Source organism: Hibiscus syriacus, unplaced genomic scaffold, assembly GCF_006381635.1.
Source record: "Hibiscus syriacus cultivar Baekdansim isolate YM2019G1 unplaced genomic scaffold, ASM638163v2 tig00112738_pilon, whole genome shotgun sequence".
Lineage (NCBI taxonomy): Eukaryota > Viridiplantae > Streptophyta > Magnoliopsida > Malvales > Malvaceae > Hibiscus > Hibiscus syriacus.
This window is the reverse complement of record NW_024063392.1, coordinates 9265704-9337792: the sequence shown is the minus strand read 5'-3', so window position 1 is coordinate 9337792 and position 72089 is coordinate 9265704. Positions and strand designations below refer to the sequence as shown.

At 34.2% G+C, this 72089-nt stretch overlaps 1 protein-coding gene and 1 pseudogene across 2 annotated transcripts; one reads left to right on the top strand and one right to left on the bottom strand.

The window, feature by feature from the left end:
• Positions 1-21053: 21053 nt before the first annotated feature.
• LOC120183038 (uncharacterized protein DDB_G0271670-like) lies at positions 21054-22753 on the bottom strand. 2 transcript variants are annotated; one of them, XM_039187832.1, is made up of 3 exons: positions 21845-22753; positions 21166-21567; positions 21054-21096 (listed from the first exon to the last, which is right to left on the bottom strand). In XM_039187832.1, exons 1-2 carry the CDS (start codon positions 22592-22594, stop codon positions 21166-21168), a joined length of 1152 nt encoding a protein of 383 aa, XP_039043763.1. In that variant the 5' UTR covers positions 22595-22753; the 3' UTR covers positions 21054-21096. The 2 variants fall into 2 exon arrangements, with proteins under 2 accessions (XP_039043763.1, XP_039043764.1); XM_039187833.1 differs by lacking the exon at positions 21054-21096 and having other exon boundaries at positions 21142-21567.
• A 37331-nt stretch (positions 22754-60084) lies between these two features.
• Positions 60085-64127, top strand: LOC120182963 (annotated as a pseudogene).
• Positions 64128-72089: the final 7962 nt, after the last annotated feature.

Genomic DNA, 72089 nt, shown 5'->3' with positions numbered 1-72089 from the left:
CCAGAGAACTCTAACTTTAGGCCTTGGATGTTGGTGCTAGAAGGCAACGCAAAAACACTACGAAACAGATGGATCCTGGCTATAGTACCAAGGAGAACCTTACTACCGGCTCCCGATATAGTCCTATCTCCAAAGTACCAGATGGCAATAATAATGTTTAATACAAGAACCATTCCCTTGTGATCGCTGCCTCTTCCAGCCATGCTTCAAGATCAGTTCTAGCTAAAGTTTCTTTTTGCCAGAGTAGGGAAAACGTGTTGTTGAAGTCGGGAATCCCAAACCTAAAACAATACTCCTCCCCGTGAGCCCTTTGTTGCTCGACTCTAAGAATCTTCCTCGAAAACCCTACAAACTACCTCTCGTCGAGCTTCTAGTGTTAATAGGGCCTCTCATGATAATCACGCTTTCCAATATGGCATGAACCTTGACCCTTCCTCGCACATACTCTAGTTCTAGATAAAAACTCAAACCCGGATGTTGTGCCCTCACAACAAGGTACTCACTCAAATGTCCACTCGAAAGCTCGTCTTGAACCCCCCGGATAGTAGTACTGTACAAAAGCAATATGAAGATACTCTACATGCACCGTACAAAACCAGGTTGTGGTGACTTTCAATGCTCCTCTGAAAAGGATCATGATGCCCCTGTGGATGGAAATGATATCTATCTGATGGCTCTCATCATTGTTGTTCTTCTCCAATTATTTTTTAATGTTTAAAATCTTTATTTGGAATATCCAGGGTTGTGGTGACCCTAATTATTGAGTAAAATTTAGAGTATACAACTCTAAACTTATTAATATTGGACCCAAACAAGTAAACAAATTACTTGTATTATACCAATAATAAAAGACAGTACAACACTTTCCAAAGACCACTCACAATTTGAAGAGAAATAAACACTCAATAGAAAGCTCACAACTTATACTCAAGACACTACACTTAAATTTTTGGTTGATTCATAACTCAAATACAAGGGGGTATTTATAGTTCTCACCATGAAACCTACACCATGCAAATATTAAATTAAAAAATATTTATAGCCATACATTTTTACCACCTACTCCATTAAATTGATGTAAGCAATGACATCTTCACCTAAATTGATGTAAGTAATGACATCAAATTTATTTGGGTAGGTTGTGCTTTGTAATGGGCTAGGGTTGATTTTTAACAATCCCCTTCAATACCAGCTCTCACTATTTTCACTATGCCTAGCTGACAGCGAAATATTTTGAACTTGCCTGAACTTAAACTTTTTATGAACAAGTCTACAACTTGATCATCAGTATTGATCTATTTCATCTTGATTTCTTCTTGCAGAACTTTTTCTATGATAAAGTGATAGTGCACTTCAACATGTTTAGTTATTGCATGAAAGACTGGATTCTCTGTTAAACAAATTGCTGACTGATTGTCACAATACAATGAAACTGTATAATCTACTGGTTGATGTAGATTATTCATCAACTGTATCAACCATGTACTCTCTTGAGCTTCCATTACTACTGCTCAATACTCAGCTTCAGTGGTTGACAATGATATCGTCAGTTCTCTTGCTACACCAATAAATTGTTCTGGAGCCAAGCTTAAACACATACACATTTGTTGATCTCCTGGTGTCATGATCTCCTGCATAATCAGCATCACAATAACTAATTAACTTGCAGTCTTCACCTTTTTTGTACAAAAGACCATAGTCAATTGTACTCTTCACATATCTTAGTATTCATCGAACTGCTTCCAAAAGAGGCTTCTTTGGATTTTACATATACCAACTCATCACACCAACTGCATAAGAAATGTCAGATCGGGTCAAGGTTAAGTAGGTCATACTACCTACCAATTGTCGATACATTGTTGCATCATCCAAATCTTTTCCTTCATGTGCGCATATTTTGACATTTAGTTCCATTGGCATTGAAGTTGACTTACATTTGAGCATTCCAAACCTCTTCATCAAATCTTTAGCATAGTTCTATTGACATAGAAATATTCATTCGTGTGTACGATCAACCTCTAGACCAAGGAAGTGCTTAAGTTGTTCAAGTTCCTTCATCTGGAAACGAACTGATAAATTCTCCTTCATCTGAAGAATTTATGCCTCATCATCACCGGTTATGATTAAGTCATCAACGTACACTAGCACGATAGCTAGCTTACCTTCATTGGCTTTGAAAAACAAGCTAGAATCTACAGGTGTTACTCGATAACCACTTTTCGTTAGAAATTCAGCAATCTTACCATACCACGCCCTAGGTGCTTGTTTCAATCCGTAGAGTGCTTCTCGCAGCTTACACACATATTCAGGATTATCTTGACTCTGAAAACCCATTGGTTGGGTCATGTAGATCTCTCAATCTAGCTCTCCATGAAGAAAAAACATTCTTCACATCCATCTGCCATAAATTCCAGCCTTTATTGGCTGTAAGTGAAAGTAGGACTCGTACGGTTGTAAGTTTTGCCACTAGACTAAATGTTTCATCATAGTCTAGTACATACTATTGAGAGAAACCACGAGCTACCAATCGTGCCTTGTACCTCTTGATTGACCCATTTGAATGGCACTTTATCTTGTAAACCCATTTGCAAGATATGAGTTTCACATCTTTTGTCTTTGGCATAAGATCCCAAGTTTGATTTTGCTGAAGTGCATCGATCTCTTCTTTAGTAGTTGTCATCCACTCAGAACTCTGCGATGCTTCTTCGAACGTCTCAGGCTCTGTTTCTTTTTCAATTATGGATGCATTGGCATATTTGAGATTTGGCCTTCGTATTCTTGTTGACCTTCGGAGTTGAGATTGTGGAATTGATTCATCTGAACTTGTTTGGAGTTGAACAGTATGCTCCTCCATCTTTTGTTGTAGCTTGTCTCTAAATTCTCTCGAATCTAGCAACACCTCATTCTCTGAGGACCACCAAGAAGATGCTTCATCAAATACCACATTTTGTGACGTGTAGGATCTTTCACTCATTGGCTCACAACATTTTCACCCCTTTCTCTGGCTGTCGTATCCCACAAATATACATCTAACAGCTTTCATGTCAAACTTGCTCTGTAAATGATCAGGAACAAACACATAACATACACAACCAAAAACTCGAAAGTAGCTAACTGTAGGTTTTATGTTCCATAGTTTCTCAAAGGGTGAAACAAATCCTAACATTGGTTGAGGAAGTTTGTTGATCACAAAGGCTGCAGTCTTCATTGCTTCAGCCCAAAACCTTTCAGGTACGTTTTTTGCATGTAGCATACTTCGACAAATTTCTGTAAGATGCCGGTTTTTTCTTTATGCTACACCATTTTGTTGTGGCGTGTTGGCACAAGTGTACTTATGACGTATTCGACATTCCCTTAGGTATTGAGAGAACTCGTTTGAGCTATATTCTCCTCCGTTGTCTGTGCGCAAGCAACATATCTTCTTTCCCACTTCTCCTTCAGCTAACTCTCTGAACTCTTTAAACTTTGAGAATGTGTCAGATTTTTCTTTCATAAAGAAAACCCAAACATACCTGGAGAAGTCATCAATAAATGTTACCATGTACCACATACCGCTAATTGACTCTTGCTTAACCGGTCCAAACACATTATAGTAAACTAACTCTAACGGTTCTTTTTCTTTAAACTTTGACTCATCATATGGTAATTGGTGTGCTTTACCATACTGGCATCCCACACAGACCGTGTCTGTTCTCACGTCTAGTTGAGGAAGCCATTTAATCATCGACTTCTTCACCATCACACTTAGCTTGGAATAGTAAATGTGGCCTAACCGCATGTGCCATAGACCGATGTCTCATTTTTTCTTGTCATATCTTCATATGCAGACTCTACTGACATCACGTAGATTGACTCCAAAAGTATCCCCTCCATTGTTAGTGTTTCTGAGATTTTAAGGTCACGATAAACCTTCACGTCTTGGGGACCAAATAAGACATAATGGCCTGATGATGTCAATTGAGCCACATATAGAAAATTTTTCTTCATTCCTGGGACTTGGTAAATATCTTGAAGTTGCACCTGGTTAGAATTATATCGAGGCGTAACTATCGTCTTACTGATATGAGTTATTGGTAATCTTGAGTTGTCAGCTATCACCACCACACGACCTCCCTTGTACTCAGATAGGTTTTTGCAACTTCTGTTTGTCACCCATCTTATGATTTGAGCAGCCTGAATCTAAGATCAATCATTCTTGTAGTCAATTTGTTTTGGTGTTGTTACCGTGAGAGTTAATTTTTCTTCTTCCATAATGAATAACGCTTCCGCATCCCAAACATATTCACTATTCTCCTTCGAGCTGGAAGTAGCAGTATTACTTTCAACATGTTTTTTCTTGGTCCAACAGTCTTTTGCCATGTGACCCATCTTCCAGCAGTTGTAACACTTGCCATCGAACTTTCTACTATTACCGCGGTTCTTGAAAGCTCCCCCTAAATGAGAGCCTCCCTTTCCTTGGTAATTTTTCACCTTGTCACCATCTTTTTTAGATCCACTGCCAGTATATCGCTGAAAAGTGCCTCTACTTTTGCTAGTGTAGAATGCTTCCTCTTCACCCTTCAGTGAGACTCCTCCCATTTGCTTGGTCGTGGCTTCTTGACCTGCAAGCAAATTTTCGAACTCAATAAGCGATGGTTGTGTCGGCCATCCCTGTACAGCGGTAACAAACCCTCAATATTCGGGTCTCAAACCATGGATAATTATTCTCCTTACCCTGGTTTCTCCAATAGGAGCTGTCGGATTTAACTCTGAAATTTCACGGTATATCGACTTTACCTTGTGAAACTATTGAGCAATCATCATGTCGCGTTGTGCCATCGATAGTAACTCATTCTCATGAAGTTGCAATCTTGAAACATTATTCTTTAAAAAGAGTGTAACAAAAGTGTCCCATGCTTCCTTTGGTGTTTTAGTATCCCGGATGTGCTACAACATTTCTTCTTCAATTGTGGTCTTTAAAGCAAACATCGCTTTGCCTGCTTTACTTTGCCACTTTCGCAAGATGTCATTGGCATCTTCTGTCGCCGGTTGTGTAACTTCACCACTACCGACAACCTCCCAAATGTCCTGACCTTGTAAGTATGACTTCATACATGTTGACCATGTGTTGTAGTTTTTATTGTTGAGTTTCTTTATTCCTCCAACTACTTGAAGGTCACCCATCTTAACGGCAAGGATTTGACTACACCCGAACAAGCTTGAGTAATACACATGTAGAGTATTAAATTACTCTAAACACAAAGAAGCTCCACAAGGTTTGTAATAACCTCGACAATAATATCAAAAAATCTTTTCTGATATGGAAGATAAGTTAAAACTGCAGCCACAGAGCATACTCAGAATTTTAAGAGACCTTATAACGTGGCTCTGATGCCAATTGTTGAGTAAAATTTAGAGTATACAACTCTAAACTTACTAATATTGGACCCAAACAAGTAAACAAATTACTTGTATTATACCCACAATAAAAGGCACTACAATACTTTGCAAAGACCATTACACTTTGAAGAGAAATAAACACTCAATAGAAAGTTCACAACTTATACTCAAGACACTACACTTAAATTTTTGGTTGATTTATAACTCAAATGCAAGGGGGTATTTATAGTCCTCACCATGCAACCTACACCATACAAATATTAAATTGAGAAATATATTTATAGCCATACATTATTACCACCTACTCCACCTACTCCATTAAATTAATGTAAGCAATGACATCTTCACCTAAATTGATGTAAGCAATGACATTAAATTTATTTGGGTAGGTTGTGCTTTGTAATGGGCTGTGGTTGATTTTTAACACTAAATTCGTCACTGTTGCCAAGCAATTCATCCACGATAATTTTCAAACCACGTATAAGTGGCTCTTTCATTCATTGCATCATTTGGTTTTCCTTATTCTCACATAATTGAAGCTATGAGGTTCTCTGGAGGTATTTGGATCTATTGGTACACTACCATCCATGTTAAAGTTTTGATTAATCATTTTCAGTTCATCCACTTCCGCCTTCTTAATACTAGCTTGGGTGCCTCTTCCCTTGCTACTCTTGTATATGCTAGTCCAAATACGACGTATAGGAGAGTAATTTGGAACCATCTCAGGTCTCTTGCTCTATCTATTCACTACCCCTGGATTTTATTGGGAGATTTCAATGTCACTCTACATATTTTTTATCGCAAAAATTGTGCCCACTCATCCAGCTTTATCTATGATTTTGGTCTTTATGATATTGGCTACCAAGGCCCAAACTTTACTTGGAATCGGGACCATGCTTATGCTCGTCTAGGTCGTGTTCTTTGTAACAACTTCTGAGATGAGCATTTTCCTACAGTGGTTGTTCATCTTCTTTTGCGGGTTCGTTTGGACCATAGACCCCACCTTTTATGCTCTGAGCAGGGTTTAAAAAAACATTCTGCTACTTATCCAGACCTACATCAATTCTAGTATTTTTTTTCTAGCTGGCTCTTGCACGAAGATTTTGATCGAATGATTTGGATAGTTGGAAGCCTGCGGCTAGCTTATCCGAAACTATCTCTAATTTTACGGTTGTTGCGAGAACTTGGAATGCTATTGTCTTTGGTAGCATTGGAACTAAAAAGCACATGGTTATGGCTTATCTCAGGGGGAATAAAAAATCTCTCTAAAGACGGAATTTGATAGCCCTCCGTAAACTTGAATTTGAACTGCAAGCTGAGTTAGAATCATCACTTGACTAGGAAGAGCTCATTTGGCAGCAAAAATCTCGATCTTACTAGAGAGACAATATACATTAACCTTATATATTTGCCGAAACAATATTACACTTGTTTATTTTATTTTCTACAAATTTTCAACATTCTGATTTAGTTCCCGAATAAAGAGGACAAGAGATTTCCCTATTTTATAGGGTCTTCTCGAACTTCCAAGCTCTTACCATGCTTTGCTAGGAGACGTCAGACAATGTATTTTATCAACTTTTTACCTTTTTGTTTACCTCTTCGTATGATACACATATCCCACACATAATATTGAATTATACTTCCAGATTTATTCAAGTAGTAACCTGTAGACACCCGTTTTTGTCCGGGTTTTTTATCGTTATTTTATTATTATTATTATTATTTTTTATTATTATGTTTATTAATTACATATTACAATTTTTGCAGGCCAAAGCCCAATATAATGCAAGCCCACTATCAGCTAACCCATTACATCAAGCCCACTGTTGACCCAGACAACCCAACCCATCAGATTAGGGTTTCAAACCCTAAAACAGATTAGGGTTTCAAACCCTAAATGTTCTAGCCGCCTCATTTCTGGCCGTTGGATCTGGACCCATCCAACGGTCCAGATCACGCAGAGCTTAGGGTTTGAAACCCTAAAATAGCTCCAGCCGCCGCCTGACGTTCCAGCTTCTCAGCCGAGCGTCCCCTCGCCGACAGCCTCTGACGCCGGCTGCCTGCATCCACAGTGACCGAAGGTCCCTCCATCAATCTATTAACAGTGAAGAACAGCAAAACCAATCAAAAATATATATCATCAACAGTGAACCCATTTAAAAACAAATTAAATCCCGAAAGTTCAGGATTTCACCAGCTACCAAATCAACCCATAATTCCCCTAAGTTCTAGACATCATCATTCAGCAACCACAACAAAAAGAAGGGATACATGCAATGAAGGGGGGGTCATTCAGGGGTGAAAAAAAAAGGAAAGAATCGGTTTGAAAAAAAATCAAGACCTATTCGAAACTACAACAAAAATGAAATAAAAATAGAGAGAGAGGTATCTCACCGTGGTTTGAGGCCGTGGAAGCTTGAAGGTCACCGTGCTTTTTGTTTCCTTCGAAGGTAACTACCTAGATCTAGGGATTTAGGGTTGGTTTTAGGTCGAGTAAGGCGTTTTTTCTAGTATAGGGAGAGGAGATGATCATTTTGGGGGTCACTTTGACTCCCTCCGGTCACCGGCGCCGCCGTGCGCTGCCGCTCGCCACCGCGAGCTCCGCCATGTTTCCCCTCCCGGCGAGGAGGGGTTGAGAGATTCAAATCTCTCCCTTCTCTGTTTTGGCTGAATAGAGAGGCAAATGAGGGAGATGAGGGTTGAAGCCTCGTTTTGGGCTTAAGTACGCGGGCCAGAACGGTGCCGTTTTGGCACTGTTCAAAACGACGTCGTTTAGAGGGGCCAGGGTGCGTGTTATCAGCGTGTGGATTAACTACACGTTTAGTCCCCGCGCTTTGTATATAATTATTAAGCCATATAATGAAGTTATATTATTTGATTTCGAGCCTTTATTTTTCCTTCCTTACATTTTAGTACTGCTATTACTTGTTATGCTATTCTGGTTATATGTGACTTTGGTCCCAATATTTATAATTATTTCAATTTAGTCACGGGTTTTTGTGTGTTGCTTATTTTGTGAACGTTCGAATTTGTATATGATATTTATGTATCTTACATTTTAGTCACCATCCTAGGTATTATAACATTTTTTGGTTTTATTTGGTTCTGGTTTCAATATTTATAAATGTTACATCTTAGCCACTGATTTAATATTTCATGTATGTTTCTTTGATATTCGAATCTGGCCATCCCATTTTTAAATATTTTATTTTAGTCCTATTAATGTATGTTATGTCATTTTTGTGAATATTTGACTTTTGGACATTATGTTTGTAATAGTTTCATTCTAGTCCTAAGTTCTTGTGTTGTGACATTTTGTGGATGTTTGAATTCAGCCATCATATTGGCAAATGTTCTATTTTGGTCACTATCTGACATTTTATTTAATTACTTTTTGATCCTCCATGTTTCTGTGAAATTTCAATTTAGTCATAAGCTTTACTTTTGGGTTATTTTCACTTCTAGTATTTGACTGTTTAATGTTTGTGATATAGGCTCTAAATTATTTTTATTTTATATTTAGTCCTTTAAATTTCGGTTAGTGCTATTTTGGTCCATTGACTTTCTGTTTTTTTGCTGTTTAGCCTCCTAAGTTTATGTTTATATTATTTTAGCCCCTTAAATGTTTTATATTTATTTTGGTTTGTAATATTTACTAATTTATTTTTAGACATTTATGTATGGATGTGTATTTTACTCATTAGTTAATTATTTTGGATTATGTAAATAATGTTTTCAATTTCATTTAATGTAAATATTTTATTTTGTATTTCCAATTACATTTATTTTCATTATATCTTTATCTATGTAAGAAATATTCGATTATATTTTCAAGAACACGTATGCGTAGAATGGGCGTGGAAAGTACCACTTGGTCGAAGTGGTACGATCCGATACGGCATTTTAACGACATAGGAACTTGCAACAAGTCGAGTATATTTTACTAATTAATTTATTCAAACGATGCAATGTGTGTTATTTTAAATGACAATTTACTTTATTTTATGTGAATGTAAATTTCAAAATTTTTAATTTGTATTCAATTCACTTTTTCAGTTAATCAATTTATTCGTATGTAAACATTGTTTTTTATTATACTCGATTTGTATTTTTAACATAATCAATGGTAGAATATTCTTTTACGAATGAGAAATAGTTCGAGTTAGTTTTCCCGATGGAGGATTGCTAATTTCAAGATTTCCTTTCGAGTTAAAGAATTTTCTTTAATTAAATAATTCGAAGCAAATTAATTAATGTTCGATAAATGGATCATAAATTAACTTTATATTCGATTTGTAATTTCCACCATTATGACAATGTGTAAGCGACACAATACCAATTTTGGGCGCTGTGGGGTGCTAATTCTTCCCCACGCGTAACCGACTTCCGAATCCATTTAAATGAATCTTTGGTAACGCATACCGAATTTTGTCTAAAAAATGATTTTTTCTTAAAATTGTTTTAAAAGACGTTTTTAGGTATTCGACCTACCTAACCCAAAGGTCGATGGCGACTCCATTTTTAATTTAATTCAAATCAATTCAAAATCACTCATTTTTTTCAATTTAAAGTCATAATTGTTTTTTAAAATAATATAAGCTCTAGACACGAGCTTCGATCCAAATTAGTTGGGGTGAATGCTTTACTCTCGTAAGAATTTATTCTTCGTATGAGTTTTAGCAAATAACCCATGGGATACATACCTTATACTTTCGTAGGGATTTATTCCTCGTACGGGTATAAGACAATGAATCCCCTCGAATTGAACTCGTTCCGTTTGAAACCTGTAATGGGTGAGGATCGAGGGTCTGGCAGCCCAAGGGGGCACCGACATCAAGGACAGTTCGAGTCCCTTTTTTCCGTTAGAGCCGAAACCAAGCATATAGTGAACCGTCGAACGATCACCCTAGGTATAGTTGTACCGAACCTTTGTCCGTTAGTAGGTACCCAAAATAGGTGTACACGAAGGAGGAACGATTCTAAACCTTAACCTTTTAAATTTGTAGAATATTTTTTTCCGAATAAAGCATGCGAACTAGATACCATGCAGTTAGGACCAATTTCTTGAATGAAAATAGATCATTTTGGGTAGATAGCATGTCCGGGTAGGATTGTTATTTAATTGAAAGCATGTTTGGGTAGATATCATGTCGGGTAGGTGTTATATTCATCTTTGAATAACATTTTTATCCGTATCAATTATTTTGCATGTACTAACTTATTTTTCTCTTTTGTTTGTGTATACTAACTTATTTCTTCTCTTTTGTTTGTGTCATTTTGTCATTTGCATTGCATTGCATTGCATCATCATAATGTAAAAGTGTTGATCCGTAAGGGGATATTCGAGAGAAACTTTTCACAAGAAGAGATAAAAGTTTTCAATCAAGCGATCGCAAATACAGACATGCATCGAGGGCTAAAAAGAAGTCCAGAGTACAAGAATGAGATTTTCTCGAAGATCGTGCATCATTCGAGACTGATATGATAATCCACTGATCTACGGAGTAATCCAGCAATAGATTCTCATCCACAATTATTCCATCGTTAACCATCAGGGAGTGAAGCACAAACTTCAGCATAGACGAGGTATTGATGGAGTTAGTTTACAGAGCATTGAGGGGCATCGGTTCCAAGTACAAAGATCCGAGACGAAGCAGTGAGCTCGAAGATCGTGCATCATTCGGTACTGAGATGATGATCCACTGATTCAAGGAGTAATCTAGCAGTGGAGTCTTATCTACAATCATTTCATCGTTAGTTATCAAAGAGCGACACGCCGACCTCGCTACCCCCGAGGCATTAACGGAGTCAGATTACAGAGCGCTTGAGGGGCATCATTATTGAGGACGAATATCCGATATGAAGCAGTGATCCATTCCAGGCTCACCATCTAAGCGAAGACATGTCTGTAAAGTGGACTGTCTTGTAATGTGAAATTTTTTATCTCTGGTGGGAATTGTTCTACGGTATTTATCGTTGGGATCAATATTTTGCATCCGCATTTGTATCATTGCATTTTATTCAACATTCATTTAAGCATTGTTACGTGCATTAATCATACCTTGTGGGAAACTTTGAGGAAGCGTTTCTAACTGTGCAACTGCATTCACACAATATTGAAAATGGATGCAAAATTTGAGGAATTGAAGAAAGAGCTGAACGAGAGTTTGCAAAAGTTGCAAGCAGAGTGGAGGTTAAAATGGAGCAGATGCAAAAGACCACCGTGGATCGTATCTTGCAAAACCAAAAAGACCTAGTTGACCAAATGGTAGCAAAGATGGCTGAGCTCAACCAAGAAAGGCAAAGAAAAGATTTCATTGACCCGTGAAACAGTTGAATGTGTGAAGGCACAGGCTAATTCACAACCACTTATCTCGTCTAACAGGATTCCTAGTCACCAAGCGACGAGAAGAGCCAAGAACGAGATCCCAGAGAATTTGAAACAGTGGTGCAGAGAGACATTTCAGGGAATGAGAGGACAAACCTCTCACAACGGGATGGAGGCAACAGAACTAGTACTAGTTCCCGACTTGGTGCTCCCGCCCAAATTCAAGATGCCCGAGTTTGAAAAGTACAGGGGAACTAGTTGCCCCAATGCCCACCTCACGATGTTTATTCGAAAGATGACTGGATACACTAACAATGATCAGATGTTGATCCACTGCTTTCAAGACAGTTTGATTGGACCCGCTTCAAGGTGGTACCACCAACTGAGTCGTTCTCAAGTCCGCTCCTGGAGAGATTTGGCTAGTGCTTCTTTGGGCCAATACAAGCACATGATTGATATGGCCCCCGATCGAACAATGCTTCAGAATATGGGGATGAAGAATTATGAGAGATTTCGACAGTACGCACAACGATGGAGGGATATTGCATCTCAAGTGCATCCACCAATGACTAAAAAAGAGTTCATCACTCTATTCATCGATACATTGAAATCTCCATATATCGACTACATGATAGGGGTTGCCACTAAGAGTTTCTCTGACATTGTCATGTGTGGAGAAATGATCGAAAGAGCAGTCAAGAATGGCCAGATAGGAGGCACTAGTCTTTCCGACAAAGAGGAAAGAGATGAGATTAACATTGAAGGATCTTATCTAGCTAATCTGGGGACCAAACCTCATAAGACATTCCGTCGCATCAATCCAATCCCAATGACATATGAGGAATTGCTCCCAATGCTAGTTGAGAGGAACCTTGTGACTCCAGTTCAATCCAAACCAAGAGAGACCCCATATCCTGAAGGCCATGATATTAACGCCATATGCAGCTATCATGTTGGGAGCTCGGGGCATACCACGGACAACTGCAAGACACTAAAGCACAAAATCCATAATATGTTTTATTCAGGGGTATCCTAATACTAAGCCAGAGAAGTCATTGCATCAACCACTTGCATCCATAGAGATTGTTTTGTTTGAACTCGTTTTTGTTCTTTCTTCAATATTTGCTTAAATATTTTTAATCTTTGATGACTAAAATGATGTTACCTTCTAAGGTTAAATAATTGAACAAATTTTAATCTTTAGTTCTTTGAGTATCGAATGAATTACATATTCTTTTAATTCTTCAAGAATTATAGATTTTTGACATATGGCAAGATTAGACCTATTTTATTCTGTCTAAACCCAAAATAAAATCTCTCAATTTTTATCCGAAATAATTCCTGGTCACTACCAAATAACCAATTTTTGACATTCTATCTCTTTGAGACCTTGAAATATTCTTTACACCTTGAAACACTGTATTTATTTTTTTGAGACACAAAAGTCATACCCATACCTTTCTTTGAGCCAATAAAGCCACCATCGTCTTCTTAGACGTAAAACCAACATTTTCTACCAATAAAACCTACAGACATTGAGTACAAGATGTTCAATTGAACATAAACCTTCCTACAAAGAAGACACAGTGTGGGGCATCTCGCATCAATTTTCTGAAGACGAGCATGAGCAATTGAGACATGTTGAGAGCAAGAAGCGAAGAGAAAAATAGAATTCATTCAAAATAATTCTATCATGCATTAATTACTGTTTTCATTTAAATAAAAATTAATCCTGAAAATCTATCCCCTGGGGATATCTCTTCTGCAAGACTTCTGTGTATGAGATGATGAACGGCTTTCTTTCTTTATCCCTTCACAAAAGGAGAAAATATATCCCTTGTGTCCCCATTTGAGCCTGAATGATATTTTCTTCTGATTCAACCCTAACCAAGGATCACCCTCCACACTGGGGGGGCAAGTTGGAGGAAATCTGCGCATGAGTAAATACATTGATCCAGATGAGATACTGAAAAGTGAACCAAACATCAAGTGCGAAGATCCAATCAAAAACAAAGAAAAATCAAAGAGAAAAGAGCAAAGAAAAAAAACAAAGAGCAGAGAGAAAAAAATCAAAGCAAAAACAAAGAAAAATCAAAGCAAAAATCAAAGAAAAAGCAAAGAACAAAAAGAGGACAAAGAACACAGACAAAGAGTCTCCTGAATCAAATGACGCATTGAGCTTCAAACCGTGAGATTAATCAAACACAATCACTCTAGAATCACTTGACTCGAAGATCATAAAACATCAAGAGAAAGACATGCGAGTAGATCCAAATTGAGCAAGACAAGATTGAAGGCATCAGAGTTAATTGATCCTTGGTTCAATCACCTTTAAACACTTGTTTGGGCCTTTTATCCCTTTCTTTCATAACCCTGAACCATGGCCTACATTACGTGCCTTAAAAGTCCATTCTAATCATACATAGATTTCTAAACAGAAGAGACTATCTTCATATTTCATCCCGTCCGTCAGGATTAATCTTTTATTTTCAAAAAAAAAACAAAAAAAAAAGTTTTCTAAAATTTTTAATGCATGATAGAGAAAAATAACAAAGGGGGGTTAAAGACGTAAAATTCTGAGTAACGTCTTGAAACCAAAGTAGGATTCGAGTTGAAAACCTGAAAGGGCGGCTCGAATATGAAGATTATTACATAGGAGACGATTGCTCAAATCCCTTGATGAGGCATCACACAACATGAATGAGAACATGAGAGTTGGGAGTCAGAGAACACTTCCAATAACTGAGTACAGAAGCTGCTCCATCAGATCAGAGAACATCAAATAAATGAGAACACTATACTTTTGACCAAATAACCACTTGAGACTTTTTATCCTTCCTTACTTAACCATCTCTCAAAGATAGCATTGATCTTGACACTTGTCAAATAGCTATAATTTATTGAAGGATTAAAAGAGTAATTATTTCTTTGATATCCAATGAACTCTTGTCCTATGATTTGTCAATTGTGAAACCTTGAAAGGAGCAATATTTTCAAAACTTTTGATTAAACATTTTTCAAAACTATGGATATTTTCAGACTTTTGAAAATAAAAGAAGAAGAAAAACATTTTCAAACAAGATAATCTCTTTGGAGGTGTATTTTGGAATTCAAAAAAATATCTATCTGAAGCTCAAGATCGAAGCTGGGGCAAGAGAAGCTAAATTTTAGGGCAAAAATTGATGGAATAAACAAATGGTTTCAGGTCAAGGTTTGTAAGAGTACACATTGGTGGAAATACAGACAAATTGAATCAATGATAGAGTGAAGACTGTTCTCGCAACAATTCTCCTTCCAGATTGAGAACACATACATACATACATACATACACATACATACATGATACATAAATTTGCATCAAACATTTATCATCATGTGTATTAAAGACATTTTTCTCCTCACTTGAGGACAAATTCAAAAAAATCAATCAAATAAATTTCATATTGACATCTATCATAACATCCAAGATAGTTAGTAAAAAATGCATCATTCTGATCTTTTCAGGAAATAAGAGCTCTGAAATAACCAGATGTTTTCAACTTGAAAGAACAATGCAATCCACATATTTGGTTTCCTGAAGTCAACAATCAGATCTTCTGAAGACGTTTCCTCAACATGCAGGAATCAATAGACAGACTATGAGCTCTTCAGATTATCTTATTAAAAAAACAAAGTGTCGTCTCACTAGAGACAGTTTTCTTAAAAACAAATTTTGTCTCGCTTGAGACAACTTTCTCTTTAAAACAAATTATGTCTCGCTTGAGACATTTTCCACAAACTTTGAGATTTTTCTAAAAACAAATTTTGTCTCGCTTGAGGCAATTTATTTCAAAACAAATTTCGTCTCATTTGAGACATTTTTTCCTTTGAGATCCAAATTTTGAATTTGTTTCACATTAAACAAAGTTGATCTCATTTGAGATCGTATCTATTTCAAAACAAAATTTTTGTCTCACTTGAGATCGTTTTCTCAAACTTTGTCTCGCTTGAGACAATTTCTCTAAAAACAAATTTTGTCTCATTTGAGACTGTATCTTAAAGCAAATTTTGTCTCGCTTCAGACATCATTTTCTCTCATAATACAAATTTCAAGGGTGTTGTACTTAAAGCAAAATTAATATCACTTGAGATTCTCAAAGTTGATTTGTCTCGCACGAGACAGTTTCCCCTTTAAACAAGTCCTGAAATTGTTTCATTTGAAACAAAATAAACACTTTTGAAAACACCTTTGAGATTATTTCCATATAAACAAAATCGACAATATTTGAATCTTTTAAAACGATTTTTTTTTATCTCTTAAAGACAATTTCTTTTGAGGAAAAAAATCTTTGAGTTTGTTCCTCTTGAAAAAATCTTTGAGTTTGTTCCTCTTGAAAAAATCTTTGAGTTTGTTCCTTTTGAATAAAAATCTTGGAGTTTGTTCCTTTGGAATAAAAATCTGTGAGTTGTTTTGTTTAAAAAAATCTTTGAGTCTATTTACTTTGAAGCAAAGTTTTGTCTCTCTTGAGAAAATTTTGTGAAAAAATCTTTGAGATTGTTTCTTTTGAAACAAAAATCTTTGAGTTTGTTTCTTTGGAAACAAAATTTTGTCTCTTTTAAGATAATTTCTTTTGAAACAAAAATCTTTGAGTTTGTTTCTTTGGAAACAAAATTTTGTCTCTCTTAAGATAGTTTCTTTTGAAACAAAAATCTTTGAGTTTGTTTCTTTGGAAACAAAATTTTGTCTCTCTTAAGATAATTTCTTTTGAAACAAAAATCTTTGAGTTTGTTTCTTTGGAAACAAAATTTTGTCTCTCTTAAAGACAATTTCTTTTGAGAAAAAAATCTCTGAGTTTGTTTCCTTTGAAACAAAATTTTGTCTCTCGAGACAACTTCTTTTGAAAATACCCACCTTTGAGATCGTTTAGACAACTTCTTTTGAAAATACCCACATTTGATATCGTTTCTATTAAAACAAATTTTGTCTCGCATGAGACAGTTTCCTTTCAATGACATCTTTGAGTCGTTTCCCTTCAAACGAATTTTGTCTCTTGAAACATTTTCTCTTAAAACAAGATCATCTTTGAGTTTGTTTCTCTGGAAACAAGGTTTTATCCCTTAAAACAGTTTCTTTTGAAGAAAAATCTGAGTCTGTTTCTTTGGAAACAAAATTTTGTCTCACTAAGATACAATTTTCTGAAAAACAAAGTTTTGTCTCTTATGACAATGTCTTTTCAAAAAAAAAAAAAATAAAAAATCATTGAATCTCTTTCTTTGGAAACAAAATTTTGTGTCTCTCGAGACAGTCTTTGAGAAAAATCTTTGAGTTTATTTCTTTGGAAACAAAATTTACCATCTTTGAATCTGTTTCCCTTGAAACAAAATAAACATCTTTGAGATCGTTTCTCTTGAAATGAATTTTGTCTCATTTGAGCCAATTTCTCATGAAACACCGATCTTTGAGAACGTTTCCCTTAAAAAACAAATTTTGTCTCGGTTGAGACAATTCCCTTTAAACGCCGTCTTTGGGTTGTTTCCTTTGAAACGAATTTTGTCTCTTTCGAGACAGTTGCTTTGGAAAAACTTATCTTTGAGTTTATTTCACTTGAAATAAAGCAAATATCTTTGAGATCGTTTCTCTTGAAACGAATTTCGTCTCCCTTGAGACAATTTTTATCAAAATCCAATCTTTGAGTTTGTTTCTATTGAAACACATCTTTGAGTTGGTCTCCTTTGAAACCATTATCCTAGAGATAACCAGCCATCCTCGTCACGTAGGAACCGTGTTATCACCTTTAGATGGCCAGAACTCTTCATCACGTATGAGCCGTGTCATCCCCAGACCAGATCTCCTCATCACGTAGGAGCCGTGTCAACCATAGATAACCAGCCGTCCTCGTCACGTAGGAACCATGTTATCACCTTTAGATGGCCAGAACTCTTCATCACGTATGAGCCGTGTCATCCCCAGACCAGATCTCCTCATCACGTAGGAGCCGTGTCACCTTTAGACGACCCAAACTCTTCATCACGTATGAGCAGTGTCGTCCCCAACAACCAATATTATCCAATTTCTATGTATAAATGGAAGAGAACCAGACAAAAACGTGTTGTCTTATCATCTTTGCCCTATTCTTGTTAACACAAGAATGTGCAAAGAGGGGCAGCTGTAGACACCCGTTTTTGTCCGGGTTTTTTATCGTTATTTTATTATTATTATTATTATTTTTTATTATGTTTATTAATTACATATTACAATTTTTGCAGGCCAAAGCCCAATATAATGCAAGCCCACTATCAGCTAACCCATTACATCAAGCCCACTGTTGACCCAGACAACCCAACCCATCAGATTAGGGTTTCAAACCCTAAAACAGATTAGGGTTTCAAACCCTAAATGTTCCAGCTGCCTCATTTCTGGCCGTTGGATCTGGACCCATCCAACGGTCCAGATCACGCAGAGCTTAGGGTTTGAAACCCTAAAATAGCTCCAGCCGCCGCTTGACGTTCCAGCTTCTCAGCCGAGCGTCCCCTCGCCGACAGCCTCTGACGCCGGCTGCCTGCATCCACAGTGACCGAAGGTCCCTCCATCAATCTATTAACAGTGAAGAACAGCAAAACCAATCAAAAATATATATATCATCAACAGTGAACCCATTTAAAAACAAATTAAATCCCGAAAGTTCAGGATTTCACCAGCTACCAAATCAACCCATAATTCCCCTAAGTTCTAGACATCATCATTCAGCAACCACAACAAAAAGAAGGGATACATGCAATGAAGGGGGGGTCATTCGGGGGGTGAAAAAAAAAGGAAAGAATCGGTTTGAAAAAAAATCAAGACCTATTCGAAACTACAACAAAAATGAAATAAAAATAGAGAGAGAGGTATCTCACCGTGGTTTGAGGCCGTGGAAGCTTGAAGGTCACCGTGCTTTTTGTTTCCTTCGAAGGTAACTACCTAGATCTAGGGATTTAGGGTTGGTTTTAGGTCGAGTAAGGCGTTTTTTTCTAGTATAGGGAGAGGAGATGATCATTTTGGGGGTCACTTTGACTCCCTCCGGTCACCGGCGCCGCCGTGCGCTGCCGCTCGCCACCGCGAGCTCCGCCATGTTTCCCCTCCCCGGCGAGGAGGGGTTGAGAGATTTCAAATCTCTCCCTTCTCTGTTTTGGCTGAATAGAGAGGCAAATGAGGGAGATGAGGGTTGAAGCCTCGTTTTGGGCTTAAGTACGCGGGCCAGAACGGTGCCGTTTTGGCACTGTTCAAAACGACGTCGTTTAGAGGGGCCAGGGTGCGTGTTATCAGCGTGTGGATTAACTACACGTTTAGTCCCCCGCGCTTTGTAATATAATTATTAAGCCATATAATGAAGTTATATATTATTTGATTTCGAGCCTTTATTTTTCCTTCCTTACATTTTAGTCCTGCTATTACTTGTTATGCTATTCTGGTTATATGTGACTTTGGTCCCAATATTTATAATTATTTCAATTTAGTCACGGGTTTTTGTGTGTTGCTTATTTTTGTGAACGTTCGAATTTGTATATGATATTTATGTATCTTACATTTTAGTCACTATCCTAGGTATTATAACATTTTTTGGTTTATATTTGGTTCTGGTTTCAATATTTATAAATGTTACATCTTAGCCACTGATTTAATATTTCATGTATGTTTCTTTGATATTCGAATCTGGCCATCCCATTTTTAAATATTTTATTTTAGTCCTATTAATGTATGTTATGTCATTTTTGTGAATATTTGACTTTTGGACATTATGTTTGTAATAGTTTCATTCTAGTCCTAAGTTCTTGTGTTGTGACATTTTGTGGATGTTTGAATTCAGCCATCATATTGGCAAATGTTCTATTTTGGTCACTATCTGACATTTTATTTAATTACTTTTTGATCCTCCATGTTTCTGTGAAATTTCAATTTAGTCATAAGCTTTACTTTTGGGTTATTTTCACTTCTAGTATTTGACTGTTTAATGTTTGTGATATAGGCTCTAAATTATTTTTATTTTATATTTAGTCCTTTAAATTTCGGTTAGTGCTATTTTGGTCCATTGACTTTCTGTTTTTTTACTGTTTAGCCTCCTAAGTTTCTGTTTATATTATTTTAGCCCCTTAAATGTTTTATATTTATTTTGGTTTGTAATATTTACTAATTTATTTTTAGACATTTATGTATGGATGTGTATTTACTCATTAGTTAATTATTTGGATTATGTAAATAATGTTTTCAATTTCATTTAATGTAAATATTTTATTTTGTATTTCCAATTACATTTTTTCATTATATCTTTATCTATGTAAGAAATATTCGATTATATTTTCAAGAACACGTATGCGTAGAATGGGCGTGGAAAGTACCACTTGGTCGAAGTGGTACGATCCGATACGGCATTTTAACGACATAGGAACTTGCAACAAGTCGAGTATATTTTACTAATTAATTTATTCAAACGATGCAATGTGTGTTATTTTAAATGACAATTTACTTTATTTTATGTGAATGTAAATTTCAAAATTTTTAATTTGTATTCAATTCACGTTTTCAGTTAATCAATTTATTCGTATGTAAACATTGTTTTTGATTATACTCGATTTGTATTTTTAACATAATCAATGGTAGAATATTCTTTTACGAATGAGAAATAGTTCGAGTTAGTTTTCCCGATGGAGGATTGCTAATTTCAAGATTTCCTTTCGAGTTAAAGAATTTTCTTTAATTAAATAATTCGAAGCAAATTAATTAATGTTCGATAAATGGATCATAAATTAACTTTATATTCGATTTGTAATTTCCACCATTATGACAATGTGTAAGCGACACAGTACCAATTTTGGGCGCTGTGGGGTGCTAATTCTTCCCCACGCGTAACCGACTTCCGAATCCATTTAAATGAATCTTTGGTAACGCATACCGAATTTTGTCTAAAAAATGATTTTTTCTTAAAATTGTTTTAAAAGACGTTTTTAGGTATTCGACCTACCTAACCCAAAGGTCGATGGCGACTCCATTTTTAATTTAATTCAAATCAATTCAAAATCACTCATTTTTTTCAATTTAAAGTCATAATTGTTTTTTAAAATAATATTTAATTGTTTTTATAAAAAATGGTTATGACATAACCAATTTGATATTATTTAAGTAAAGTATTGAGTTCAATTTTTTATGAATATATAAAATTTCAGTTGAAAAACTCATATACTAAAATTAACTGTGTAACTATCCGAATTAGTGAATACATAATCCTAGAAGTGAAAGGACAACAAAGAAAGAAAACATTGTTGTGGTTATGATCTTGAAAAGCATTGCGACATAATTGTCGCATTATGTTATCATCGTAGTTTAATACTCTCGATACAAACAAGAATAGAGGATCGATCCCTGGTTCTTGCCAACTGGTATCTCCGGGCATTCCACAGGCTTTCATGTCGATTGACACGTTTCCGTCCTTCTTCTTCTGTCATATGAGATCAACTAAAAGTTCATCCACCAAAATATTCATCACCCATCTCTCAACTCCAATTGCCAACTCTTCTTCTTCTCCCTGAAACTTGCAATTCCTCCACCTTCCCTCCCTTTCCATTTCCATAGCACAACCCTCCCTTTTTGTCGTCTCCTTCTGTTCTCCATCGATCCATGCTTTTACCAACTTCACCGTTTTACAATATTCCAGCTCTTCATTTTCATTTTCTTCTCTAAACAGATCCAGAAGCAGTTTATCAACACAAATATTGCTTTCATTGCTCGTTGATGGAATTGTTTCTTTGACACGATTCACCAGCTGCCATGCCTTTTCTTCACTATATTCGAAATCAAGCACCGACACTGGACTGTGCTGCTGTTCTGTCTCTTCACTTGCATACTGAAAGTTCGACAAAAAAAATGGAGATTATTCAATCACCAAGAAGCTTCCATGTTGCAACTTAAAGTGTTAATATCAACTCTAATGGCTTATCTTTTGTATTATTTGTCTTCGGAAACGGACAAATGGGAAGGATTAAACAAAACAGCGGATGAAACAAAAAAGTCAATTGGATTTAACTAAACGACAACATAAACACTGGCTGGTAACGTAAATGTAAGGCATCCAAGGACCCTCATCAGCAGACACATGAAGATTTTATTAAGATTTTACTTACTTTAGGTCGCATATCTGTGTTGGCTTCTGTCTTTGTTGTTGTTTTCGTCTTCATGGGATCCTTGCCGACACACGGTAAGAATTTTTTACCCACCATGTCAACTTCGTTTTCACCGTATTCATCGGACGGTGAATATTCCGAGGTCAAATCGCTGTCGCACCAACTTGAGCCATTGCTGCTGCTACAAGGAGTGTTGGATTCCGTCGTTGTGGAGGTGGTGCTGGTGGTGGCGGAGGTGCAATGATGAGGGGAAGAAGAAGAAGAAGAAGCAAAATCCGAAGGCCGAGGGTTTTCCTTTACTAAATCACGGAATGATTTCCAGCGTATGATGCCTTTGACTGTCACGGTAACTTTGTCCTCGACGTCGTTGAGCTGTGATTGTGAGTTCCTTCTCGACAATCTACGTGAAAGGCTTCTTGGCAGTAAGATCGAAGGAGGTTTAACCGATGAAGAGAAATGGATGCTTTTAATGGCGTTGATCATTGCCTGGAATGCTGACATTGTTGTGGAGGCAGCTTTTGATCGGCTTCTTTGAAAACTTTGTCCATGGTTTAGATTTTCTCGGGAAACACCATAATTCTGGGAAGATTTTCTGGGAAATGATTTGAACCCATTTGAGGAACAGGAGTTGGAATCATCGTGGAGGAAATCTTTTAGCAATCGGGGACTTCGTTCTAATGGCGAATTTTGCTTTCTCTGCGTGGAGTTAGGGTCCAAATCAGAACATGAAATGGTCGAAGATGCCGCCATTGCAGCAAAAAATAGAAAACAAGCTTTTACGTGAAATCAAAAAGAAAAGAAAGAGAATGAAAACTTTATGGAAGTGGCAAGTGAAGAGGAAGAAAGAGGGGTAGCTTCTAGGGGTGAGAGGCAAGGGAGCTCCATGGAATAAGCTTATTTATATAAGGTGAAGAAGACGTCATGGTTTCTTAGTACTAAAATAAAAATTAATATTAAAATAAGGTCAAATAATGGTTTTAGTCCCTCCACTGTCTTAAAATTTAGTATTTGATCTCTTTACTCTAATAATATTATAAAAATAAAATGAATTCAAATTTTCGATTTTAACTAAAAAGAGAGAAACGGCAAAGGAGGATGTTTCTAGCATGGTACGTTAATGTTAATTTAAGTGAATGAATACGAAAATATAAATCTATATAAAACTTGATAATCAAAGAGTCGTTTTCGACGACATTGTTTGAGTGATAATTAAATGAGATGGTTTTGTTTTATAACTTAAATAACTAATGTGCAGGGGAAACCACATGCAATGCAAGGGGGGTCCATGAGCTCGTGAACCGTATCTTGTTGATCCATCTAATTCCCGGTTGCTGAGCTAATGATACCAGACACTGTGGGTCCTTTGAAATAGATACTCTTCGACTACGATAACACTTGAGCAGATCTCTTGGAGGATCTTTGCCCCCGCCCCCCCCCCCCCTCTCTCATTAGCACCTATCATGGACCAAATTGTCCATAATTCGATTGGTTGATATTATTATTATCATTTAAAAAAAATTGAAATTTGGAGTATAAAGTTCTTTAAGACAAACATATGTCCCTGGTTATTACATGAGTGAAAAATTTCAGGGTTGTTTGCAGATTCTTTAAATCAGACATGTCGCCATCTAAATTTATGATGATACGGAGTTACACGTGCGATATCTTAGTTCCTTCGATTTGTGGACCCCCTTATCTATGCAGCATCCAATGCTGCCCCGACCCGAACACATCGGGCTGAGACCTGACCCTGTTAACATATTATTTGGGCTTCCTTTAATGGCCCCATCTTGCTTTTCTTTGAATATATTAGTATTGAGATCGTCGGTATACCCCATGATGCAGTGAAAAAATTATTAGATGGTCTCATCAATAATCCAAGTACGAAAAACGATTTCAGGAGGAAATGATGCGAAATTCACCTGGAGTTCCTAGAATAACAGCAAATCAGCAATCATATCACAAACAAATCGAATCTTAAGCCTCCACAAAAAATATCTCGGCCTCTACTCAATTCACCCAGTTGAGCAAATTTTTTCTTTTCCCAAAATTATTTTGAGGAAAACGTAAAAAGAGTAAAAATGGCTGTTAGACCATTCTTTTCTTTTTATAATGTTGTTGCCCTAAACGTTAGAGTTTAATTTTGAGTTTTATTAAAATAAATATAATTACTCTAATTATATCCTTTTTAATATTTTATTTAGCATGTTAAGTATATATATATATATATATATATATATATATATATATATATATATATATATATATTAATTAATTAATTAATGTAAATCATACATTTTATTCATTTACAATAAAATTGTACATGTGTAACTCATTCATTATTTGTTTATCTCAATCTAGGGGTGTGACCATGTAAGTTCTTATAACGTTAGTAGTAATATTAGAATCATTCTAATATTACAAACAATGAGTGACATCTAGCAATATATCATGGTCATCTAAGTTACAAGAAGTCATGATTCGACATAACCTCTTCGTGATTAACTCATTTATATAGTATATTCTTTTTTCCTTTATATGTTGTGGACTATAATAAACAAACAACTTATGACATCTTATATTAACATGTTCGAACTTAACCAGGCATTTCTCGTCTCACTCTATCAAGTGGCAGGTGATATAACTCCTATTATGTAAGAGGGATAAATCATATCTTGATCATTCACACTCCAATACTTATATCATGATATGTTCAATATCAATCTTTATAATACAACTAGTTACGTAATAAGTTTGATTGTATCAAAACACACGATAATATATGTTGAGATAGTAATGACTTCAAGTCTGAGGATTATACATGTAGTCACCACCATGAGCAATGTTGTGACCGTCATACAATAATCTAAGACATATGCTCATAGCGAGGTCAATCCAATATGTTGTTCTCTAACAACATATTCATGCATTGATTGTGACATCTTTATGTCAATGACAACTCATTATCATCAATCAACAAGATATTAGCCTTAAACGTATTATTATTGTCAATGCTCATAATAACACTTGACTAAGTATCTTTCAATAATAATCATACTATTATATGGACATTATTATTTTTAGTTTATTTATTACACGAAAATATAACTAAAAAATAACGGTAATGCCTTTATTCAATAAATCCGGTAAATAAAGTATGTCAATATAATCATCACATGATTAGTCTTTGGGCTTACTCTAACAATTAATGATTAGTATTATTTTTTTAAAACAACTTTTTTTTTTCTGTTTAAAATGGGGCATTTGCAGAATATGTTAATGAGTTGGTATTTCTTCTTTTATTTGCAAATTTGTTAGTATTTATGTTGACGCTTGTATTACAGTTAACAGCGATGCATTCCTCCATAGTGTTATTAAATGTCCAATTTAAAAGTCAGTTGTTTTTCCAACTTCACCAGTTATTTATTCTTTTAAACGTGAACATTGTACCACTAAGAGAAAAGGCTAGAAATCCAAATAAAACTTTTTTAATGGGCAATATGAGTTACACCATATATTTAGAAACTCGATCCATTGAATGGTAGAATAATTAGGGCTGCCGTCGATATGGATTGTGGGGTAAGTAAGTTGATATATTTAGAATGTGTAGACACTCATTTTCGTCCGTATTTTTTATTTTATTTATATATATTATATAGTTTGAAGTCATTTTGAAAATTATATAATATATATATTTTTTTAAAAAAACATTTTGAAAATATATAATATATGGTTTTAAAAACATTTTTTGAAAAATTATATAATATATAGTTTAAAAAATATTTTTTTGAAACTTATATAATTTTTTTTGAAAACTATATAATATATAGTTTTGAAAACTTTTTTTAAAAAAATATAATATATAGTTTAAAAATATTTTTGAAATATATATATTATATAGTTTATATTGTATTATTATTAGTATATTATTATTATTTTATTCATTTAATTTAATTTAATTTAATTTATTTTATTTTTCTGGTCCAGGGTCCAATAACTCCAAGTCCAAGTCCAACAAAGGTCCAAATGGGCATGGGCCCAGATCAAGGTTCTGACCCGCATGACCCAGAAGGCCACTAAACCCGACCCAGTGAACCTAGCAGATTAGGGTTTCTAGAACCCAAACGTTAGTGCCGCATGGTGGTCAAACCAAGAAGACTCACAAACGACCAGAATCACACCGGCCGAGATTTCAGGCCAAGGGAATCGAGACTAGCCCATCCCGAAATCCTTGGCCAACGACGGGTTGGTTACCATGATAATCGAAATAGAGGGGCATCGGTGGTGGGTATAAATACCCCACCACAGATCGAGCCAAGGACAAAAACGGTGACAACATAGCACCAACACTAGCATCGAACACGACAAGAACTAGCAGTAAACATCATCGAACAACCATATACCAAACACAAGCCAACAATGAAACCAACCATATCAAAACCCAAAACCAAGCACAACAACCCACGAAATCACAAAAAAATCCCATACAAGTCGATACTACACTTCACAAAAAAATCAAATATACAAATCACAAAGAAAACCACTCGCACAAGAGAGGCTTCGGTCGTGGTGCTCGTCGGAAGAGGAGGGGTCACCGGAAATAAGAAAGGTTAAGGGTAAAAATCAGAACTTTAAACCTAGATTCAGGGGTTTTTTGGGAATTTGGGCTTCGGGTTTTTATTTAGGTTGTAAAGGGGTTATTTTGGAGAAGTTTCATTTTTTCTGGCCGCCAGCGGTGGCGGCTGGAGCGGAGGTCGACGGTGGTCTGCCATTCCCTCCGGTGAGGGGCTTTAGAGAGAAGCGAGAGAAAATATTTTCTCTCTGTGTAGAGAGAGAAAAAAATTTTGAAATGAGGGGGAATGGCCTTAGAAGGCCGGTTTTAGGGGTTTAAATACACTTCCCCATACGATATCGTTTTGGGGAGGGGGTTTGTGTGTAATTTGTGAGCGGGCAAATCCCACTCTTAATCCTTGTAAGTCGCATTTTTTTATTTTAGCCATTGAATTTATTTCGAATACTTTATTTCGGATTGTGAATTTATTATTTTTCACATTTTGATCCCTTTTTATTTATTTATATTTTTATTGGTTTTTTATTATTATTTATTTTCGTAACATGTCTTCCATTTTTTTATTCTTCAATATTTAACTCTTTATTATTTATTATTTTTTTTATTTTATTTCAATATTATTATTATTATTATTATTTTTCTCACTAAATTTTATTTATCTCTATTCACCTATTTTATTTATTTTATTACTATTATTATATTATTATATTATTTTATATTTTGTATCTATTTTTATTTATTCTTCTTTTGACTTATTCTTTTTATTTTTGTTTTCTCATTTTTTTTTATTTTTTCCTCTTTTTTTAATTTTTTTTCAATTCTTTTTTCCTTTTGACTTTTTTATTTTATTTATTTTTCTATTTTATTTTTCCCTTTGATTTATTATTTTAGTATTTCATTTATTTTTATTTTTTATTTTGTTTTTGTTCTTGGATTTATTTAATATTTATTTAGTTTTTTATCTAACATTTTTGACTTTCTTTTTAAGAATTCCAACAAATTAAAGGTAAGTAATTTGAATCGGGTTTTTAAATTTCAATTTAAATTTTTAATTTTCACAATTAAAGACAACCGACAAATTAATTGGTACCGAAAGGATGGTTCAAGGGTGCTAATCCTTCCTTAACCATAACCGACTCCCAAACCCGACATTTCTGGTAAAATGCATATCAGGTAAGATGGTGTTCGATCTACCTAAATATCATTTTAAAATGATCGGTGGCGACTCTAACCCAATTATTCAAGTCGAAGCCAATTCTGGGCCCAATCGAAAGACGACTGCAACAACTTGGCGACTCCACTGGAGACAGGTAAGTGAGTCAGGCCGAAATTAATTTTCGGTTGTCTTTTTGAGCGAAAATTACAAATATAAATTTATTTATTTGATTCTAATTATTTATCTTTGATTATTTTTCAAATAAATGGTTGTACTGACGTTTTTCTCAATGATTTCAGATTTTCAAAATTTTCATCTCAAGCTCTATACCCGAGCTTCGAACCTTGTTTAAGTGGGGGTGAAAGCGATGCCTTCGTGAGAATTTATTCTCCGCACAGGCCTAGCAAGTCACATTCGGGATTCATATACCTTATGTCTTCGTGTGAATTTATTCACCGTGTGGGCATAAGGGAATGTATCCTCTCGAGTTTAACTTAGTCCACATAAGCTTGTAATGGCTTAGGACTAAGGATCTGGAAAGCCCAAGGGAGCACCAGCAAGGAGAACTCGGGTACCTTCTTTAGAACCTAAATTGGGAGACTATATGGAATTAGAGCCCACCCCAAAACCTCATTTCAAACCCTAGGTTGCTTTAAGATTATTTCCTACTTTATTTTTCTGTTCAAAGCATATGAACTAGAAATTTATGAGGTTAGGACAGGTTCAAAATTAACATGTGGGATATAGATCATGTCTGGGTAGGAATAATAAGCATGTGGGGTAGATATCGTGTGGGGTAGGACTTTTATTTTTCATGATTGTTTTGATTATTATCTTTACCTCACTAACTCTTTTCATTTTTGTTCTCTTTTATTTTATTTTCATCATTTGCATCATTCAAAAGAGGTGTTGATCTACCAAAAACGTGTTCGTTAAACGTAAATAATCTACATTAATGAACAAAGGGGTTATAATACAAGAGATGAAAAGCTCAGAAGTCCAGTTATGGTCAGAAAAGACTTGTAATGGACCGGGTTTACACCAAGCACATCAAAACTCATCTTTTCCAAAAGGGGATGGCGAAAGTTGCAGGGCCAAGAAAAGAAAAAGGTTACTGACCCAGAGAGTCCTTTCGAAGACTATGAGAACAAGGTGGCGAAACCCTAGCTAAGCTAGAAACAAGAAAATGAACTTCAGATAGCTTTTAACGATGGAGGGCTTCAATGGTGTTTCCGTTAGAGAATAGACTCAACAGAGAATGAAAACCGGAGATGTAGTCATTCGAGCCTTCTTGGGATAAGTACAAAAAGCATATCGTCACATGTACGGTTTAGCCAGAGAAGCCGGAGCGGTTTTGACAGGGTATTTAACTCAACCTGTCAAAAGTTGTTCAGGGTCTATACCTTTAAAATGTTTTTTGTCTATTAAAACATAACACTTTTATCCCCAATAAGGATTATTTATAATAATAGACACATTTTTGGATCAATGCCTTGAACATTTCATACATCATGCATTTACACATATTTTGCATTTTGTTATTTTCATTTCTTTGCTTTCGCATTAACTAACAGAATAATATATCATCAAAAGGAACAAATACTGGATACACTACCTCAAGCATTGGACACACCCCATCCGTATAACACCCACTTGAAAAAGAAGAAGATAGAAGCAAAAATTGCTCAACTCGAGGAAAATATGTTGAAGTTACAGAGAGAGCTAGAAGATAAGATAAACCAGAGCAGTCTGAGTACTCTGGATACAATCATGAAAAGCCAAGAGTCATTGATCAATCAAATTATGGCCAAGTTATCTGGTCGACATCAAGCGAGTGCACCTGGGGCGGGTTCATCGGAAGGGGTAACTATACCACATACCACACAAGTGGTTGTCTCACTCAGAATCTTACCGGAACTTCAAGAGACTCATCCGCTGTAAAAACGAAGACCTCATCTGCTGTAAAGATACAGACTATTGTATTTAACCCTGAGAACAATCCAGGTTATTACCATATACCGGATTTGGATGAAGAGGACCAAAAAAAGAAGATGAAGGATAAAATCAAGCAATTGGAGGACCAAATGAAGGTAGTTAAAGGAGATCATGACTACCATGGAGTCGATGCCGCAGAACTTAGTCTAGCCCCAGACTTGGTTCTTCATTCGAAATTTAAGTCCCCGAAATTCGAGAAGTTTGACGGGAACAGTTGCCCATCCGCTCACATCACCATGTTCTGTCGAAAGATGATAGGATATAGAGGAAACAACTAACTCTTGATCCACTGCTTCCAGGATAGTCTGTCGAGCTCAACCATCTAGTGGTATAACCAGCTAAGTCGATCCCATATCAAGACTTGGAAGGACTTAACCAAGTCATTTTTGGAATAATACAAGCACATCAATGACTTGAGGCCAGATCGAGTTATGCTACAAAGCATGAAAATAAGCATAACGAGAGTTTCAGGTAATACGCACAAAGATAGAGGGATTTGGCTGTGCAAGTTCATTCACCTTTGGATGAAAATGAAAACATGAAGCTTTTTTTACAGACCCTGAAGGCTCCATATTTTGGACACCTGGTTGCAATCAAATCAGGAAGCTTTTCAGACTTAGTTATGGCCGAAGAAATGTTTGAGCCGGCCATAAAGTAATGCAAAATTAAGGATGTAGAGGCCAGTAAGAAACCTCCTATAACGGAGGGAGATGGAGAGATTAACAACATCAATCACGTCAATAAAGGTGTTACATTCTCTAACCCAAAATCAACTGCAGTTGTACCGTTAGGTACTTCTAAACAAGATTCTAGAGAACCTAGGAAGGAAATGGAGCATTTCGACCCTATTCCGATGACATACAAAGAGCTTTATCAATAACTTTTTGACACCCACGTAGTGTCATGAATCCCCCATACCCCAAATAGTATGATGAGAATTCTCATTGTGAATATCATGGCGGTGTCCCAAGGCACACTATTGAGAACTGTTACGCATTCAAGAGAATTGTGTAGAAGATGCGTAACAAAAACTGGATCGACTTCAACAACTTGGGGGCATCCAAGTGAGGAAGATCATTTCATCATTTGAGGCATTTTGTTTGAATTTTTTTTCCATCTTTTCTAAATTTTTGGTAAGGACATTTATATAAATTTATGTTACTTTAAAGATGACGAGTAATTAATCAAATTTGCAGACTTGAAATTCTTTGAATATCAACTGAATTAAAAACTCTGTAAATGATTGGATTTATAGATCTTTGACAAAGTAACACGATTAAAAAGTGGTAAAACAAGGACTTTGATCTTACTCAAGAAGATATGCTCAAACACCGTACCTTTCTCTTACAAATAACTAATATATCCTTATTCTCTCATAAGGAAATAAAAAAGAGGCTTGGCATTTAGGTGTGTATAGGTGCGGACAACATGGGCATCTTTTGCATAAACCATTACTATACTTTTTGTTTAAGATGTTCAATGATGATCATGATCTTTACAGATGGAATAGTCGAGCAGGTGAATCTAGTCTAAGCCAGTTGCTTGGAAATTGAACTCTAAAGATGAAAATTTTGACCTTCATCAAACACCTAGACTATAACAGGTTCTTCTTGACAATCTTAAGAAATTAAATCCGTAAAGCTGAGCTATTTTACTAAGGCAATTGGTTATAGAGGAATCTCGAAAGCCCTGGCTTTATGAATAGATTACGTCAAACCATGGCATTGCTCGGACACTTGACAACTTTTTGACACCCACATAGTGTCATGAATCCCCCATACCCCAAATAGTATGATGAGAATTCTCATTGTGAATATCATGGCGGTGTCCCAAGGCACACTATTGAGAACTGTTACGCATTCAAGAGAATTGTGCAGAAGATGCATAACAAAAACTGGATCGACTTCAACAACTTGGGGGCATCCAAGTGAGGAAGATCATTTCATCATTTGAGGCATTTTGTTTGAATTTTTTTTCCATCTTTTCTAAATTTTTGGTAAGGATATTTATATAAATTTATGTTACTTTAAAGATGACTAGTAATTAATCAAATTTGCAGACTTGAAATTCTTTGAATATCAACTGAATTAAAAACTCTGTAAATGATTGAATTTATAGATCTTTGACAAAGTAACACGATTAAAAAGTGGTAAAACAAGGACTTTGATCTTACTCAAGAAGATATGCTCAAACACCGTACCTTTCTCTTACAAATAACTAATATATCCTTATTCTCTCATAAGGAAATGAAAAAGAGGCTTGGTATTTAGGTGTGCATAGGTGCGGACAACATGGGCATATTTTGCATAAACCATTACTATACTTTTTGTTTAAGATGTTCAATGATGATCATGATCTTTACAGATGGAATAGTCGAGCAGGTGAATCTAGTCTAAGCCAGTTGCTTGGAAATTGAACTCTAAAGATGAAAATTTTGACCTTCATCAAACACCTAGACTATAACAGGTTCTTCTTGACAATCTTAAGAAATTAAATCCGTAAAGCTGAGCTATTTTACTAAGGCAATTGGTTATAGAGGAATCTCGAAAGCCCTGGCTTTATGAATAGATCGCGTCAAACCATGGCATTGCTCGGACACTTGGCAATTCGGTGTTTAGTCCACTGCTATTATCTGGCCGAAGACTTTGTGATGAGATGAACCCTTCAGTTAACCTGATAAAAGTGATTATAATATTAAGCTGTCCCTCTAAAGCAATTGGTTAAACTCCCCGGCTTTATGGATTCAGCTAACTAGATAACGACAAATTAAATCAAATTTATCTAAACAAGGAGTTTTCGATAATGATGAACTAAGGGAGTTAAGGAACACATGTTATAGTCAATTTCACACGAGCACTCAAGAATTTCATTTTTAGACCAATATTTTTGCACTACCTTTATTAGAGGAGCATACGAAGCTCGAAAAAATGGAAGATTTCAGTAGACCAAATATAGAAGTTCTAGTAATTCATTATACTAGTTGCGTCATTTTTTCTGCATCCGATTAAAGTGCCAAGCCAAGAAAAAGGCATGTTGCAATGACCGGAAAAAATGACATTTTTTGGTGGCCAAAATCCTTGGAAAATATGGAACCAACCTAAAGCCAACTCATTCATTTGAATATTTTTCAAAGAGATATAACTCTGAAAGCATTAAAAGAGCTATTGATTCCTTTCATATTCTTTGAACTCGTGTTTATGATTTGATTCGATTGCGAGCCTGAATTAAGGAGCAATATTTTATAGAATTTTTATATACTCATATCCTTTTCCCTCCTAAAATAAGAGAAAGGATACAAACATTTTCAAACAGGACAATCTCAAATATGAAAGGTCCTTGAAGTTGAAACCTGAGAAGAAAATGGGGCACAATCGATTCCCAGGACCAGATCGACAGACAAAGCACAAGACTCCATCCAGAAGATAAAACAAAACTGATTAATATTGCATGCATCTTAGACATACTTAAAAGCATCACATTTATCATTTTTCACATGCATAATTGTTGCATCTTTTAGAGTCAAGTTTCGACTTCAAGACGAAATGTACTAGATTCAAAAGCACCTGCAAAGATCAATGGTGGTTGCTTAACTCAGCAGTGAGAAGATACACCCCAACCGACTTGACATATTGAAATATCGATAATCAACTTCAAATGGGTTCGAGAGCTCATTCAAAACGGATCCAGTACAGAATAACTAAAGGCGATAAGGGTTATCTGTCAACCAATACCTTCGAGTTCGATTACACTCAGCTCAAAGGCACATCAAATTTAGAGCATAACTCAAGGCGATAAGGGCTATCTGTCAACCAAGACCTTCGAGTTCGATTATACTTAGCTCAAAGGCATATCAAATTTATAGAATAACTCAAGGTGAGAAGAATTATCTGTCAACCAAGACCTTCGAGTTCAATTACACTCAGCTTAAAGGAATATCAAATTTACAACATAACTCAAGGCTAGAAGGGTTATCTGTCAACCAAGACCTTAGAGTTTGATTACACTCAACTCCAAGGCACATCAAATTTATAACATAGCTCAAGGCGAGAAGGGATATCTGTCAACCAAGTCATTTGAGTTCGATTACACTCAGCTCAAAGGCACATCAAATTTACAGCAAAACTCAAGGCGATAAGGATTATCTATCAACCAAGACCTTCGAGTTCGATTACACTCAGCTCAAAGGCATATCAAATTAATAGCACAGCTCAAGGAAAGAATGAATATCTGTCAACAAAAGACCTTCGAGTTCGATTACAATTAGCTCCAAGGTATATCCAATTTACAGTATAACTCAAGGCGAGAAGGGTTATCTATCAACCAAGACCTTCGAGTTCGATTACATTAAGCTCAAAGGCATATCAAATTTATAGCATAACTCAAGGCGAGAATCTGTCAATAAATACCTTTGAGTTCGATTTCATTCAGCTCAGGGGCATGTCAAATTTACAGCATAGCTTAAGTTGAGAAAAGCTATATGTTGACAAAAACTGTCGAGTTCGATTCCATTCAGTTCGATGATACATCAACCACATGGTAGCATCGAGAAACTACTTTCTAGTTGAAGCTGAGGTTTTCAAGACAAGAAGAAGATCTGAGGAAATCTCTCAGATTAGTACAACATAACTCAAGGCGAGAAGGGTTATCTGTCAATGAAAATTTTTGAGTTCGATTCTATTCAGCTCGATGACATATCAGCTATTTCCCGGTTAAAGTTTAAACCGAGGTCTTTAAGTCGAGAAAAGGGACATGGGTTAGATGTGCTTTAGTGACAAGAAACCATTTTCCAGTGCTATAGCTTAAGTTAAGAAAAGCTATCTGTCAACGAAGATTTTTGAGTTCGATTTTGAGGGCCTGTCAACCACATGGTGGAGTCAAGGAACTATTTTCCAGTCGAATTTTTAAACCAAGGTCTTTAAATCAAGAATAAGACCGAAGTTTACTATAATTTGGCAACAAGAAGCCGCATCTTGATTCAAATCCCGAACTACGACTTCAACTCCATATCATTTCAAGATAGACTCGACTTCGCGATAGAGGAGTCATCCGCAACTCAATTCCATAGGGAGTTTTTCTTAATTGAAATATCAGAATTAATTTTTTAACTCCACCAAACGAAAATTGGTGTTCTTTTGTCTTTGTCCTATTTTTCGTTCCACAAAAAAGGACAAAGAGGGACAGTTGTAGACATTCATTTTTGTCTGTATTTTTTTATTATATATATATATATTATATAGTTTAAATTCTTTTTGAAAATTATATAATATATAGTTTTTAAAAAAACATTTTGAAAATATATAATATATTGTTTTAAAATTTTTTTGAAAAATTATATAATATATAGTTTTGAAAACTTTTTTTAAATATAATATATAGTTTAAAAATATTTTTGAAATATATATTGTTGAAAACATTGTGATATTTCGATATAACAAATTAAATTAAATGAATTTTAAGATTTTCCAAAAGATTTTTCGAGTATATTAGATATAATTATTCGAATATCAAAAATATTACTCCAAATCTTTCAAATATCATTTTTAATCCTTACTCAAGTGTAAAATTAAGTTTTAATCTTAAAATAATTTCAAAACAATTTTACAAAGTATTTCAAACCGTTTCAAGCCAAAAATTCCAGATTGTCTAGAGGGAACCGATTTCCCCCTGAATGGTTTGGCTCCGAGAAAAACAGAATACTCGGAGGGAACTGATTCCCCCCAAGGGGGTACCAATTCCCCCTGATCAACGGTCGAAATATTTGAGTTTTACACTTAGGGAACCGATTCCCTATGAGGGGGTATCGATTCCCCCCACGCTCCAAGCTATTTTATTAATTGATTTCATACTAAAACGGCTCCATTGACTCCACTAATCATCCCCAACGTTTAGAATCAATTGAAAGAGTATTTAAACAAGCTTAGAATCCATTGATCAAAAACAAGAAAACACAAGAAACAAGAATCAAGAGAGAATCAAAGAGAAAGCATCAAACCTCAAGGTTGAGCATTTCAAGCTTATTTTTTCATTCAATATTCATTTTGCTTTCAAGAACACTACTTGCACTCAATTGTATTCATTTTTTAGTGTTCTTTTCTTTGTTCTAGAAATTGTGCAAATAATCTACCTTGTGAGGATTTCCTTGTAAGTTTGCAAATTTGTAATATTCTCTTTGAGAAAAAGTGTTCTCAAGAATTGAGGTATATTCTTGAGGGAGTTGTAAGGTTATCTCTTTGGCCTCAAAAGAAAGAACAAATTAGTGAATTTGTTGGAAAATCCTTAGTGTGGATAACTAATTTAGTGGACGTAGACTTTGGTTGAGAAAGTCGAACCACTCTAAATCGATGTGCAAATCTTTTCAATTTTCTGTAAAAGCTTCCACTAAAATTTTAATTGCCAATTCACCCCCCTTTTTGCCAATTCCATCGATCGATTAACTCAACAATTGGTACCAGAGCCTCACTCATTTGAAGGTTTAATCACCTCTTGAGTCGATTCGGGAAGAGTTATATCGATTATCAAGTCATCAATGGCCTCTACTTCAAATGTCGACTCCGGTCTCGATTCGATGCCCGTCAACAAGCCTACTTTCTTCAATGGAGCTAACTATGCCTATTGGAAGAACAGGATGATGTATTTCATTCAAGCAAGTTACATGGGAGCATGGAATATTGTAGAAGACGGATACATCAAACCCTCTTCTCAACTGAGGTTGTGGAGTGAAGGAGAGACAAGATAATTCCAGCTCAACTCCAAAGCTATTCATATAATCTTTTGTGCTCTTGGACCGGATGAATACGGGAGAGTTTCATCTTGCACAACCAACAAGGAGATATGGGACAAGCTACAAGTCACTCATGAAGGCACAAATGAGGTAAAAGAATCTAAAATTAGTCTTCTAACTCATAGCTATGAAAATTTCAGGATGAAACTGGATGAAGATGTCAAAGCTATGATGGATAGATTCTCCACGATTGTCAATAGTCTCAAATCATATGGAGAAATCATTCTAAATGACAAGCTTGTAAGGAAGTTAGTCTACTTTTTTCCAAAAGCTTGGCAATCAAAGAAGACGGCGGTTATCGAGGCCAAGAACTTAAAATCCTTGACTCTCAATGAACTTATTGGCTATCTCCTCACGCATGAAATGATGCTTAAAGAAGAGGAAGACCTTGAGAGAAGAAATGATCCAAAGAAGGAAACGGAGAAAAAGAAGAACGTTGGAGTTTCTCTCAAATCAACAAAAGATGAGAGTGATTCAGATGAGGACGACGATGACGAGGAAATGGCATTGTTTGCCAAAAGATTCAGAAAAATGATGAGACCTTACCGAGGAAAAAAATTCAAACGAAATGAAGGCCTAAAAAATGAACCAAAAAAGAAGGACCCTATCATTTTCTATGAATGCAAAAAGACGGGGCATGTCAAATATGATTGCCCACAATTGAAGAGAAAGGGTCAATCAAAGAATAAGCACAAGGCTCATGTAGCTACATGGAGCGATGAAGAAGGTTCCGATGAAGAGGAACAAGAAGTAGCAAACTTGTGCATGATTGCATTCGGGGAAGATTCTAAGGTAACCTCTAACTCATTTGAATTAGATGATTTATCTTATGATAAGTTATTAGAGGAATATAATGGGTTGGCTTCAGATTATGAGAAATTGTTTTTAAAATATAAAAATGATGTTTCAAAATTGAAAAATGAAAATAACTCATATCCAAAACCAACAATAATTTTAAAAGTAAAATTAGTGATTTGCAAATCAAACTAGAAGAGTTTGAAAAGAAAAATTTCGGATTTGCAAAATTTACTTTCAAAGGTTAATGATGATCATCAAAAGAAAATTGATGATCTTAAAGCTTCTTTTAATAAAGTTGGAACAAAACGTTTTGAAAATGGAGAAAATTCAAAATCCAACTTTGTTAGAAAAGGTTTTAAAAACTACAATCATAGAGGTCCCCGAAGAACCTCTAATGGAAAAATCGTTAGAAGTATATGGGTTTCTAAAGGACTCGTTACTACTAAAGATAAGGATATCCTACACAAATGGATGCCTAAGGGACTAGGATTTTGGAAACTAATGAATATGGACCCAAAAGAATGTGGGTACCAAAAATTAGAAATTAATCTATGTTTGTAGGAAAAGGAGCATTGCTACAAGGCACAGGAAACAAATTCAAACTCATGATACCTTGATAGTGGATGCTCAAGACACATGACTGGAGACAAAAGCCGGTTCATAGAACTTAACGCCAAAAATAGAGGAGAAATATAGGTACAACAGGTAATACCTCTTCCATACAAATTAGAAATGTTTTATATGTGAATGGATTAAAGCATAATCTTTTGAGCATTAGTCAATTTTGTAATAAAGGATTCAATGTCATATTTGAAACTAATGGTTGGAAAGTTATTGACATTGCATCTAATCAGATTATGCTTGTTGGTCATAGAATAGGAAACATATACATGGTGCATTTAGACTCTATAGATATGACTAATTTATGCCTAGTTGCTAAGGATGAGCATGATAGTTGGTTATTACATAGGAGACTAGGACATACTAGTATGAGTTTTTTACAACGGTTAGTTTAAGGAGATTTGGTTCGAGGGATGCCTAAACTAAAATTTGATAATGATAAAATTTGTGATGCTTGTGCTAAAGGAAAACAAAAGTGAATTTATTTTAAATCCATTAATGACGTATCCACTAGTAGAGTATTACAATTGAGTCATTTAGATCTTTTTGGGCCATCTAGAACCACTAGCTTGGGTGGAAAACAATATGCATTTGTATTGGTAGATGACTATTCTAGATTTATTTGGGTTCTATTCTTAAGTACTAAAGATGAAGCATTAGAAAAATTCATCACGTTTTCAAAATTAATCCAAAACAAAAAAGGTTACTCTATAACTAGTGTTAGGAGTGATCATGGAACTGAATTTGAAAATCTTGGATTTACTAAATTTTGTAATTCTAATGGTATTAGCCATAATTTTTCAGCACCTAGAACCCCTCAACAAAATGGAGTTGTTGAGAGGAAAAATTGAACTTTAGAAGAAATGGCTAGAACCATATTTTGTGAAAATAATTTGCCAAAATATTTATTGGCGGAAGCCACAAATATTGCTTGTTATGTTATTAATTGAGTAATGATTAGGCCTATTTTGAAGAAAACTTCATATGAACTTTTTAAAAATAAAAAGCCTAACATTAGCTATTTTCATCCTTTTGGATGTAAATGTTTTGTTTTAAACAACGGTAAAGACAATCTTGGCAAATTTGATGCTAAAAGTGATGGAGGAATTTTTCTGGGTTATTCCTTAAATTCTAAAGCTTATCGAGTATTTAATAAAAGAACTTTAGTTGTAGAATAGTCTATACATGTTGTTTTCGATGATAATCTCCTTCCGAGTAAGGATTCTTGTGTGAATGATGATGTAGGCATTATAAATACAAATGACGTTAGACATGACGTTGGAGAACCATCATCAAAGGAAGAAACAAAAGATGAGGAAACTCATGATCCTCTCGAGAATCCAACCATTGAAGAAAGGGAAGTATCTTATCCAAGAGAGTACAACTATTCAAGGATGGTGAGATTATAGGTGATCCATCCAAAGGGATAACAACTCGATCTTCTCTTAGAAATATTTGTAATTATGTTGCATTTATCTCATGCATAGAGCCTAAGAATATTAAAGAAGCATTAAATGATGAACATTGGATTATGGCTATGCAAGAAGAGTTAAATCAATTTGAGAGAAGTATAGTATGGACATTAGTTGAAAGGCCTAGTAATAAATCTACTGTAGGTACTAGATGGGTATTTAGGGATAAGCTTGATGAAAGTGGTAATATAGTAAGAAACAAGGCTAGACTTGTTGCTCAAGGCTATACTCAAGAAGAAGACATAGAATATGATGAAACATACGCTTCCGTAGCTAGGATGGAAGAAATTAGAATGTTATTAGCATTTGCATGTTTTCATGAATTTAAATTATATCAAATGGATGTTAAAAGTTCATTTTTAAATGGTTTTATAAAAGAATAAGTGTATGTTGAACAACCTCCTGGTTTTGAAGATTTAAAATTTCCAAATCATGTTCTTAAATTGACAAAAGCACTTTATGGTTTAAAACAAGCTCCTAGAGATTGGTATGAAAGATTGTCACACTTTTTAATTGAAAAAGGATTTTCACAAGGGAAGGTTGACACTACATTGTTTTTAATGCATAAAGGTACAGATTTATTAGTAGTTCAAATTTATGTTGATAATATAATATTTGGTTCTACTAATGATGTTCTTTGCCAAGAATTTTCTAAGTTAATACAAAGTGAATTCGAGATGAACATGATGGGGGAGCTATCATTTTTCTTGGGACTCCAAATCAAGCAAAGAAAAGATGTCATCTTCATCAATCAAGCTAAATACGTCAAAGATATGCTCAAGAAGTTTGGACTGGAAAATAGGAAACCTCATGACACTCCAATGAGCTCTTCTACAAAGCTTGACTTGGATGAAATAGATAAATGTATGGATGTTAAATTATATAGGTCAATGATTGGCTGTTTGCTCTAACTAACTGCAAGTAGACCAGACATTATGTTTAGTGTTTGCTTATGTGCTAGATTTCAATCATGCCCTAAGGAATCACATTTACTAACTGTTAAGAGAATCTTTAGATACCTTAAGGACACTCCTAGTTTAGGACTTTGGTATCCTAGAGACTCTAGCTTTAGCTTGCATGCCTTCTCTGATGCGGGTTATGGAGGATGCAATTAGATAGGAAAAGCACCTCTGGTACTTGCCAATTCCTTGGAAATATGCTGATTTCTTGGTTTTCAAAGAAATAAAATTGTGTTGCATTATCTACCACCGAAGCAGAATACATTTCAGCTGGTAGTTATTGTGCACAAGTTTTATGGATGAAACAACAATTTTTTGATTATGGAATTGAAGTAGGTACCACTCCTATCAACTGTGACAATACTAGTGTTATTTGTCTCACTAAAAATCCCATCCAACACTCTAGAACTAAGCACATTGAAATAAGACATCACTTCATTAGAGACCATGTCGCTAAGGAAGATATAGTTCTAGAATTTGTTGATACTTTGCATCAATTAGCGGATATCTTTACAAAGCCTTTAGACAAGGAAAGATTTTGGACACTTAGGAGAGAATTAGGTTTAACTGACCTATCTTCACTTAGTGTTTAAAATAATTTTAGCACTTTTATGAAAAATGGAAAATGCTTATAATTAATTTTGATTGCATTCTTTGCTATTAGTTAGGGGGAGTTCATGATTCTTTGTGAAAAATTGATTATATGTTCAAATAATTTTTAAATGATAGATTTGATTGATTGAACATTGTTAATTTTTCATAATATGAGTTGCTAATACCACTAGAGTAAATTAATTTAGCATTTTGAGTGTTTAAAATCAAATTTTAGCAATTTTAGTGCAGCGGGAATCGATACCCCCTTGAGGTTTCTGGTTATATCACGCCCAGAAAACCCTCTCTCTCAAAACCTCTCTTCTTTCTCTTTGCCGCTGTTCTCCTCTATACTATCTCCCTATCTCTATATTTCATCAAAAACACTATTTTTAATCGAAATTACTTCAAATATCAACTCCTAAACCTATTGGAATCATAAAAATTGTGCAAACTTCATTTAATCTCACTCAAATCCGAAATTCTTAAAGGTATTTTTCTAAAACTTCTATTTTATCAATTTTTGAACATATAACTAGTTTTAATTAGTTTTAGATTGAAATAGTGATCGGGCATTGATTGTTTAATGTTTAGAAACTAGATTTTACAACTTATTTCTTCAAAATATCATAATTTTTCAATTAATTCTTGAATTTTCGAAATTAAAAAAACAAAATTTTTTAATTAATTTCAAACTGTTGTGTTTTGATTTAATTATGTTGTTAGTATGAAAACTATATGTATATTGATTTTCAAAACTTTATTAGTTTTCAAAAACTTTGCCCATTAGGATTGGTTTAGAGAACCTTGAGATATTGAGGACTCAATTGAGTTTTGGGATTGATTATACTACATACTTGTGTTTTAAAATTGCAGGTTATTCTTTCCATTTCGATTACCTTAAATCATGTCTCACAAACGTTCTAGACTTTCTTCTAGTCGTTCTAGCCAACCTCCAAACTCACCTCCAAATCCTCCACCTATCCAACAAATTCCTATTCCTAATCCCGATGATCCAAACATGACCATTCGTAATCCTTGCTTCAATGAACCCGGTCGTAGACAAAATCTCTATTTTAGGTTTTGTCAATACTTTGAGTCCTACAAAATCCAGGAAGAATGCATTACATCTCTTTAAGCCATGTTAGACATCAATTTTCGACATCTTCCTACTCTTCAAGAGTGGAAATTTGACAAACTTTTTGAGCTTGAACCAATAGTCTACCATCAACTCGTTCGTATCTTCTACTCTAATTCCATTTGCATTCAAAACCGAGAGAAAACCTTTACCACAGAAATTCGATCCTATCTTCTAGTACGATTCTTTCATCTTAACCCGAAATACATAGCCAAAGCATTAGGATTAGAAAATGATGGGTTAGACAATGGAAAACTGACGATAGGATGTCAGTATAAACGAAGGGATAATATGAGTGTGTTGGATCTTCACGACCATTTTCTTCATCTCATGATCTCTTGGTGGTTTCGACCATCCAGAGGCTGTTACTCTACTATCCGAGACATGGATTTATTTTGGCTACATTGTGTCCAAAATAATCTTAAAATCAACCTTCCACAGATTATCTTTTCTGAACTTGTCAAAACCATAAATCTTGTTCCCAATAAGAAATTATGTTCTTCTTTAGTTTACGGTTGTATTCTTAGTAATCTGTTTAAGAAGGCTGGGCTTAGAGTTGGTCCTGATGCTTCCTTTCCCCTCAAAAATCAAATCGACCTATTTTCTTTAACCAAATCGGGATGGAAGATCAATGAAGAAACTGGTCTTTGGGTTAGTACTCATGAACAACCTCCGGAAGCCGACGACTCCGACGATGAGCAAGAACAGCACGAGGAACAAGCACAACCAGAGGAACAAGTACAGCAAATGGCTTCATACTTTCGATCATTTATGGAAAACATTGATTTGAGGCTTGCATCCATCGATTCAAATTTGACTGCTACCACCGAAAAGATGAATCGTCGTTTCGACAGTTTGGATGAAAGGGTCGATTCACTTTCACGTGATGTTACCAATATTTGGTCACATTTATCTCCTCCTGATGCGTTGATGGATGATTAGGCCCTGTTTCTTGCTTAGCATTATTGGATCAAAACTTTAAACTTATTGTTTTCAACATTTTGAATGACTTTGGATTATTTTTACTTTAATTATTGGATGTTTGAATTTGGTTGATGGATTATGGATGTTTGAACTTATATTTCTATATATTTGGTTTGGTTAAATTTATTCATTATTGCATCATTTACATTGTGTTATATATATGACCAATTTTACCATGTTACATTGTTTATGAATATTGATTATGAAACTAATGGCTAATATTTCTCTTGATTGTGATCTTAGCAGCTTAAGCTATATTTATAATCAATTAGCTAAATGATTTCAAAACCTTTTTTAAAATCTTTTAAAGGTCTTTTTGATTTAACAAAAAGGGGGAGAAATGTTAAAGTGCTTTTAAATGGGAGAAGTGTTAGAGTAAGGGGGAGTAATTTCAAAACTTGATTTCAAAATCTTAAAATTACTAAAATGTTTTGTTATATCAAAAAGGGAGAGATTGTTGAAAACATTTTGATATAACAAATTAAGTTAAATGAATTTTAAGATTTTCCAAAAGATTTTTCGAGTATATTCGATATAATTATTCGAATATCAAAATATTACTCCAAATCTTTCAAATGTCATTTTTAATCCTCACTCAAGTGTAAAATTAAGTTTTAATCTTAAAATAATTTCAAAACAATTTTACAAAGTATTTCGAACCGTTTCAAGCCAAAAATTCCAGATTGTCCAGAGGGAACCGATTCCCCCTGAATGGTTTGGCTCCAAGAAAAACAGAATGCTCAGAGGGAACCGATTCCCCCCCAAGGGGGTATCGACTCCCCTCTGATCAACGGTCAAAAATTTGAATTTTACACTTAGGGAACCAATTCCCTATGAGGGGGTATCGATTCCCCCCACGCTCCAAGCTGTTTTATTAATTGATTTCACACTAAAACGGCTCCATTGACTCTATTAATCATCCCCAACATTCAGAATCAATTGAAGGAGTATTTAAACAAGCTTAGAAGCCATTAATCAAAAACAAGAAAACACAAGAAACAAGAATCAAAGAGAAATCATCAAACCTCAAGTTTGAGCATTTCAAGCCTATTTTTCATTCAATATTCATTTTTCTTTCAAGAACACTACTTGTACTCAATTGTATTCATTTTTAGTGTTATTTTCTTTGTTCTATAATTGTGCAAACAATCTACCTTGTGAGGATTTCCTTGTAAGTTTGCAAATTTGTAATCTTCTCTTTGAGAAAGAGTGTTCTCAAGAATTGAGGTATATTCTTGAGAGATTTGTAAGGTTATCTCTTTGACCTCAAAAGAAAGAACAAATTGGTGAATTTGTTGGAAAATCCTTAGTGTGGATAGCTAAGGTAGTGGACGTAGACTTTGATTGATAAAGTCGAACTACTCTAAATCGTTGTGCAAATCTTTTCAATTTTCTGCAAAAGCTTCCACCAAAATTTTAATTGCCAATTCACCCCCTCTTGGCTAATTCAATCGATCGATTAACTCAACATATATATTATATAGTTTATATTGTATTATTATTAGTATATTATTATTATTATTATTATTTTATTTTATTTTATTCATTTAATTTAATTTAATTTAATTTATTTTGTTTTATTTTTCTGGTCCAGTGTCCAATAACTCCAAGTTCAAGTCCAATAGGGGTCCAAATGGGCATGGGCCCAGATCAAGGTTCTGACCCGTCTGACCCAATAGGCCACTAAACTTGACTCGACGAGCCCATTAGATTAGGGTTTCTAGAACCCAACTGTTAGCACCGCATGGTGCTCAAACCATAAAGGGTCACAAACGACCAGAATCACACCGGCCGAGATTTCTGGACAAAGGAATCGGGAGTGACCTATCCCGAAATCCCTGGCCAACGACGGGTTAGTTACCATGATAATCAGAACTGTTGAAAACATTTTGATATTTCGATATAACAAATTAAGTTAAATGAATTTTAAGATTTTCCAAAAAAAATGTTTTCTAAGTATATTCGATATAATTATTCGAATATCAAAATATTACTCCAAATTTTTCAAATGTCATTTTTAATCCTTACTCAAGTGTAAAATTAAGTTTTAATCTTAAAATAATTTCAAAACAATTTTACAAAATATTTCGAACCATCTCAAAGCCAAAAATTCCAGATTGCGCAGAGGGAACCGATTCCCCCCCAAGGGGGTACCGATTCCCCCTTGAATGGTTTGCCTCTGAGAATTCCAGTATGCTCGGAGGGAACCGATTCCCCCCTTTGTAACGGTCGAAATATTTGAATTTTACACTTAGGGAACCGATTCCCCTTAAGGGGTACCGATTCCCCCCACGCTCCAAACTGTTTTATTAATTGATTTCACACTAAAACGACTATATTATCTTCATTAATAATCCCCAACATTTAGAAGTGATTCAAGGTGTATTTAAGCAAGCTTAGAAGCCATTGATCAATAACAAGAAACATCAATCAACTAGAATCAAGAGAGAATCAAAGAGAAAGCATCAAACCTCAAGTTTGAGCATTTCAAGCTTATTTTTCATTCAATATTCATTTTTCTTTCAAGAACACTTATTGTGCTCAATTGTATTCATGCTTGAGTGTTCTTTTCTTTGTTCTAGAATTGTGCAAACAATCTACCTTGTGAGGATTTCCTTGTAAGTTTTCAAATTTGTATTGTTCTCTTTGGGAGAGAGTGTTCTCAAGAATTTGGTGTATAATTCTTGAGGGTTTGTAAGGTTACTTTTTGTCCTCAAAAGAAAGACAAATTAGTGAATTTGTGGAAAATCCTTAGTGTGGATAGCTAAGGTAGTGGACGTAGACTTTGGTTGAGAAAGTCGAACTACTCTAAATCACTGTGCAATTTCTTTCAATTTTCTGCAAAAGCTTCCACCAAATTTTATTGCCAATTAACCCCCCTCTTGGCCGATTCCGTCAATCGATTAACTCAACAATTGACATCAGAGTCTAACTCATTTGAAGGTTTAATCACCTCTTGAGTCGATTCGGGAAGAGTTACATCGATAATCAAAGTCATCAATGGCCTCTACTTCAAACTTCGACTCCGGTCTCGATTCGATGCCTGTCAACAAGCCTCCTTTCTTCAATGGGGCTAATTATGCCTATTGGAAAAATAGGATGATGTACTTCATTCAAGCAAGTGACATGGGAGCATGGAATATCGTAGAATAAGGATACTTCAAGCCTCTCACTCATCCAAGATTATGGAGTGAAGGAGAGACAAAAATGTTCCAGATCAACTCCAAAACCATCCATATCATATTTTGTGCTCTTGGACCAGATGAATACGGAAGAGTTTCATCTTATAAAACTGCCAAAGAAATATGGGACAAACTTCAAGTCACTCATAAAGGTACCGATGAGGTAAAGAAATCTAAAATTAGTATTCTAACGCATAGCTATGAAAATTTCAGGATGAAACCAAATGAAGATATCAAAGCTATGACGGATAGATTCTCAACGATTGTAAATGGTCTCAAATCATATGGAGAGATAATTTCAAATGAAAAGCTTGTGAGGAAGTTAGTCTACTCCCTCCCAAAATCGTGGCAATCAAAGAAGACGGTAATCATCGAGTCTAAGGATCTAACATCCTTAACTCTTGAAGAGTGAATCGGTTCACTCCTCACTCATGAAATGATGCTTGAAGATGAGGTGGACCTTGATAAGATTGAAGAGACACCAAAGGAGAAGGAGAAGAAGAAAAACATTGGAGTTGCTCTTAAATCCATAAAAAATGAGAGTGATTCGGATGAAGATGACGATGACGAGGAAATGGCATTGTTTGCCAAACGGTTCAGAAAAATGATGAGACCTTACCGAGGAAGAAAATTCAAACAAAATGAAGGCCTAAAAAATGAACCAAAAGAGAAGGACCCGATCATTTGTTATGAATGCAAAAAGCCCAGGCATGTCAAATAGGATTGCCCACAACTGAAGAGAAAGGGTCAATAAAAAAAGAAGCACAAGGCTCATATGGCTATATGGAGCGATGAAGAAGGTTCCGATGAAGAGGAACAAGAAGTAGCAAACTTGTGCTCGATGGCATTCGGGGAAGATTCTAAGGTAACCTCTAACTCATCTAATTTTGATGATTTATCCTATGATGAGTTATTAGAGGAATATAATGGGTTGGCTACAGATTATGAGAAATTGTTTTTAAAATATAAAAATGATGTTTCAAAAATAAAAAATGAAAATAAACTCATATCCAAAACCAACAACGATCTTGAAAGTAAAATCAAAGATTTGCAAATCAAACTAGAAGAATTTGAAAAGAAAAATTTGGATTTGCAAAATTTACTTTCAAAGGTCAATGATGATCATCAAAAGAAAATTGATGATCTTAAAACTTCTTTTGATAAAGTTGGAACAAAAACGTTTGAAAATGGAGAAAATTCAAAATCCAACTTTGTTAGAAAAAGTTTTAAAAACTACAATCATAGAGGTCCCCAAAGAACCTCTAATGAAAAAATCGTTAGAAGTATATGGGTTCCTAAAGAGCTCATTACTACTAAAGATAAGGATATCCTACACAAATGAATACTTAAGGGACTAGGATTTTGGAAACTAATGAATATGGACCCAAAAGAATTTGGGTACCAAAAATTAGAAATTAATATATGTTTGTAGGAAAGGAGCATTGCTACAAGGAACGGGAAACAAATCCAAATTCATGGTACCTTGATAGTGGATGCTCAAGACACATGACCGGAGACAAAAACCAGTTCATTGAGCTTAACGCCAAAATAGAGGAGAAGTGACTTTTGGTGATGATTCAAAAGGTCACATTGAAGGTATTGGTACTATTGGTAATACCTCTTCCATACAAATTAAGAATGTTTTATATGTGAATGGATTAAAGCATAATCTATTGAGTATTAGTCAATTTTGTGATAAGGGATTCAATGTCATGTTTGATATTAATGGTTGTAAAGTCATTGACATTGCATCTAATCGGATTATGCTTGTTGGTCATAGAATAGGAAACATATACATGGTGCATTTAGATTCTATTCATATGACTAATTTGTGCCTAGTTGCTAAGGATGAACATGATAGTTGGTTATGGCATAGGAGACTAGGACATGCTAGTATGAGTGTTTTGCAATGGCTAACTCAAGGTGATTTAGTTCGAGGGTTGCCTAAGCTTAAATTTGACAATGATAAAATCTGTGATGCTTGTGCTAAAGGAAAACAAAAGCGAGTTTCTTTTAATCCATTAATGACGTATCAACTAGTAGAGTATTACAATTGATCCATATAGATCTTTTTGGGCCAACTAGGACTACTAGCTTGGGTGGAAAATAATATGCATTTGTCTTGGTAGATGACTATTCTAGATATACTTGGGTTCTATTCTTAAGTACTAAAGATGAAGCATTAGAAAAATTCATCACGTTTTCAAAAGTAATCCAAAACGATAAAGGTTAGTCTATAACTAGTATTAGGAGTGATCATGGCACTGAATTTGAAAATCTTGGATTTATTGAGTTTTGTAATTCTAATGGTATTAGTCACAATTTTTCAGCACCTAGAACCCCTCAACAAAATGGAGTTGTTGAGAGGAAAAATTGAACTTTAGAAGAAATGGCTAGAACCATGCTTTGTGAAAATAATTTGACAAAATATTTTTGGTCGGAAGCCACAAATACCGCTTGTTATGTTGTAAATCGAGTAATGATTAGGCCAATTTTAAAGAAAACTCCATATGAAATTTTCAAAAATAAAAAGCCTAACATTAGCTATTTTCATCCTTTTGGATGTAAATGTTTTGTTTTGAACAACGGTAAAGAAAACCTTGGCAAATTTGATGCTAAAAGTGATGAAGGAATTTTTCTGGTTATTCCTTAAATTTCTAAGCTTATCGAGTATTTAATAAAAGAAACTTTAGTTTTAGAAGAGTCTATACATGTGTTTTCGATGATAATCCCCTTACGAGGAAGGATTCTTGTGTTAATGATGATGTAGGTATTATAAATACAAATGACGTTAGACATGACGTTGGAGAATCATCATCAAAAGAAGAAACGAAAGATGCGGAAACTCATGATCCCCTCGAGAATCCAACCATTGAAGAAAGGGAAGTATCTTATCCAAGAGAGTACAACTATGTCAAGGATGGTGAGATTATAGGTGATCCATCCAAGGGGTAACAACTCGATCTTCTCTTAGAATATTTGTAATTATGTTGCATTTATTTCATGCATAGAGCCTAAAAATATTAAAGAAGCATTAAATGATGAACATTGGATTATGGCTATGCAAGAAGAATTAAATCAATTTGAGAGAAGTAAAGTATGGACATTAGTTAAAAGGCCTAATAATAAATCTACTGTAGGTACTAGATGGGTATTTAGGAATAAGCTTGATGAGAGTGGTAATACAGTGAGAAACAAGGCTAGACTTGTTGCTCAAGGGTATACTCAAGAAGAAGGCATAGACTATGATGAAACATACGCTCCCGTAGATAGGATGGAAGCAATTAGAATGTTATTAGCATTTGCATGTTTTCATGAATTTAAATTAGATCAAATGGATGTTAAAAGTGCATTTTTAAATAGTTTTATAAAGGAAGAAGTGTATGTGGAACAACCTCTACGTTTTGAAGATTCAAAATTTCCATATCATGTTCTTAAATTGACAAAAGCGCTTTATGGTTTAAAACAAGCTCCTAGAGCTTGGTATGAAAGATTGTCAAAATTTTTAATTGAAAAAGGTTTTTCAAAAGGGAAGGATGACACTACATTGTTTTTAAAGCACAAAGGTAAAAAATTATTAGTAGTTCAAATTTATGTTGATGATATAATATTTGGTTCTACTAATGATGTTCTTTGCCAAGAATTTTCTAAGCTAATGCAAAGTGAATTCAAAATGAGCATGATGGGGGAGCTCTCATTTTTCTTGGGACTCCAAATCAAGCAAAGAAAAGATGGCATCTTCATCAATCAAGCTAAATACGTCAAAGACATGCTTAAGATGTTTGGACTGGAAAATGGCAAACCTCATGACACTTCAATGAGCTCTTCAACAAAGCTTGACTTAGATGAAGGAGGTAAATGTGTAGATGTTAAATTATATAGGTCAATGATTGGATCTCTACTTTATCTAACTGCAAGTAGACTGGACATTATGTTTACTGTTTGCTTATATGCTAGATTTCAATCATACCCTAAGGAATCACATTTACTAGCTGTTAAGAGAATCTTTAGATACCTTAAGGACACTCATAGTTTAGGACTTTGGTATCCTAGAGACTCTAGCTTTAGCTTGCATGCTTTTTCTGATACGGATTATGGAGGATGCAAATTAGATAGGAAAAGCACCTCTGGTACTTGCCAATTCCTTGGAAATATGCTGATTTCTTGGTTTTCAAAGAAACAAAATTGTGTTGCATTATCTACCACTGAAGCCGAATACATTTCAGTTGGTAGTTGTTGTGCACAAGTTTTATGGATGAAACAATAACTTTTTGATTATGAAATTGAAGTTGGTACCATTCCTATCAAGTGTGACAATACTAGTGCTATTTGTCTCACTAAAAACCCCATCCAACACTCTAGAACTAAGCACATTGAAATAAGACATCACTTCATTAGAGACCATGCCACTAAGGAAGATGTAGTTCTAGATTTTGTTGATACTTTGCACCAATTAGCGGATATCTTTACAAAACCTTTAGATAAGGAAAGATTTTGGAAACTTAGGAGAGAATTAGGTTTGCCACCTATCTTCACTTAGTGTTTAAAATAATTTTAGCACTTTTAAGACTAAATGAAAAATGCTAATTTTTTATTGCATTCATTGCTATTAGTTAGGGGGAGTTATGATCTTGATGAAAAATTAATTTTATGTTCAATATCGTTTAAAGAATAATTTGATTATTTGAACATGATTAATTTTCAATATATGAGTTGCCAATACCACTAGAGAAAATTAATTTAGCATTTTGTGTGTTTAAAATCAGGTTTTAGCATTTTGGTGCAGATGGAATCGATACCCCCATGAGGGAACCGATTCCCCCTTTGAAGGGGAACCGATTCCTCCCACAAGGGAATCGATACCCCCCTGGGGTTCTGGATTTTAACACGGGCAGAACCCTTAAAACCTCAAACCCTTTTCTTCTCTCATTCACGCCGTTTTCTCTTTCTATACTCTTCCTATCTCTATTTTGCCAAATCAACGATTTTAAATCAGAATTCACTTCAAACTCATCTTCTAAACCTACTAACATCATTAAAATCGTGCAAACAAACATCAAAATCCACTCAATCTTATCTTCAAGTAAAATTTATAAACTCTCTATTTCATTGATTTTGAACATAGAACTAGTTTTAATTAGTTCTAGGTAGAAATAGTGATCGGGCATTGATTGTTTAGTAATTAGAAACTAGATATTACAACTAATTTCATCAAAAACAAGAATTTCCAAAATATTTGAAATTTTCGAAATAATAATAATAAAAAAATTGTTTTTCAAATTATTGTGTTTTGATTGAATTAGGTTGTTATGAAACTATACATATTGTTTTTCAAATCTTATTTTTCAATAGTTTCAAAAACTTTGCCATTAGGATTGAATTAGAGAACCTTGAAATATTGAGGACTCAATTGAGTTTTGGATTGATTGAATTGCATACATGTGTTTTCTAAATGTAGGTTATCCATTCTATTCCGATTTCCTAAACCATGTCCAATCCTAAACGTGCTGAAATTCCAATTCCTAATCCTAATCCAGTTGATCCCAATATAACGATCCAAAACTCGTGCTTCAATCATCCTGTTCCTAGAAATCATCGTTTTTGGTATTATCAATATTTCGACTCTTACAAAATTAGAGAAGAACGTATCCCTTCTCGTCAAGCTATGTTAGATTAATTTTAAATATCTTTCATCGTTTTTGGTATTATCAATATTTCGACTCTTACAAAATTAGAGAAGAACGTATCCCTTCTCGTCAAGCTATGTTAGATATTAATTTTAAATATCTTCCCCTTTTACAAGAGTGGAAATTGATAAACTCTTTGAGCTTGAACCCATTGTCTACCATCAACTTGTTCATCATCGTTTTTGGTATTATCAATATTTCGACTCTTACAAAATTAGAGAAGAACGTATCCCTTCTCGTCAAGCTATGTTAGATATTAATTTTAAATATCTTCCCCTTTTACAAGAGTGGAAATTGATAAACTCTTTGAGCTTGAACCCATTGTCTACCATCAACTTGTTCATATCTTCTTTCTAATGCAGTTGTGTTAAAAACAGAACTGAAACCGAAACCATAGAGTTTGTTCCTACCTCCTAGGACAATTCTTATATATTGACTCGGCTTACATAGCCAATGCATTCGGATTAGATAATGATGGTATTTCAAATGAAAAACAAATCTTAGGATCTCGTTATAAAAGAAGGGATAGTGCAAGTGTCTTAGACCTTCATGAACGTTTTCTTCATCTAATGATTTTATTGGGGTTGACCATCCGGAGGTCGTTATTATACTCTTCGTGCTTTAGATCTTGGCGGTTATATTGTTTCCAAAACGTATTAAAATAAATCTTCTTGAGATTATTTTTACTGAAATCGTGAAATCGTAAACTTAGTGCCAAATAAGAAACTTTGTTCCTCTAGTTTATGGTTGCATTCTGAGTAATCTTTTTTCTAAAGCCGGGCTTAGAGTAGGTCTAGATGCCTCATTTCCTCTAAAGAAACAAATTAATCTTCTTTCTTTAACGAGAGTGTGATGGATAAAGGATAAGGAAACCGGTGAATGGGTTCGATCGTCTGAAAATACTCCGGAGCTAGTTCCTCACGAGCTCAACCAGAAGCTGACGACGATCCCGAGCTTCAAAATTAATGTGAGACATCGATGAAGCCGAAGATGAGCCTGAACAGCCTGAGGAGCAGCCCGAGGAGCAAGCACAACAAACGCAAATGCCTCCATATTTCAATGTTTTTATGGAGACATTCGATTTCCGATATGCTACCATGGATTTGCGCTTTACTTCTATAGAGTCCATTTATCCACAATGGGAGCTCAACAATTAAATCCTCCGAGAGATGCGCACAAACAACGCTTCGATGAATGAACGTATTGATGCACTCTACACGAGATGGCCGCTATGCGAGCTCGTTTCTTCCTCCCGATCCGGATGTTTAATTCTGTGTTTAGCTTTAGAACTTGAACTAAAAGATTATTGTTTCAACATTTTGAATATTTTGGATTGTTTGATTTTGTGGATTGTTAGACTTTGGATTTGTTTGGATGTTTGAACTTATATATTGTGTGGTTAATTTATTCATTATTGCATCATTACATCATTTTAGCAATATGACCAATTTTGCCATATCACAATAATTATGAATATTGATTATGGAACTAATGGCTAACATTTCTCTTGATTGTGATCTTAGCAGCTTAAACTATATATATTCAATTGGCTATATGATTTAAAAACCTTGTTTTAAATCTTTTACAAGTCTTTTGATTTAACAAAAAGGGGGAGAAATGTTAAGTGTTTTAAAGGTGTTTTAAAGGGGGAGAAGTGTTCAAGTAAGGGGGAGTAATTTTTCAAAAAGTCGTTTTTGATTTCAAAATCTTAAAATTACTAAAAATTTTGTTATATCAAAAAGGGGGAGATTGTTGAAAATATTTTGATATTTCGATATAACAAATTAAGTAAATGAATTTTAAGATTTTCAAAAAAAAAGGTTTTGTAAGTTATTCGATATAATTATTCGAATATCAAAATATTACTCCAAATCTTTCAAATGTCATTTTTAATCCTTACTAAGTGTAAAATTAAGTTTAATCTTAAAATAATTTCAAAACGATTTTACAAAATTTCGAACCATCTCAAAGCCAAAAATTCCAGATTGCTCAGAGGGAACCAATTCCCCCCCAAGGGGTACCGATTCCCCCTGAATGGTTTGGCTCGAGAATTCCAGTATGCTCGGAGGGAACCGATTCCCCCAGGGGTACCGATTCCCCCCTGTGTAACGGTCGAAATATTGAATTTAACACTTAGGGAATCGATTCCCCTTAAGGGGTACCGATTCCCCCCACGCTCCAAACTGTTTTATTAATTGATTTCACACTAAAACGCTATATTATCTTCATTATAATCCCCAACGTTTAGAAGTGATTCAAGGTGTATTTAAGCAAGCTTAGAAGCCATTGATCAATAACAAGAAATATCAAGCAACTAGAATCAAGAGAGAATCAAAGGAAAGCATCAAACCTCAAGTTTGAGCATTTCAAGCCTATTTTTCATTCAATATTCATTTTGCTTTCAAAACACTTATGTGCTCAATTGTATTCATTCTTGAGTGTTTTTTTTCTTTGTTCTAGAATTGTGCAAACAATCTACCTTGTGAGGATTTCCTTGTAAGTTTGCAAATTTGTATTGTTCTCTTGGGAGAGAGTGTTCTCAAGAATTTGGGGATATAATTCTTGAGGGTTTGTAAGGTTACTCTTTGTCCTCAAAAGAAAGACAAATTAGTGAATTTGTGGAAAATCCTTAGTGTGGATAGCTAAGGTAGTGGACGTAGACTTTGGTTGAGAAAGTCGAACCACTCTAAATCTGTGCAATTTCTTTCAATTTTCTGCAAAAGCTTCCACCAAAATTTTATTGCCAATTCACCCCCTCTTGGTCGATTCCGTCAATCGATTAACTCAACAAGAACTGAGGAGCACCGGTGGTGCGTATAAATACCCCACCACATTTGAGCCAAGGACAACAACGATGAACATAGCACCAACACCAATATCGAACACGACAAGAACCATCGTAAACATCATCGAACAATATACCAAACACAAGCCAACAACATAGCCAACAACGAAACCAACCATATCGAAACCCAAACCAAGCACAACAACCCATGAAATCACAAAAAAAACCCATACAAGCCGACACTACACATCACAAAAAAAGAAAATTAAATCACAAAGCAAACCACTCGCACAAGAGAGGCTTCGGTCGTGGTGCTCATCGAAAAAGGAGCGGTCACCGGAATATGAAAGGTTAAGGGGAAAAATCAGAACTTTAAACCTAGATCAACACGATTCGGGGTTTTTGGGGATTTGGGTTGTTATTTAGGGTGTAAAGTGGTTATTTTGGTGAAGTTTCATTTTTTTTCGACCGCCGGCAGTGGCGACCGAAGCGGGGGTCGACGGCAGCCAACGTGGCAGGCCATTTCCTCCGTGAGTGGCTTTAGAGAGAAGAGATAAAATATTCTCTCTGGGTAGAGAGAGAAAACAAATTTTGGAAATGAAGGGGAATGGCCTTAGAAGGTGGTTTTAGGGGTTTAAATACCCTTCCCCATGCGACGTGTTTTGGGGAGGGGTTTGTGTGTAATTTGTGAGCGGGCAAATCCCACGCTTGATCATTGTAAGTTACATTTTTTTATTTTATCATTGAATTTATTTTTCAATACTTATTTCAGATTGTGATTTTTTATTTTTCACATTTTGATCCCTTTTTATTTATTTATTTTATTTTTTATTGGTTTTATTATTATTTATTTTCGTAACATTCCTTTCATGTTTTTATTCTTCAATATCTAACCCTTTTTTATTCTTTATTTTATTTTATTTTATTTTATTTCATTATTATTATTATTATTATTTTTTTTCTTACTAAATTTTATTTATCTCTATTCACCTATTTTATTTATTTTATTACTATTATTATATTATTTTTTATTTTTTATTTTTTTCTATTCTTTTGACTTATTATTTTATTTTCTCATTTTTTATTTTTTTTTTTTCCTCTTTTTTAATTTTTATTCAATTTTTTTTCCTTTTGACTTATTTATTTATTTATATTTTAATTTTCTTTTTTTCCTTTGATTTATTATTTTAGTATTTCATTTATTTATTATTTATTATTTTGTTTTGTTCTTGGATTTATTTAATATTTATTTAGTTTTTTTTATCTAACATTTTTTTACTTTCTTTTTAAGAATTCCAACCAATCAAAGGTTAGTAATTTGAATCGATTTTTTAAATTTCAATTTAAATTTTTAATTTTAACAATTAAAGACAACCGAATTAATTGGTACTGAAAGGGCGGTTCAAGGGTGCTAATCATTTCTTGACCGTAACCGACTCTCGAACCCGACATTTCTGGTAAAATGCAGATCAGGTAAGATGGTCTCCGATCTATTTAAATATCATTTTAAAATGATCGGTGACGATTCTAACCCAATTATTCAAGTCGAAGCTAAATCCAGGCCCAACCAAAAGACGGTCGCGACAGACTGTAATGTTGGAGCATCGGTTGCATGTCTTGGGGGCTCATTGTTAGCTGAAGGCATTTTCACACTCCCATTGGCTCCAAGAGATTCTCACAATTTGCATTTGGAAAGAGGCATACCAGCCTTTGATCTAATGCGTGGCACTAGTCTCCATGCCTGATCCCTTTTATAGCTTACAGTGGGTTATTTTTTTTATCTTTCAACTGCTTTTGATTTTTTCGTACCTTATGTTTGGTTTCCCAGGAAGAAATATGGGATTAGTTTTTACAGATACAACTTTATTTTGCTGAACTGGACCCGTTACTTCGTCCGGGTTGATTTTTTGGTCATTTCTGGACCTCCTGACCTGAGCAGTGGCCTAAGAATGAAAAGGAGTGGGCAGACCTCCGGGCTGTGGCAAGAGCATCGTGCTACGACTTGATTACCGTCAATGGAAGCACGGTCATTTGGAGAAAGCCTGATACAAATTTATGTCCACCCATCCCAAATGAATGACCCAAGTAATTCATAGTAACAGTCATGGAAGTCTCATAGGATTTGCCTTTTAATTTATGATCGCCATTTCCGACCTATGATAAGAATCGTCTCAAATATTTTCGGGGCCCTAAACAAAATTAAAAAAAAATAGACCCTTATAGAATAAAAGTATTTTTTTTTACTTTGAACAATTAATTTAATATTACACTAATAAATCTTAGAGAAGTGTAGGTCTTAAATTATAAAAGTAAAAAATTAGATTGAAAAAATTAGGAGTCTCAATTATAAAGGTAAAAAGTGAAATTAAAAAATTAGGCGTTTCAATTATAAAGGTAAAAAAGTGATATTGAAAAAAACTAAGGGCCTCAATTATAAATGTAAAAAAGCTATATTAAAAAATTTAGTGTTTCAATTATAAAGGTAAAAGGTGAGATTGAAAAAATTAAGAGTCTCATTATAAAATTAAAATGTGAGATTAAAAAAACTAAAGGCTTCAAATATAAAAATAGAAAGTGAGATTAAAAATAATAATGGACTCGGGTAAAAAGTGAGATTGAAAAAATTAGGACGCTCATTTACAAATGTAAAAAGCGAGATTACAAAAATTAGGGACTTTAATTATAAAGCTAGAAAGTGAATTGAAAAAATTACAAGTCTCAATTATAAATGTAAAAAGTGAAATTGAAAAAATTAGAACCTCAATTATAAAGATAAAAGTGAGATTAAAAAATTAGACGTTTCAATTATAAAGCTATGAAGCGAGATTAGAAATTAAAGGCCTCAATTATAAAAGTAAAAAGTGATATTAAAAAATTAGAGGACTCAATTATAAATATGTGGGATAAAAATTAAAGACCTCAGTTATTAAAGTAAAAGTGAAATTACAAAATTAAGAGCATGAAAAAATAAAATTAAAAAATTAAGAACCTTAATTATAAAAATAAAGTATAATTGAAAATTTAGGGGCCCAAAAAAATGGGACCATAAAAATGGCTCCTCCTGTTCTCCCTAATAGCCATCTCTACATATGATGTTGTTGCGGCCGTCTTTTGGTTGGACCCAGAATTAAGCTTCGACTTGAATAATGTGTTAGAGTCACCACCGATCATTTTAAAAAATATTTATGTTGATCGGATACCATCTTACCTGATATGCGTTTTACTATAAATAGGTCGGGTTCGGGAGTTGATTACGGTCATGAATGATTAGCACCCTTGAATCGCCCTTTCGGTACCAATTAATTTGTCGGTTGTCTTTAATTGCGAAAATTAAAATTAAAATTTAAAACATTCGATTCGAATTATTTACTTTTGATCGGTTGAAATTCTTCTAAGAAGGTCAAAAAATTTAGATAAAGAAAGAAGAAATAAATATTTAAATAAATCAAAGAAAAAACATAAGAATGAAAATAAAAACTAAAAGAAAAAAATAAATCAAAAGGGAAAATAAAATAAAAATATATTAAATAAATCAAAAATAAAAATAAAAATAAAAGAATAAAAATAATAAAAGAATAAATCAAAAGAAGAAAAAAAAAAAAGAATAAAAAATAGAAAATAAAAAAGAAAATTAATCAAAGGAAAAAAGCGAAATAAAACAAAACACAAAAAATTTAAAAAAAACATAATAAATAAAAAAAAAAAAACCGAGAGATCTAACCTCCAACATCAATTCACCAAATATAGGAAAAAAGCTTGGTGAGAGAGAGAATGCAGGAAAGACAAGGGCCTAGGAAGAAAATAGCATAGAAAAATTGTTAGGTAATATATAATATATATATATAGATATATATATATATATATAGTATTTAATAAATGAAATAAACAAACAAAAATATATAAAATATAAACATATAAATATTAGGTAAAAAATAATAAAAAAATAATATATATATATATATATATATATATATATATATATATATAAAATATAAATAAAAAAACTTAGAATAAATAAATAAAATAAGTAAAATATATAAAATATATATGATAATAATAATAATAAAGAAATAAAGAAATAAAAAAATATATAAATAATATATATACTCTAATAATAGAGACAAATAATAATAATAATAATAATAATAATAATAATATAATAATATAATATAATATAATTTAAATAAATAAAAAGAAATTAAAATGGAAAGGGACTAAATAGGAAGAAAAATGAATTGGGGGTCGAATTTAGAAGTTAATTGGCGTGAAAATTGATTTTGGGGTTCAAATTGAACCTTAAAAATAGCGAGGACCAAAATTGTAGTTTACCCGTTTTAAAGAAAAAACATGCAGGTCAAGAGCGTAAATCAGGTCAACACGCGGGCGTACGGGTCGGTTTGTGGGTCAAGTATAAAACTTAAAATTTCCACTTTGTTTTTCATTTGCCAAGCTTCAAAACAAAAGCCCATCCCCTTTTTTTAATCATCTCTAGTGTTCTTCACTTGTGAACACGGCCGAGCTTCCACAAAATTTCTAGAATCCGGCCATCGGCGGCAAAACCCAAACTTTTTTACACCGTTCAATAGCCCAAACCACCCTTCTTCTATTTTTCGAGTAATTATGTATTTAGTCATTCATCTAATTTTTTAGTTTTATTTTAAATATTTTTTAATTATGTTTCTAAAATTACACTTAATATTGTATTTTTTTATTTTAATAATTTGTTTTTAAAAATAAATAAATTATTTATTTGATTTTTTTAATTTTTAATGATGATATGACACTATTTTATATTAATACATCAGTATCATTGTTAATAATTTTAACGGTGGAAATCAAAATATAATATTAAAGATGATTTTAGGATAACTGAATAATTAAAACCAGACTGCAAGAATAGATAATTGATTAAAAACTATCTTTTTAATTTCATAATTTTTATCTTTTGTTTATCTAATTTTAAAAATTAGAGTTATAACATTGTCAACATACTTCTGTTAAATTTAAAGCTTCACTTTCTAATAATTTAAAATAAAATTAAAATTCGATTGAAAAAACATCTAAATTTAACGAATTAATAACATTATTACAGAATTTTAATTTTAAATTAAGCAAATAGAGTATATTACTAAAAGTAAAAATATAAGAATAGAATTTGAAATCTGTGAAGAGTACAAGGACAGAGGAAAGAATTAGAAATTAAATGCCAAAAGAACGCTCAGATTGGTCAAAGCTCCGCCGAATATTCGGCGACGGATAAGTATGTCTAAAGAAAATAAGCCAAAATCCGCCGTTAGACCTTGCCAAATATGGAATACTTTATCAAACAAAATTCCTCAAACCATGATAGTTGGATCTCTAACGATAAAGAATCCACGGCTCAAATTTGTTCTTTGACTGAAGTTCACAAGATGAGGCTGGTTTGGCAAATCAGGAAACCTATATATAGTGGCTTATGTTTCTGTATTTTCTATGTTTTTTTCCTTCCTTTCGTGTTTTCTAGGAAACACAAGAGGCAAGAAAAAAAAAACGAGAAATTCTGGATTTTTAACAAAATAAATATTTTAAAGTTTTGTTAGGATTGATTTATTCATTTCCGGGTAATAGCGACGAAGGTGGGAGTAGAGGAGAGAGATCGGATTTTCTCTCCTCTTCTACGTTTATATATCATTTTTGGCGATGAAGGCCAAATTCTTTGATTTTATTCCAGGAAACTAGGGCATGGTTTTGGTGAAATCCAAAATCAGGAATGTGATGCGTCGTCTGAAGATATCAATATTCTAATTATTTTGATCACGTAAGTTCTTCTTTCCCCCCTTTTTCCAAGGACCCGATCGGCGTTAATCTCTGTTTGTTTGGTGAGAAAATGGAATAACAACAAATTAACATATCGGATTTTAAGGGTTATTTTAAGCTACTTCATTGAAAACATTGTTTTTATTCACATCCCTTTGATATGCAATATGAGTTTTTTCTTCTTCTTTTAATACTAAAGATCAATATATGAGGTACTCTATTTCTATGAGGATGCTTGTTTTATTTGGGCTTTTTTATGTATTGTTTATTTTGATAACACTGTACTTGTCTCTTCAGGGCGGGGATTGCGATACCAGGAGGTAAAAATTGATCAAGAATCAGAATTTGATCTTCCTGGGGTATCCAATTCATTTGAGAGGAACAGCTCTGGTCTAAGCTGCATATGGATTCTACTTCATCAGAATCTGTAGCAAGCTCGTCCAATGTAGCTTCTGTTAATGTAACAGAGAAATCAGGTCTCGATCTACTGCCTAATGAAATGCATGAAATGAGAATTAGAGATGCGAAGACTGGTGGCCATGATGATAAGGTGATTCTGTGGTCTTATAATCTTCTAAATGGTTACGTTTTAATCTCCTCTTCATATCTATCTATTTTTTAAATTAATACCAAGTATGCTGAAATGCGTTCTGACAAGTTTTTGAATCTTGGTTGGGAAATGGATTTGAATTGATGAGAACCATCTATTTATTCCTAAAGCTATGGCTTAGGGTTCTTAAAGCGATCCTGTTACCAGCTTTCTACATGATGTTATTTGATTCTTTCCAAATGATTTAAAGCTGTCTAAAGTTTTTCTAGCTTCCATGTTCACTTCTAAAACTATTGTATTGCACAGGATGTTGAGGCTAATATTATTAAAGGTAATGGAACAGAAACAGGTCAAATAATTACAACTGTTGTTGGTGGTCGAAGTGGGCATCCAAAACAGGTGATTTCATTTTGGTTGACATTTTGTTGCACATGATTAACTGCTCATATAGGATGTGAATTATATTTACCAGCTTTTGTGTGAACTAATGTTGCTGGATACCTTTTCTTCTTGAAATATTCCCTTTGCGTTTTCCTTCTTGTTGGAGTCGGAATTAGTTTTCTCTGTTGTGGTTGTTTCTTATAGTTTATACGTAAAAAAATGTTTCCGAAGCCATTTGTCATGTTAGAATCTTGGTTTACATGCATGGTATTTAATTACATTTGATTATTCTGTTTTTACTAAGCAGCAATTAATGCCTAACAATGTCTCTTTTTCTATTGGGCTTCAGACAATCTCGTATATGGCTGAGCGTGTGGTTGGAACTGGTTCGTTTGGTGTTGTCTTTCAGGTATGAGTATATTGACATGTCACCATCTTCATGTCTATAACCATTTTCTCTTGGTGTTTCAGCATAACGAAAATGTTTTTCATAGTTAATAGCACATATTTTTATGTTTATTATGTAGGCTAAGTGCTTGGAGAGAGGTGAATCTGTTGCTATAAAGAAGGTTCTGCAGGATAAAAGATACAAGAATAGGGAACTCCAGATTATGCATCTACTTGACCATCCTAATACAGTCCAATTGAAGCACTATTTCTTTTCATCTACTGACACAAATGAGCTCTATCTGAACCTTGTTCTGGAGTATATACCCGAAACAGTTTTCCGAGTTTCAAAACACTATTGTAGAATGAATCGCCACATGCCAATGATTTTTGTGCAACTGTATACATACCAGGTGATCCTTGACCTTGCCTAATATAGCTGATTAGTAGTGGCTTGTGAAATAGCACTCTTTCCAACTTCTGATATAACCATTGTGTGTTTATATTCTAAGTGCACCATTATGACAAGCTAAACTGCTCTCTTTTTTTTTTTTAGATTTTCCGTGCTCTAAATTATTTACACCATGTGGTTGGAGTAAGCCATCGTGATATTAAGCCACAAAATTTACTGGTAAGACATTTCTGCATTTATGTTATAAACTGGAGGTTGATTAAGAGATTCTTCAATCTCTAGTCTTGTTTGAGAGTTGACAAATTCTTTTTCATCTTGAATGCACTACAATGTGTGAATCCGTCTGTGTTATGATGGTTATTCGTAATGCTTGTCCAAGGATTTCTTTGTGCATGCGCGTGATGTAATGTGTCTTGTATGATATTGATCTTAAAATGACTTTGGTTTTATCAATGCTAAATCAAATCTGAGCAAATGCTTTGATGAATTTGCAGGTCAATCCCTACACTCACCAGCTGAAGATATGTGATTTTGGTAGTGCAAAGATGTTGGTATGTTGAATCTTTTGGGAAGTTTGAAAATCCCTTTTTCTGGTCTGTGAAACTTTTGATACTTAGTCTGCAATCTTCAGGTGCCCGGTGAACCAAACATATCATATATATGCTCACGATATTATAGAGCTCCTGAACTGATATTTGGGGCTACGGAATATACAACAGCTATTGATATGTGGTCTGTTGGCTGTGTCATGGGTGAGCTTCTCCTCGGACAGGTGAGTTTTTATATATAGGGCGTTGGCATCCTGAAATTCTTCATTGAAGCACATTGAGCAAACCTATTCTTCCATCTGTTACCATCTGCATCCTTTTAAGTTTATATCCAAGGCATCCATGGCTTCTAAAAAACTAATTTCTATTCAATAATGCTATGTACTACACCATTTGCAGCCAATGTTTCCCGGTGAAAGTGGTGTTGATCAGCTAGTGGAAATTATTAAGGTCGATATCGATGGTTTCTTTATTACTCTAGTTTTACTTTTCTTTCTTTGTGTGTGTGTGTGTGTGTGTTTTTTTTTTTTATATTTTCACTTCCTTTTGCTTTACAATATCAGAAACTGGGAACACCAACTAGAGAAGAGATTAAATGTATGAATCCAAAATATACCGAGTTCAGATTCCCTCATATCAAAGCACATCCATGGCATAAGGTGTGTTTATGGGATCATCTTCTAATTACTTTTTACACACACATATATGTTGTACAATGAATACAATAAAAGCAGAAATCTTACCGGAGCTACAAATTTCAGATTTTTAACAGGAGAATACCCCATGAAGCAGTGGACCTTGTGTCAAGGCTGCTTCAGTATTCGCCAAATTTACGTTGCACTGCTGTAAGTAGTTAACATTGTATCATTGTTGTTTTGAGCTGCATATGCATTTATGCTTTTATTGATATGAAGCTCTATAGGGAATTTCAGTAGTGTAATTAATTATCCCCAACCCTTATGACCATTGTATATTATTTCCTGGCTTTTCAGTTGGAGGCTTGTGCACCCTTTCTTTGATGATTTGCGAGACCCCACTGCATGCTTACCCAACGGCCGAGCTCTACCTCCTTTATTCGATTTCACCGATCAAGGTAAGCCACCTTGGTGAACCTTTTTGACATTTTTTTTCGCTCTCAAATGACACATTTCGACTACAGAACTGGCCGGCGCATCTGCTGAACTACGTCAACGTCTTATTCCGGAACATGCAAGGACATAAAAGAACAAATGAGACGGCATTCATAGGCAAATTGTAATTTTGGTTTTGGATGATTAGTTGCGACGCCCCCACCACCCTATTTCCTGTTTATTCATTGCTGAATATAAAAGCCAAGCACCTGGATATATATCCGCATACCCTATAAATGGATATGCTGATGTGATGAAAAAAGAGCTGATATATGCCAAATAGGTTTTTGGGTTCTTTTCTCATATAAATATGTGCATTGGCTGTCATACAAAGTAGCTTATTAGCATTTATTATTCCTAAAAGCCTTAACTTTGTAATACATTTTATAAATTCCTACTTGTGAACCCAAATGAACATGGATAATTTTTTTCTAATATAATAAACTTAAAATTCTTTATGCTTTCATTGTAAATAAATAAGCACATCACATTTAATTTGATGACACCAAGGACATAGTGATAGGCATGTTTATTTGGCAATACCATTTTCACTAAGGGAGCTTCATAACTTGGAAACGGGTGAGTTATGGAAGGTAGCACTAGAAGTAAAGGTCGGAGGTTCTGCTGTGAGGCGGGCTAATATACGACTAAAAAACGGCGTGACTGGTTAAATAGATGACTGGTTAAAAGCGCTACCAGAAATGTTATATGTTTTCACCAGAAATGTTATATGTTTTCACCAGAAATGTTATTTGTGTTGGTAATAATAATGGTAATAATCGGGAATATTAACGTCGTATGTAAAAAGCACCAAAAAAATATTGACTTTAACATAACTGATTAATTACTGAAAATATTATCAACCATAATAACATAATAGGTAGTGCTTATGTAACGTAATAGGTAGTTTCTTTTTAAAGCTGATGGGGCCTTAGAAATACGACGATAACAAAATATGTTAATTACTTGATTTGTTATCAATATTAACAACATATTTGGTAGCGCCTAAGATGTTACCAAAGTTTAAGCTGATGGAGACTTAGAAATCCAACGATAACAAAATAGGTTAATTACGGGAAACATTATCAACCATAATAATATAACAAGTAGCACTTATGTGACGTAATAGGTAGTGCCTTTTAAAAGATGATGGGACCTTAGAAATCCGACGATAACAAAAAAATTGGTTAATTAATTGATTTGTTATCAATATTATCAACATATTATGTAGCGCCTAAAATGTTACCAAAATTTAAGCTGATGGAGTCTTAGAAATTCGACGATAACAAATAGGTTAATTACTAGAAACATTATCAACCATAATAACATAACAAATAGCACTTATTTAATGTAATAGGTGATGCATGTTTAAAGCTGATGGGGTCTTAGAAATCTGACGATAACAAAATATGTTAATTACTTGATATGTTATGAATATTATCAACATATTAGATAGCGCCTAAAATGTTACCAAAGTTTAAGCTGATGGAGCCTTAAAAATCCGACGATAAAAAATAAGTTAGTTATTGGAAATATTATCAACCATAATAACATAACAAGTAGCGCTTATTTAATGCAATAGGTAACGTCTGTTTAAAGCTGATGGAGCCTTAGAAATACGACGATAACAAAATAGGTTAATTACTTTATTTGTTTTCAAAATTATCAATATATTACCGTTTACATTGTTAATCTATTACTTTAAAGTAATAGGTTTCAAAATTATAAGAATCGATATTTATAAGACATTATCGATACTTGTACATTTACGCCTATTTTCATTGTACTGATAGAAACGTTTACCATGTACATTGTTAATTTACCTATTACTTTAAAGTAATAGGTTTCAAAATTCTATGTATCGATACTTTATACATGTGCATCGATACTTGATGTTTATGCCTATTATTTGTAATACCCCAAACACCGGGTCAGTGATTAAAATGTAAAATTTAATATTTGGTGGTTTAATTTAAATAAATTAAAAAGTTCAAGGACTAATTTTGGGATTTGTGTGAAGACCTATTAGAAAGAGGGAAGAGTGGAAGGACATTATGTTCTTTTTGTAGGAAATGAATTTAAAATTCATTTCCAATGATATTTAAGCATGTGGGACTTGAAAGGGGAAAAAAAAAAACTGGAAGCATTTATCTTCTCTTCTCCGTAACTTCATTTCCAAGGTAAGTTAGGTTTCAAGTTGATTGTTTCTTTATTTTGTGAGTTTTTTTTTTTTGAATCTTTAAGTGGTATATAATCTTAAGGAAAGCTTAAGGATAAATAAAACAAGATTTTGGTGAATTAATGATAAATTGGTGAAATGTTTTTAAGGGATTTGATGAAATGAATTAGAATTTGGATTTCTAATGATGTATTTGACTTGTCAAGGGTAAAATTAAGAAGTTAGAAGTATTAGAAAAGATTAAGAACATGTTTGAATATTTGGTGTGTTTTTAGTTCTAAGTGTTCTATAGAGAAATTTAGATGTTATAAGGGGAATTATGGAGGTAAGTTAGCTAAGATAAATGATAATAAGTATGAGGGTATGAATGGAGATAAAAGATTAAGATTTAGGTGAAGAGTGGGAAAATTTCGAAGTGAAAGAGGTCAAACCTGAGTTTGGGTATCGGTACTAGAAGAATAATATCGATACTATAGGGTTAAATTAAAAAAATGGTATGAAACAAATGAACAATATCGATACTGATTGAAGTAATATCGATAATGAATAGGGTATCGATACCAAAGGTAAGGTATCGATACTGTAAGTAGAGATGAAATTCTAGAATGCCAAAATGGTATTGATACCGAAGTGGGTATCGGTACCATAGAAGAGAGGTATCAGTACTGTAGGAGGGGCACCGATACTATTCAGAGTGAAATGTTGAATTAGGTGTTTCATTTCGTTTATGTAAGTGCAAATTGGTTATTCGTTAATGAAAAGTTGGTATTGATCTTAGACATATTGATGTGTAGATTGGGAACGACAGTGTACTGATCGAAGCGATATAGCAAAGAGATTGAATGAAAGCTAAAAAGGATTTCGTTTAGGACTTACATGAGGCAAAGGTGAGTGCAACTCATTTGTTTTATATTAGATTTGAGGACGGCTTGCGATAAGCCAACCTCAAAGTTTTTGATAAAAGATCGTTTATTTATTTTATGTAATATTTTATTATGTTTTATATAATGTATATTTTTAAAAGTATTGTTTTGATTTTATATGTATATGATTATGTTTTATATGAAAATGTTCTATGTTAAAATGTGCTAAGCGATAATGTTCTACCTGAAATTACCCTATGTAAATGTAGTCTATGAGAATAAGACACACTTTGAATAATAAAATGAGAAATAATTATATGGTTAAAGCCCAAGGTATATGTATGAAATTAGAGGTATATTGACATGCCAAGAGTCAAGGGTTCTACGTGGTCCTTTGGGATAAATCTATGTGGTCCTTCAGGACAATTCTACGTGGACCTTCGGGACAAATTCTAAGCGGTCCTTCGAGACAAATTCTACATGGCACTTCTTTGCAAATTATATAAGCAGCGGTGACTGCATTAGTACACAACCTCAATGTACTCATTTACCTAGAGTTCTCAGTAATATGCATTGGGCTATTAGAACAAAATGATATAACTTGAACAATGTGTAAAAGTATACATTTTTTTTCATGAAATGTAAATTGAGTTCAGTATGAAATGTTTTCTATGAGATGAATCAACAAATAGTTTACAATGTTTTGTTATGCTCGTATTTTTCTCACTAAGTTAACGACTTATGGTGTGATTGTTTCACACGTAGGTTCAAAGAAATTCGAGGGCTAAAGCTAGTAGAGTACAACATACTATCGAAAAGGATCATATCGTAACAATTTGAATGTAGGTCTCTTATTTTTTGATTTTGTTGGCATGTATTATAAAGTTTTAAATTGTAACGCTCTGATCCATTTTGTACACTACTTGAAGTTTATGAATATATATATATATATATATATATATATAATATTTATTTTATTGTAAATTGTGAGTTTTTAATATTTACCTTTCGTATGAGGGTTTCATCACATAAATCAAAATAAGAGTTTTAAAGATTTAACGAATTTTTAAAGAGTCAAAGTTTTGAAAAGTCAGCGTGACACCTCAGATTCGTATCCGGGTCGAATACGGGTTGGGGTGTTATATTTATTGGTATCAGATCTATGGTTTAATTGATTTTAAGTTCAAAATGAAATAATTTTTTGTTTTAAAAAGTGTACATGCCAACTAAAAGTTAAAAATATCTGATCTGAAAAGGTAATTAGTACGTTGTCTTACTGATATAATAGTGATCTTATCTTAATAGATGTTAGATGATGAGGGCTCCTGAAGTGAAGCGGGAGATGGACATGAGGGAAGTAGTAATTCACCTGCCCCAGTTGGGCATGGTGAAGAGCAGGCACATCAGGGAGTGCCTGTGCAAGATCAAGGAATCTTTTTCAAGATGTTGAATACGATTTTGACACGTTTCCAACAATCTACTCCCTCAGCTCATATGATGAATGTGGAAAAAGAGCTTAAGAGCCTAGGAGTACCGAAATTTAGAGGAGAATCTGAGGAAGGTCTTGTTTCTGTGGACCTTTGGTTAAACGATGTGAAGATAATGCTAATCTTCATTGTTCTGAAATGGAGAAGCTGGATGGAGTAATATCATTGCTACGAGGATAATCAACGATATGGTAGACTAACGTGATGGTGAGAGGTAGAGGACGAGGCCGATGAAGGAATTAGTCTGAGTCGACCACTCAACCTGAAATGCGCTCAACTGCTCGAGTGTACAACCTTAAGACTAGTGAAGATCGTGATGATCCTGAGATCATTGTAGATACTTTCCAGTTAGCTAATAAACATGTTTTAGTTTTGATTGACATGGGGTCAACTTATTCTTATGTTAGTAGTAAATTGGTGAGTGAATTGACAATTTAGTTAGAAGCTATAAGTAGTGAGGTGATTGTGACTAATCCACTAGGGTATAGTGCTCGGGTGAATCAAATTTGTCGAGGGTGTCCTTAAGGATTCAGGGAATTGAATTCCCTGCTAATCTAAGGGAATTACCCTTTAATGAGTTAGAAGTTATTCTAGGTATGGATTGGTTGTATCATTATCATGCCAATGTTGATTGTCGATTGAAGCGAGTAGTGTTGAAAAACTCTAATGGATCAGAAGTAAGTGTAGTCAGTGAGAGATTCAATCATTTAGCTAATGTGATATTTGTAATTTAGGCCAATAAGTTAATGCTACAAGGATGTCAAGCTTTCATTGCCAATATGATCGATACTCAAGCCAAGGAGAGAAGATTGGAAGACATTCCGACCGTTCAAGAGTTCCCAGAAGTATTTCCTGAGGAATTACCAGGATTACCTCCAAATAGAGATGTGGAGTTTCCAATTGAGGTTATACCGAGAACAACACCTATTGTGATGGCTCCTTACAGAATGACCTCAAAGGAACTGAGTGAGTTAAAGGCTCAATTGCAAGAGATTTTGGATAAAGGATTCATCAAACCTAGTTTATCACCTTGGGGTGCGCCGGTACTATTTATAAAGAAGAAAGATAGTTTGATGCATCTCTGCATTGATTATCGACAGCTCAATAAGGTGATCATAAAGAATAAGTATCATCTCCCAAGAATCGATGATTCATTTGATCAACTCAAGGGAGCTTCAGTGTTTTCCAAGATTGATTTGTGTTCTGGCTATCATCAGTTGAAGATTCAAGAAAAGGACATTTCAAAGAAGACTTTTAGGACTCGGTATGGCCATTATGAATTCGTAGTTATGCCATTTGGATTAACCAATGCACCAGCTGCGTTTATAGACCTCATGAATAGAGTATTTTAACCCTATCTCGTTTAGTTTGTGGTCATAATCATTAACGATATTTAGGTTAATTAAAAGACAAATGAGAAGCATGACACCCATCTACGGGTGATTCTTCAAACACTACGAGACAAGAGGCTTGATGCTAAGTTGTCTAAATACGAGTTTTGGTTAACCGAAGTGGCATTTCTTGGACATGTGGTTTCTAAAGAGGGGATTCAGGTAGATCCTCAGAAGATAAAAGCTACATTAAATTGGGAACTCCCAAGAAATGTTTCTGAAGTACAGAGTTTCTTGAGCTTGGCTAGATATTATCGAAGGTTCGTAAAGACTTTTCTATGTTTTCCTTCTCTTTGAAAAAGTTATTAAAAAATTCATTCATTTCGACAAACAAATACCAGGGGAGTTTTGAAACTTTAAAGAAGGTTCTAATCGAGGCTCTAGTGCTAGTGCAACCAGAATTGGGAAAGGACTACACGATTTGTAGTGATTCTTCCCAAAATGGGTTAGGGTTTATTTTAATGAAAGATGGAAAAGTAGTAGCCTATGTTTCAAGACAACTTAAACCACACGAGAAGAATTGTCCAACATGATATTGAGTTAACAGCGGTGGTGTTTGCACTGAAGATTTGGTGCCACTATTTATATGGTGAGCGTTGTTATATCTACACAGATCACAAAAGTTTAAAGTACTTGTCGACTCAAAAAGAGATAAACTTGAGGCAAAGGAGATGTATTGAGCTACTTAAATATTATAATGCTATCATAGATTATTACCCCGTGAAAGCCAATGTGGTCGCTGATGCACTTAGCCGAAAGACTTTTGCATCTTTACGCATGTTAGATGCACGATTTGCGTTAAAGGATAACGGTGCTCTGATGGCTGAATTGAAGCTAAAACATTTAATCATGGATCAAATAAGGAATTTCAAAGGAAAGATGATAAGTGTTTAATAAAAATAGAACAAGTGGAAAAACGTGAAATTAAGGACTTTGTGGTAAAGTCAGATTATGTTTATATTATAGAGATAAAATTATTATTCCAAGTAATGAAGAATTAAAAAGATATATACTCTCTGAAGCACATTGTAGTCCGCTAACTATGCATCCAGGATGGAGCAAGATGTACCAAGACTTGAAAGGAAGATATTAGTGGCATGGCATGAAAAGAGTTATTACAGAGTTTGTTGCAAAGTGTATAACCTTCCAACAAGTGAAAGCTGAAATTCAAGTACCTTCAGGACTTTTACAACCGATCTTTATTTCTCAATGGAAATGAAAAAAAGTTGCGCTGGATTTCATAACTGAGTTACCTTTGACACCGAAAAAAAAGGATTCAATTTGAGATCTATGGGAGAAATCACAGAGTATAAGAGGCGACATGGGAACGTGAAAAGGACTTGAGAAGATAGTTTCCTAATCTCTTTGTATAGTGAAAATTCGAGGACGAATATTTTTAAGGGGGAGAATTGTAATACCATAAACACTGGGTCAATTATTAAAGTGTAAGAATTTAATATTTGGTGGTTTAATTTAAATAATTAAAAAGTTCAAGGACTGATTTTATGATTTATGTCTAAGACCTATTAGAAAAGATGGAAGAGCGGAAGGGCATTATGGTCTTTTCGCAGGAAATGAATTTAAATTTCATTTCCAAGGATATTTAAGCATGTGGGACTTGAAAAAGGGGAAAAAGAAAAATATGGAAGCATTTATCTTCTCTTCTCCGTAACTTCATTTCCAAGGTAAGTTAGGTTTCAAGTTGATTGTTTCTTTGTTTTGTTAGTTTGTTTTGAAGCTTTAAGTGGTATATAATCTTAAAGAAAGCTTAAGAATAAATAAAACTAAGATTTTGTTGAATTAATGATAAATTGGTGAAATGAGTTTTTTAAGGGATTTGATGAAATATATTAGTATTTGGATTTCTTATGATGTATTTGACTTGTCAAGGGTCTAATTAAAAAGTTAGAATTATTAGAAAAGATTAAGAACATGTTTGAATATTTGGTGTGATTTATAGTTCTAAGTGTTTTATGGAGAAATTTAAATGTTATAAGGGGAATTATGGAGGTAAGTTAGATAGGATAGGTGATAATAAGTTTGAGGGTATGAATGGAGCTAAACGATTAAGATTTAGGTGAAGAGTGGGAAAATTTCAAAGTGAAAGAGGTAAAATATGGGTTTGGGTATCAGTATTGGAAGAACAGTACCATACTATATAGTTAAATTGAAAGAAATGGTACGAAACGAATGGCCAATATCGATACTGATTGAAGTAGTATCGGTACTGAAGTTAAGGTATCGATACTGTAAGTAGATATGAAATTCCAGAATGCCAAAATGGTATTGATACCAAAGTGGGTATCAGTACCATAAAAGAGAAGTATCGGTTTTATAGGAAGGGTACCAATAATATTCAGCATGAAATGTTGAATTAGGTGTTTCATTTCGTTTATGTAAGT

Coding starts and splice junctions, on each gene's coding strand:
- LOC120183038 (XM_039187832.1), bottom strand. CDS start 22,594: ATGGCGGCATCTTCGACCATTTCATGTTCTGATTTGGACCCTAACTCC. Junction 21,568..21,844: donor ACACAGATATGCGACCTAAA/GTAAGTAAAATC, acceptor TCGAACTTTCAG/TATGCAAGTGAAGAGACAGA.